The sequence below is a fragment of the Lissotriton helveticus genome, chromosome 2_1, assembly GCF_964261635.1.
Source record: "Lissotriton helveticus chromosome 2_1, aLisHel1.1, whole genome shotgun sequence".
Lineage (NCBI taxonomy): Eukaryota > Metazoa > Chordata > Amphibia > Caudata > Salamandridae > Lissotriton > Lissotriton helveticus.
This window is the reverse complement of record NC_136059.1, coordinates 257,587,419-257,659,507: the sequence shown is the minus strand read 5'-3', so window position 1 is coordinate 257,659,507 and position 72,089 is coordinate 257,587,419.

The window sequence follows — 72,089 nt, the reverse complement described above, 5'->3', positions numbered from 1 at the left end:
GAATAGTTCTTAAACAGATTGTTTTAAATACAGTTTTCCTTAAAGATGTTTTAATGGGGGTGATGTATGAGATTCTATCACAGACATTTTGCAGAGAAATGATTCCATGTTTCATGCAATCCATAACAAAAGTTTCTTTTATATTAAAATAGGAACTCACATATCAATAATGGGAGAGGGTCACTGAGATTATTTGCAGTAATGTTAGTGAGCTGGTGCTGTGTTACAATACTGAAAACACACAACACTATCCCTGAGTGTTAGACGTAAACACATTTAGAATTTGGACAAGTGTGCTTGTGCCCTGTCAGTACCTGGCCAAAGAGGGTATGAAAGAGCTGAAACTGGATCATCATACATTCAAAGCTGTCCTGAACAGGGGGCCTCAAGTTTGGCCCAGGGCCTCCAAAATCCTTAAGCTGTCCCTGTGTTGCGGTGGACACAGTGCCACTGCCACCTCTGCTGCTTGGGGGTCCCTACGCCTAAGTCTAAATGAGACCAGTACTGGAGATCTCATGCCCATTAAATCCTCGGCTATGCAGCAAATACAAAATGATGCCATGCCAGCATGGTACCAATCGTCAGATGCATATTATGTGAAATAGAAGAAAGACTGGCATACAGTGTGGAAGTAAGAGACCAGCTATTCTGAGACATTGAGCTGACCTGTGACTTACTCTTCAGCAGTGACAGTGGTTTGTCAACAAAAAATTGAAAGAATGAAAAAGTATGGTATCTCCATCTTCTGAAAGAAAATCGAACTTAGAGCATGCTCAACCACGAATGCAAGTTACTAGAGAAACAGAAGGAAACAGTAAAGTGTAAAAGTTCTCTGGGCCATTGAAAAATGTTAAACCTGATCAAGATGTAAACTGGCTAAAAGAGATATCGTTTGGCCCTCATATAGCAATATCCAGAACTTGAGATCTTCAGAGTCATGGCTAACCACTAAAGATTTGGATAAATACCACGAATACTGATGTAAGCAAACACTATGTGGATGAGGGGTTAGCAACCACATTTGTTGAGAGCTGCCCTCATACCATGTACTTGGCATATATATGAGGGCCCCTGGAATTATGCCGGGTAGCTTATCTGGTCCCGGTGTCTTCCCCGTGTCCAGGGACATAATTGCAATGCGGATCTCTTCTAGTGAGATCCGCTCATTAAGTGTTTCCCTGTGCGCTGTTGTCACTGCAGACAGTTGTATAAGGTCTGAAAACCGCTCTAAGCTCTGTCTGCAGCATTGCCCCTTAGACTGATACAGCTGAGTGAAGTGCTGTGTCATGGAAATGAATGAAATGAAATGAAATGAAAATGGTTCTTATAGAGCGCACATAGCTGCCCGGAGGCGTCCAAGCGCTAAGACTAAGGATGCTGTCTAGCGAGATATTGGGGCCAGGGGAGGCTCTACTTATTAAACAGGAACGTTTTCAATTGTTTCCGAAAGGAGGTCAATTCCGGGTTGGACCTTAGATGAAGGGGGAGAGTATTCCATAACTTGGCCGCGTTGAAGGAGAAAGAACGACCTCCTGCTCTTGTTCTTCTGACCTTGGGCACTGCAGCCAAAAAAGCATTGGCTGAACGCAGTTGTCTGCTAGGATAATACGGAGTAATTAAAGGAAGGTTGATTGCCGGACCAGTTTCCCAAAAAGCCTGATGAGCAATACTTAACGACTTGAAGCTAATTCTGTCCTTAACAGGAAGCCAGTGCAGGCATTTCAGGCCGGGCTTAGCAGACAACCTGCGAGGGATTTGCAATAGAGTGCGGGCGGCACAATTTTGAATTACCTGCAGTTTCCGCAGAGTAAAATCAGGGGCTCCCAGATACAGAGCATTGCCAAAGTCCAACCATGATTGGATCAGGCCCTGTATCACCGTTTGTTTGGCTTCGAAGGGTAGCAGGGGGAGAATCTTCCTAAGAACTCTGAGGAGGCCGAAACAGGTGGCGGCTAGCCTAGTTACCTGACAGTCAAACGTCAGAGACTCTTGATGGCGTTCTTAGGTGCTGGTGGCGGGCCTAGACAGGAGGGCCAGATTGAACTGATTGAGGCTGGAGCCGATAAGCCCATCAGCATGAGCTCTGTCTTGTCTCCATTAAGCTTGAGACAAGACAGGGTCATCCAGCTTTTTACTTTCTCCAGACAACCTGCCAAGTCCACCTTAGCTGAAGAGCCATCTTTCTGTGCCAGAGAGACCACCAGCTGAGTATCGTCCACATAGGTGACGATCTTAATACCATGTGGTCGGACGATCTCAGCCAGCGTTCTCATGTAGACGTTAAATAACGCCGGGCTCAGGGAGGAGCACTGTGGGACTCCACAGCCCAAGGGTTTACTGGCGGAAGAAGTGTTTCCTTCGTATACCTGGAAGGTTCTGTCACTTAGAAAGGACTTGAGCCACTCCAGCACTCTACCCGATATTCCAATGTCACAGAGACGCTGCAATTAGATTTTATGATTTACCGTATCAAAAGCAGCGCTTAGATCGAGGAGAATGACTGCCACCGATCCTCCTCGATCCTAGATTTCTCTAGTTTCCTCCATAACTGCCAACATGTTTGGGGCGGAAGCCCGTCTGTGAGGGGTCAAGCAGCTGATTACTCTCAAGAAAACTTGTTAAAAGACCGTTTATATATTTCTCTAGGATTTTGCTAACCCAGGGAAGCAGGGAGATGGGGCGGTAATTGTTGAAATTATTAATGTCCATGTTAGACGGGGATCCTGAGGGTCGGCCGACTACTGAGGGAGAGGTCCCCGATGAGGACCGCCTCCGGCGATTGTACAGATATGTCACCTCCCTCCCCACAAACAGCCACCACACCAGGTTGAGTTCAATACTTTTATATAAGGTTTGTAGGGCACGGATATTGGCGATACAGGATATATCGGACCCGAGGGTCCTCTCACTTCTAGTCTCTGTAGGGAAAAAGGGGGTAGCGGGACAGTCTTGGTACCGGGTCGGTACAGGAGGTGGCAAGAGGTGAGCTCACAATCCTCGAGCTGGCGAGTCTGCAAGTCGGGCCGCGGCAGCGCCAGCAGGCCAAGACGATGGTTTCACGAGGCAGAGGGCCGCGGCAGCGCCAGCAGGCCAAGACGATGGTTTCACGAGGCAGAGGGCCGCGGCAGCGCCAGCAGGCCAAGACGATGGTTTCACGAGGCAGAGGGCCGCGGCAGCGCCAGCAGGCCAAGACGAGGGTTTCACGAGGCAGAGGGCCGCGGCAGCGCCAGCAGGCCAAGACGAGGGTTTCACGAGGCAGAGGGCCGCGGCAGCGCCAGCAGGCCAAGACGAGGGTTTCACGAGGCAGAGGGCCGCGGCAGCGCCAGCCGGCCAGTCACGGATGAGTTCTTCTCGGGTCTCTCGACTCCAGGATACCACCCCTTCCTGGTCTGGCCCTGCCCCAGTTATAGGTCTGGTCCCCTTTGATGTCCGGACCCTCGCGCCTGGGGGCCGGGAGGTCCGGGATGAGGGAGTCCAGACACCCAGCAGGGGGGTGGAGCCAGCGCCCAGGGCGGCCTGGGGTGATCGACACCTGGCGGAGGAGAGCCGTTGACGATTCCTTCTCCCATTGACTCGCCAAGTGGTCACTCTGCCTCCTGGGAGGAGGGTGGTGCCTCGATGTCGGGGCCGGCCGGGCCCAGGGTTAGGGTCGAGTTGAGGCCACGCGGCCTCGTGCTGTAGTACCCCAAAATGGCGGCTGGGCCGAGGCCGGGGTGCGGATGGTGACCCGGGCCAGCTGGGTCCGGAGCTAGTGTCTTGTGGTGGAGAAATTGCAGGTTACTTCGGGTGGTCGCCGGGGACTCTGGTTGGGGATTCAGGGAGAGCCAGGGTCCGGGCCCCGTTGCGGGGAGGGGGGACAGCCCGACCATGCGGCCTGTCCAACATGCGTCCCCCCCAGCTGAAGGCGGGGAGAGTCAGCCATCTTCCTGGGGACTCTCCTCGCTGAGGCGGAAAAAGCGTGACAGGCCGTCTGCGTTGGCGTGGTCCTGGCCTGGACGATGTTCCACCGTGAAGTCCATCCCCTGTAGGGAGATGGACCAGCGCAACAGCTTCGGGTTCTCCCCCCGCATTTGCATCAGCCATTGCAGGGGTCGGTGGTCTGTTTGCACCCGGAAGTGGGTGCCGAAGAGGTAGGGCCGGAGCTTCTTGAGTGCCCAGACTACGGCGAAGGCCTCCCTCTCAATGGTGCTCCAGCGCTGTTCTCGGGGCAGTAGGCGTCTGCTGATGAAGGCCACTGGTTGGTCGACCCCTTCGGTGTTGAGTTGGGAGAGGACGGCCCCCACACCATGATCGGAGGCGTCCGTCTGCACAATGAATTCCCGGCTGTAGTCGGGAGCCTGGAGCACGGGGGCCGTGCACATGGCGGTCTTCAATTTCTCGAAGGCCGATTGGCAGTCCCGGGTCCAGTTGACTGTTTTGGGGCTCTTCTTGGAGGTGAGCTCTGTGAGGGGCCCCACGATGCTGCCATAGTCCTTCACGAACCGCCGGTAGTATCCGGTGAGCCCCAGGAAGGCCCGGACCTCCGTTTGGGTCGTAGGGGGTTGCCAGGCCTGGATGGCAGCAATCTTGAGCTGGAGGGGGGCCACCAGCCCGCTTCCCACTTGGTGTCCCAGGTAGGTCCCGGACCCTTGGCCAACCTGGCACTTGCTGGCCTTGATGGTGAGCCCGGCTTGCTGGAGGGCGTGTAGAACCTCCCGCAGGTGGCGGAGGTGGTCGGTCCAATGATGGCTGTACACAGCAATGTCGTCCAGGTAGGCGGCGCTGAAGTCTTCAAGGCCCGCCAGTACCTGGTTCACCAGCCGTTGGAACGTTGCCGGAGCGTTTTTCATGCCGAAGGGCATTACTTTAAAGTGGTAGTGCCCGTCCGGGGTTGAGAAGGCGGAACGTTCTTGGGCCCTAGGGGTGAGGGCGATCTGCCAGTAGCCCGCCGTTAGGTCGAAGATGCTCAGGTAGCGGGCGGCCCCCATCCGGTCAATTAGCTCATCTGCCCGGGGGATGGGGTGAGCGTCGGTCCTGGTAACTGCATTCAGCCCCCGATAGTCCACGCAGAACCGGAGCTCAGGGGCAACGCCCGGGGCGGCCGCCTTGGGAACCAGGACGACTGGGCTTGCCCAGGGGCTGTCGGAGGGTTCGATCACTCCTAGGGCCAGCATTTTGGACACCTCGGTCTGGATGCAGGCGCGCACCCGGTCTGGTACGCGGTACGCCCGGTGTCGAATAGGAGGGCTGTCCCCGGTGTCCACATCATGAAGGCACCAGGGGGTGACTCCGGGTGTGAGGGAGAACAGGGAGGCGAACCGCCTCAGGAGGGCTTGACAGTCTTGGCGTTGCTCCGGGGACAGGGCCTCGGATAGCTGGACCCCTTCCACTGAGCCATCCCGCTCGAGGGTCCTCAGTAAGTCCGGAAGGGGCTCGGAGTCTTCTTCCGTCCCGTTATCGGTAGCCATCAGGAGGCTGAGTTCGGATCGCACAAAATGGGGTTTGAGCCTGTTGGCATGGAGGACCCGTAGAGGGTTCCGGGCAGTCTCCATGTCGATCAAATAGGTGACGGGCCCCTTGCGTTCGATCACCTTGAAGGGTCCGGACCATTTGTCTTGGAGGGCACAGGGTTCAACCGGGGACATCACCCAGACCCGTTGTCCCGGTTCGAACTCAATGGAGGATGCATGCTGATCGTACCATCTCTTCATGTCCTCCTGACTGGCCTCGAGATTGGCTTTGGCGGTTTCTCGGAACCGCCGGGTCTGGTTGCGAAGAGCCAGGAGATACCTGTAGATGTCTGGGGGAGTTTTCTGGGGAGGCTGCTCCCAACCTTCCTTGACTAGGCTGAGGGGGCCCCGGACGGGGTGCCCGTACAGGAGTTCAAATGGGCTGAAGCCGAGGGATTTCTGCGGGACCTCCCGATAGGCAAACAGGAGGCATGGAAGTAGCACGTCCCACTGGCGTCGAAGGGGTTCCTCTAGGCCCATAATCATTCCCTTGAGGGTGCGGTTGAACCTCTCGACCAGTCCGTTTCCTTGCGGGTGATAGGGGGTCGTGAATTTGTAGGTGACCCCGCATTGTTGCCAGAGAGACTTCATATATCTGGAGATAAAGTTCGTGCCCCTGTCGCTGACGACCTCCCGGGGGAACCCCACCCGGGAGAAGATCCCCATCAGGGCTCGGCCCACCACGGGGGCCGTCACAGTCCGAAGAGGGATGGCCTCGGGATAGCGGGTGGCGTGGTCTACTAGGACCAGGATGAACCGGTGTCCTTGGGCTGTTCGGGGGTCGAGGGGCCCCACAATGTCTATTCCCACTCGTTCGAACGGGGTGGTGACGACAGGAAAGGGTTGTAAAGGTGCTTTGATTTTTCGGCCACTTTTTCCGCTGGCCTGGCAGGTGGGGCAGGCCCTGCAGTGGTTGGTGACATCCTTTCGCATTTGGGGCCAGTAAAAATGGGTCACCAGGCGGTCGTAGGTTTTATCCTGTCCCAGGTGTCCGGCAAGGGGGACATCGTGGGCTAAGTTCAGGAGAAAGTCTCGGAAGCGAAGGGGCACCACCAGTACCCGACTGGCTCCTAGTTCTGCAATTTTCTGCTCGCTGTAGAGCAGGTCTTGGTCCCAGTAGATCCAGTGGGCCCCCGAGGTATCCCCTGTGCTCTGGGCCAGGGCTTGCTGCCGGAGTCCTTCGAGAGAGGGACATGTTTTCTGTTCGGCCCGGAATTGTCCCTGAGTGGGGCCTCCCTCCTGACGCCATTTTGCCAGGTCAGGGACGTCCCAAAGCTGGTCGGATCTTTCTTCTGTTTGGGTCGAGGGACTGGCTTCTGGGGCGGCCTCCTCTGGGATGAGCGCGGGAGGAGGTTCCGGCCACTCGGGCTCTTCTAGACTGGGGACCGCGCGGGCGGTCATGGACCGGGTCGTGACGCAGACCCATTCGGGGAGGCCGAGCATCCCCAGGTGTTCTCTCCGTTCGACGGCTGCCCAGGGAGAGCTTTCGAGGTCGTTTCCTAGGAGGCAATCCACGGGGGCATCATCGCGGACAGTTACCTTTAACATCCCTGTTACTCCTCCCCACTCGAAGGGGACGCAGGCCATGCGACACAGACTTTCGGAGTTGTCTGCTGATCGGACAGGGCAAAGAATGTTCGGCAGGATTTGGTCTGGAGTGACAAGGTGGCATCGGACCGCAGTTACACTGGCCCCGGTGTCGCGGAGGGCTTCCGCCCGGTGGCCATTAATGTTGACCCACTGGCTGTACTTCTGCGTGTTGGCGGGAAGGGGGGCCCGCGGAATCATCTCTCTCTCCCCCAAGCAGACCAGCGCCATGGCGGCTGGTGCCCACTCAGAGGGGTCGGTCTCGTACTCTTCTTGGTCTTCCGGGATTAGTTCTTCCCCTAGGGCGGCCGCTGCGACCTGGTGGGGGGTAGTGTTCGGATTCTTTGGGCAGTTGGGATCACTGGCGTAGTGGCCGGGTCGCTGGCATCTGTGGCACATAACGTTGGCCCGGAAACCGGCCCGAATGGCCGGGCTCCCTCGGCCGACCGGGGTCGAGGGGCTGCTTGTGGGCGACAAGGGGCCGGGGTCTCTCCCCCGACCCTGGCCCCCTCCTCCTCCTCCCCGGGGGGGATGGGGCCCTGGGTACGGTCTGGATGATTCGCTGGGTCCGTTCCGGCCAACTCGGGTGCTTTCCCACCGGTCGGCTTCGGCGGCGAGTTGTCGAGGTTCGGTTAGTTTACTGTCCAAGAGGTGTTGCCGGAGTTCCACGAAGCAGTTGTTAGACAGGTGCTCCCATACGATAAGGTCGAAAAGTTGTTCGTAGGTGGTCACTTTGTTGCCCTTGATCCACCCTTCGAAGGCTCGACTAAAGAAGTTCACGTACTCCACCCAAGTCGTACCCGGAATCCGTTTGCAGTCGCGGAACCGCTGGCGGTACATCTCGGGTGTGAGCCCGTATCGAGTGAGGAGGGCGGCCTTCATGTGGTCGTAGGATGTCATCAGATGGTCCGGGAGTTGCAGCAGGGCGTCCCGCCCTTCGTTGACGAACCTCCCCCATAATCCGGCTCCCCAGTCGCTCCGTGGAATCCGGTGGGAGGTCATGGCCACCTCATAGGCTTTAAACCACTGCTGTATATCATCGTTCTTGTGGTATTCCCGGATGACATCTTTGGGGATGTGAACCTTGGGCTCGGTAGAGGCAGGCAGGGTCGGTCGTTCGGGGAACCCGAGTTCTTTATTCTGTTTCTGGATTTCCAGTTCCTTGAGATTGCGCTCATGTTCGTACGCTAGTTTCTTTTCCTCTAGCTCTCTCTGTTTTTGCTTCTCTTCTCGCTCCTCTCGGAGCCGTAAGTGTTCCAGAGTTATTTTTTGTTCCGCCAGTTTGAGTTCTCCATCCAAGCAAAGTCGGGCCAGTTCTAATTCGTGGAGTCTGCTTTTTTCTCTTTCTTGGATCTCTTCCAGGGAGAGACCCGCTCTTCTTTCTTCCATTGGTGCGGGGCCCGTCTCGGTTGTTCGTGTTCGGGGTACGGCCGTACCCGTTTCTGCCCAAGCTTCTAGGGCTCGTTTGAAGTCTTCCTTTGTGCTCAGACCTGTGGTTGGAAGGCCAAGTTCTATGCAATATTGCTTCAGTTCCCGGTGGTTGTAGTCTTCCAATTTTTCCATCTGGAATTTTTCCGTTGTTCCGCTCTCTGTTGTCATGGTGGTTGTGTGTCGTGGGGAGAGTGACTCTCTGTACTATTACGCGTAGGTTCGGATCGCGCCGCTGGCCACCAATGTTAGACGGGGACCCTGAGGGTCGGCCGACTACTGAGGGAGAGGTCCCCGATGAGGACCGCCTCCGGCGATTGTACAGATATGTCACCTCCCTCCCCACAAACAGCCACCACACCAGGTTGAGTTCAATACTTTTATATAAGGTTTGTAGGGCACGGATATTGGCGATACAGGATATATCGGACCCGAGGGTCCTCTCACTTCTAGTCTCTGTAGGGAAAAAGGGGGTAGCGGGACAGTCTTGGTACCGGGTCGGTACAGGAGGTGGCAAGAGGTGAGCTCACAATCCTCGAGCTGGCGAGTCTGCAAGTCGGGCCGCGGCAGCGCCAGCAGGCCAAGACGATGGTTTCACGAGGCAGAGGGCCGCGGCAGCGCCAGCAGGCCAAGACGATGGTTTCACGAGGCAGAGGGCCGCGGCAGCGCCAGCAGGCCAAGACGATGGTTTCACGAGGCAGAGGGCCGCGGCAGCGCCAGCAGGCCAAGACGAGGGTTTCACGAGGCAGAGGGCCGCGGCAGCGCCAGCAGGCCAAGACGAGGGTTTCACGAGGCAGAGGGCCGCGGCAGCGCCAGCAGGCCAAGACGAGGGTTTCACGAGGCAGAGGGCCGCGGCAGCGCCAGCCGGCCAGTCACGGATGAGTTCTTCTCGGGTCTCTCGACTCCAGGATACCACCCCTTCCTGGTCTGGCCCTGCCCCAGTTATAGGTCTGGTCCCCTTTGATGTCCGGACCGTCACGCCTGGGGGCCGGGAGGTCCGGGATGAGGGAGTCCAGACACCCAGCAGGGGGGTGGAGCCAGCGCCCAGGGCGGCCTGGGGTGATCGACACCTGGCGGAGGAGAGCCGTTGACGATTCCTTCTCCCATTGACTCGCCAAGTGGTCACTCTGCCTCCTGGGAGGAGGGTGGTGCCTCGATGTCGGGGCCGGCCGGGCCCAGGGTTAGGGTCGAGTTGAGGCCACGCGGCCTCGTGCTGTAGTACCCCAAAATGGCGGCTGGGCCGAGGCCGGGGTGCGGATGGTGACCCGGGCCAGCTGGGTCCGGAGCTAGTGTCTTGTGGTGGAGGGATTGCAGGTTACTTCGGGTGGTCGCCGGGGACTCTGGTTGGGGATTCAGGGAGAGCCAGGGTCCGGGCCCCGTTGCGGGGAGGGGGGACAGCCCGACCATGCGGCCTGTCCAACAGTCCATATTGGGTTTCTTCACAAGTGCCCGCACCATAGCCTGTTTCCATGCGGGTGGAACCGTGCTAGTAGAGATTGAGGCATTAAGTACCTCCAGCATAGTAGGAAGAATGGTGCGGGTAATAGCAACCAATGTGCGTGGGGGAGCAGGGTCGCTGGGGGAGCCTGATTTCGCTTGCGTCATTAGAATAGCAAGTAGTTCTGGGTTTAACAGGGGAAACTCATCTAACGAGGGTGATAGATTACGCAAGGCATCTCGCACATAAGTCGACGGGGCATCCACTGGGGCATTCAGATCACTGTCCAGGAAGGATGAATAAATGAGATCGATTTTATGGAAAAAGAAATCCGCTAGATCGTCACAGCGAGCTTGCAAATTATCGTTAATTAGAGGGGGTTGAGGGAGTGTGGTAAGGCTTTTCACAATCTGATAGATCTCTTTAGGGTTGGAGCTAGCTTCAGAGATTTTTTGTGTATAATACATTGCTTTTACACTCTTTATCTCTTTTTTTATAGTTTCTAATAGCTTCTCTATAGATGTTTTTGTCCAGCTCGGCGTACCCCAGGTGCCATTTTCCTTCCAGTCTTCTACCCTGGCATTTTTTCTCCCGGAGCTCAGCCGAGTACCAGGGAGCAGTGATTCTGGATCTTTTTAGGGTGATTTTTTTAGTAGGAAGTATGGTATTGAGCGATTTTATTATCCAGTTGTTAAACTTGCCATTAGCTGCCAGGGGATCTTGATTAGTTGATGATTTTGTAGTCTCAAACTCATGGACCCACTGGTCCAGCGGAAGTCTAGACCAATTCCGTGCTTCCCGTAGCCCTGGTGTTAGTACAGGGGTTTTGTGAGTGTTCCAGACAAGGGGGACTAACCAATGGTCCGTCCAAGAGAGAGCAATCGGAGATTCTGCCTTCAAATTAGGGCAGTTACTGAACACTGGATCTAACAGATGGCCTTTAATATGCGTGGGTGATAGAACAAGCTGGACCATCTGCAATGCGGAGAGATCTGCGATCAGCTCTTGGGCCGTGTGATCAGTTGTATCATCGAAGTGAATGTTCAGGTCGCCTAGCAGCATGAAGTTGGAGGGGGAGGAGGCCAGATCCGCAACAGCCGAAGGCAGAAATGCATGAAACTGTTTTACAGGCCCTGGGAGCGGTAAATGAGTGCCCCGGAGAAACTAATGTTCGGGGAGAACTCTAGACAAAAGGACATACTTTCGCAATCTGAAAAAGGATTAGGAGAGCATCGGCAGGCATAGTGATCTCTAAATATAATTGCCAGGCCGCCGCCCTTCCCATGAGGGTGATCTAACCTTGCTATTTGATAGCCCTGCAACAGGGCTTGTACTACATCAGGTTCCGAATACGGGGTTAGCCAGGTTTCGGTGAGAAAAACTACATCCGGTTTAAGGTCATCAAGCAGTAGGGATATTTCTATATGATGTTTGGGTAAGGACCTACAGTTAAGAAGGTACATTTTATATGTTTGCTTGCTCTTGGAGAGGGATGAAGATTTGAGTTGGGCATTACATTTCTGGCACTGAGTAGCCATGTCTAAAGGATGGTAGAAATGAAGACATGGCTCCTTAGCTTGTGTTCTTATTCTATACAAATCGCTTGAGCTGTAGGCATTATGAAGCCCTATAAGGGGAGCAGGGGTTGTGGCCCCTAGCCCTGACCGGTCGCGGACGGGCGCAGACTGGCTTGCCTTTGGCGCGCCCGCTGCGCCCGCCCGCTGCGTCGTCGGGGAGTAATAATCATTTTATAGCTGAGAAAAGGAGAGGGAAGGGTAGGAGGCAGCCAGCAGCTAGAGCACTACCCCTCCGTACCCCCAAGATGGCGTCCACCCCTCTCTCGCACCAGCACCAAATCGGCTGTGCAGGGAGTAGGGGTCAGGAGTGGCGTGGATGAGGTAGGGGTTATCTAAAGTGCAATTTTACGTAATCTAAAATGCACCAACAGTTTATACACACAAAATGTAAAAAAAGTTTCAGTTAAAAGAAGCGTGAGGCGCCGCAGTTTTAAAATGGCACAATTGAAAATAAAATAATCTTAAAGCTTTGCAGCCCCCGGCTTCCGCCTCAGGGGTAGAACAACACATTCGTCTGTGCGCTCGCGTTTCAGCGTGTCTTAAGTAGCCAGCAGGGGCGGGAGGCAGCCAACAGCTAGAGCGCTACCCCTCTGTACCCCCAAGATGGCGTCCACCCCTCTCTCGCACCAGCCCCAAATCGGCTGTGCAGGGAGTAGGGGTCAGGAGTGGCATGGATGAGGTAGGGGTTATCTAAAGCGCAATTTTACGTAATCTAAAATACACCAACAGTTTATACACACAACATTTTTTTTAAAGTTTCAATTAAAAGAAGCGTAAGGCACCGCAGTTTTAAAATGGCACAATTGAAAATAAAATAATCTTAAAGCTTTGCAGGCCCCGGCTTCCGCCTCAGGGGTAGAACAACACACTAGTCTCATGGCTGCTTGAATTTCACATTGTGTATATAGTATGCACACCAGGACTGCAAGTAACGTGCCTATCGGCTTACGGGTGTGTTCTTCCCTTATCAGCCAGGCAAGCATCCGACCTGCCCGGTCTGCGGTGGCATGCGTTGGAGTCGTGTGCGCAACATAGTTATGGCATCGGAGGCGTTCCAGCTGCTCTGCATGCTCTGCACGCAATGCCTCCAGATGTCACGCATCCCTACCTACCCTCTCCCTGTGTGTTTTGTGCCGCAACAGTTGCACTTCTATCCTTTTAAGAGAGCCAGACAGCTGCTTGCGTACATTCCAGGTGGCTCCCAGGCAATGCCCCCTCATTGTTACTTTAAAGGCTTCCCATTCCACTAATGCATCACCTGCCGTGGCCTCATTAACTTTGAAGTATTCGAGGATCACTGACCCTAGGGATGAGCGGAATGCTGGGTCTTCCAGCGCTACAAAAGGGGGTGGTGATGGACGGAGCATCTGAACCAATCAAACACTCACACCCAGTCAAAAGATCTGGGTCTAATCCATCACCGTTCTTTAGCCCACTCTGCCACCCCAGTTCAGACATGGCTATATGAAAATCAGTCTGAGCTGTGCCTCATGGGAACAGTCCAGCCCGAACTGCCAAGCCATGCCTTCCCTGGACCGGAAACAAGCTTCCGAGGACCGGTTTCTGGCATTACAGCCTTCTTCAGCCTTCCAGCGCAGCAGGCTGGAGTCGCCATGTGGGGACCGGGTTCCGGTCCACCTCCCCAGGCGAGCTGCAGCAGCTGGGGTTTGGATCGGAGTTCGTCCGACCTAGATATTCAATCTTCCGAACAAGGGGAGCAGAGCATGCAAACCTTCCATATGCTCAAGCCGCACATGAAGTCCATGTACCACGGAATGGTAGTACGCGCATCGAGATTGAGGGTGCGCCATATATCTAATAGTGCCCAGTGAGTGAGCCAGTCTGCCAGGGCCTGCGCTTTAGGAGCAGCTGCAGTTCTGATGAGGGGTAGGAATGATCTGTCTAGGTCTACGTTAAGCACTGAGTTGAACTCCCCCCCAGCAACCATGGGACTCCACTCTACCTGGCGAGCATCCCAGTTAGGTTATCCAGAAAAGAGGACTGATCCACATTTGGGGCATAAAGGGAGCCTATCAGCAACATTTGACCATTCAACAGCCCTCTCACAATTGCATACCTGCCCTTGCTGTCTGTCACTTCCTCCTCATTTATAAATGGGACTGCAGCCCTTATCCAAATGAGGGCACAACGCGCATGTGCCGAGTAGGTAGTACCGTAGATTTGGCCCCTCTATCTCCTACGCGAGCGTTCCAATTCAGCACGCGTCATGTGCGTTTCTTGCAGTTTAGTGATGCCAGTAGAACTGCACTGCAGATAAGAGTGTATATTAAATATCTACGCGTCGGCATATGCATACCACCCATGTTCGATGTGACAACGTTTGCTTGTGTCATGTCTGGGCATTGCTTTGTTCAGGACGGCCGAGGGCGAACAAGGCACGGCAATTTATGTGGTTCATGAGTGTGCTCTGGGGTAACAATGCTAAAAACAAAGCATGGGCTTGAACAGTAACATGCTTATCTATTGGAGGCGAACTCAATAGTGATATTCGTCCAAACTGGAATGCCCAACTTCGGCAACAACTATGTCAGTACGGTGTCTGGTATGGGTGTGCAGCTATCTAGGGTTTGGGAATCCCTCTGGATTGGAACATTACTATTAGCATTCCCGACCAGCTCATAATTACAGGTGTATGCGAGGCTCGCATGTCGCTGGTCATGGTGTTATGTGTATGCTTCTCGTGTTAATGTCCAGGGTGTCTTCATTTTACATCATACATTTAAACAATCAAGTGTCTTAGCATTGTGTGCCAGGTTAGCTGCTCCTTGCGTGTTCATTTCCCATCGCAGTTCAGAGGACCTGTTCACAGTCATATGATGTCATCACCATCTGCAGCGTGACATCCGATTGTTGCGGACCATCAAGTTTGTCAAGCCTGGAAGATGTTGAACCACTGGCGGTTGTCGATCCAGAAGGACTCAGGTCGCGGTCTCCACGGCGCACAGGGGCCCGATCGTTGCAGCCACTGGTATCACATCTTGTCTCTCCATTCTCCTCCTTTCAGGGTCAGGAGCTGCATAATACCACATCTCTGTCTCTGTAGTTGAGCAGTTTTAATAGAAATGGGCATGGGCAGGCACCTGGGGGAGGCTTATGGGCTATTACCCGATGTGACCTCTCGACCACAAATTGCAGCGACAGTACTCCAGCCGGCAGGAGATCTCTGAGCCAACGCTTGACATATGGATTGCGCCCCTCTTCTCCTTCCGAGAGGCCCACCACCCAGACATTGTTGCAACGGAAGCACCCCTCCGCAGCCTCGACTCTGTCTTCCAGTGCATGCACACGGTCCAGCAGGTCTTGTAGGGCCGTAGTGTGACTTTGTGTAGTGGGCTTCAGCTCCGTTAGAGATTGATCTTGTGAGTGTACCTTTTCTGCCAGTTTATGGTGGTCAACGCGTAACAGGGTAAAGTCAGAGGTGACTTTATCGATGTTAGACTCCAGTGAGGACCTCATCTGATCCAGTGCGGTCCCAATCTTTTCCACTGCTGCTAGCACTGAGTCCAGCTTAGTGAGGAGTTCTGTGTGCGGCGCCTCTCTGGCATTGTACCCCCCATATGTACTGACTCTGCCCTGCCAGTGCGTGCATTAGCCTGTTGTGTGTTCGTGCGTAACCGGCCCATTACAAACTGCTGTGCTGAAGGCATTCACTGGAGGTCTCCGGTAGGCTTACAAGCCACATGTTGTGTGCCAATACGTCTGCGAAGTCTGGCAGGGCTGTGACGGTTGTCTGGCAATGATCCTGTACGGTTCGACTGAATGCGGGTGTTGTGTTGCAGCCCCACGAATCAATGAGGGTATCTTTGGGAAGGGTTGACCACTGTCCCCAGCATGATATTCCCCCTTAATGCTAGGTTTTGCCGAGCACCAGTTTGTGTGGGGCTCGGCCAGGATCCACCACAGTCCGGGCTGACCAAAGGGGTATGATGCCAGTGGAGCTTACCAAACTTGACCCAGCACCTCTCTCAAGGGTCGATCTTACTGCGTACTGATCTCTTCTTGGGGGTGTAGCCCGCCGTGTTAGAGCCCCTCTGGGAAGGATCTTCGGCCCTTAGCTTGTGCTTGCGGTATCTCCAGATGCCACCCTTACCCACCGACGCCGTGACCTGGGCTCGACCCGACCCCCGGACTCACTGGCCCGCGTTTCAGGTGAGGGTTCAAGTTGCGGCGGCTGCTTCGCTTTTCCAGCACACCACTATGTACACGTAACTCAGGCTCTCCACTGACCTGCATCCTTAGCCTCCAGCAGCACCGGTACAGCACAGCCCTCTGCAAGGCTCACTCTGATCGCCTCCTCCGCTGCCACAGCACTGACATCGTCTTGATTGTGACCCTGTCACACTGTGCTCCTGTGACCTAATTCAGGAACCTCTGCCATCAGGTGGGCGTCACTCCTTCTTCACACGCTCCTCGCCGGGCTACCGCATCGTATGTTCCGCATGACCCCTGCAGGCAAGGCCTGCGATGCAGGGGAAGTTCCCCCCTATGATGTATGGGAGGCACTTCCTCCTCTTCAGCTCTCATCTCTACAGGATCTGTAATTGCTCTGCCCCCGTCTTCAGTGGGGGGGCAGGCTCGCTCCCGCTCAGCTCCTCACCTAATGATGGCATCACGTCTCTTTCTGGAGCTCACCGTCCTGTCTGGAGCCTGGGGCATGGAGCTCCCATGTGTCTGCTCCCAGAGGGCGTGCAGGCAGCGACCGCCTGATGGGTCTCCTCAGCAGACAGCATGCCAGCACACAGGGGTTTCGTGGGCAGCGTGACTCACTTGCGCCAGTCCACAGCCCGCACTGCACTCCTCCCGTCCGTCCGGGAGTTTCCACAGCTATGGCCCCAGTCGCTTCTCCCAACTGTCCGTCTCCGGCACTCACTCCTGCCACAAAGGCCCCAGACACCTATTCTACCGGCAATCCACGCTCTCATATGTTCTTTGAGCCACGATTGGCAACAGCTTTTATTCGCCAACCTGCCGTATCGACATGCGTATTGTGATGGTGTGGGATTACAGAGACTTACAGGGTAATCGAGAGATTAGAGGCTTGCTAGCCACGCCCCATCGCATATTATGGGCCCTTTGTGTAGATTGAGGAAATGTGGGTGTTGGTGTAGTGTAGTGTCCTTGAAGCTACCTGGTCCAGGTCCATACAGTAATTTGTAGGTCAAATAGAAGGCCTTAAACTTACACCGTTTTCTGACTGGTAGCCAGTGAAGTTTCCTGCTGGCTTCTTTTGGTATTTTGAAAAGGAGACGTGCAGCTGCGTTCTGCTGAGTCTGGAGCCTCTTCATGAGACCTACTGCGAGATTGAGATAGAGACTATTGCAGTAGTCAATCCTCGAGAGTACCAAGATGATGATCACAGTTTTTAGGAGATCAGGAAGTAGGAATTTTTCAATCTTTCTTACCATTCTCAGAAAGCAGAATGAAGAGGAAGTGATACTGTTCACCTTCTCTTTAAGCTTTATCTCATTATCTAAGGGGAAAACGAGATTCTTCACTTTATTGGTGGGTTCGGGAAGAGGGCCCAACGCAGGTGCCCACCAGGCCATCGTCCAAAATGAGGGATTGTTGGCGAAAATGATGAACTTTGAGACAGTTTTTGTCCATTCAATTGCTTTAAAAAAAATGATTAAGCCAATAAATAACACACTTATACAAAATGCAATATGTGAGATTAAAATAAATCATATTTTCTCACAGCTTAAATAGCCCGTCACTCGTAACCTGGACTGCTAAGCCGCATCGTGGTGGACCATCTAACATCTAACATCTTACATCTAGCTTCTTACCTCTTACATCTCACCTCTAACCTCTATTCTCTCTTTCTATTTTCTCCTTCTTCCTCCTATCTACTCCATTCCTTTCCTTTCCAACTCCAACTCTAATTCCTTTGTTTTACAGCCCCTCAGGAACCCAGCCTAGGAAGGCTGCATGGTGGTTTGCCACATGATTTTCAAGATCGTCCCTAATGACCACCACCATGGGACTATGATGTATGATGTGTATTTACAAGTAGTGATTGTATGTACATTGCAGTTTCTGATTTGTATGATATATTACCCTGAAACTTCCAATAAAAACTTTTGAAATTAAAATTAAAAAATAAATCCCTAATACAAGAAGAAAACATCAGGATTGTGTGCTATCACTACTACCTAAAAGTCATGTATCATATAATTCATACAATCAACCTAAGTATAAAAAAATGTCTACAAATTCAATAGTAGCAATGGAGAATTTCATGCCTCAGTATGTGCTATATGATCTAACATGCCTCCCTAGATCTTCATAACAAGTCTACATTTTTGGGACCCTTTGAGGGTATACAGGATATACTCTAAATTACATCTGGCGTAAAGCATTCCTCTGCACATTTCAAATAATGGAGGTTCTTTCTGCTGCCAGAATGAGGTTATGCATAACCTGGCCACTGCTACTGCCATAAAAATTTAAATACCTAGATTAATACATCTCACGGCTAATCATAGAATCATCCAGCACTCCCAAGAGCATAACCAATGGTGTGAAAGAAATCTGTACCCCCAATTATTCCCATCAGAAACGTCTTGATCCCCCCCAATCAACTGTCTCAATTTAGGACATATGCAAAATATATGGGGGCTATCCTCCTGATCAGCCTTACATCGTGCACATTTACTATCATTTTAACCCGCCCCATTGAGAGATTTTAGCTGGAGTGTTATATAAATTAAAGATGGTCTTATAACGGTGTGCTTTAAGATTGGAGGATATCAAAATCTTCTCGCCTAATGCGATGGAGTCCAGTAGAATATCACCTCCTTGAGATAATCGAGTATTCCATTTGAGATTTTGTACCTCAAAATCATCCTGCTATGTTTCAATAAGAGCTTGATAAAGAATGCCAATCCTCCTGTAACCTCTAACTGCCTCAATCAAATAACTTTTTTCGGCTAATGTTACTTGATTTCATTTCCTCTATAGATGGTCCCGAATAAGCAGATACTTTTTGTCCATCCAATTGCTGACGTTGCTCATGCACGCCTTAAAGGCAGAGCTTGTCTTATCTTCAGCTTTTGTTAATGATACCACGATCTGAGTATCATCGGCGTATGATGCCAGGGAGAAGCCAGAATTTTTCATAAGAGTTGCTAATGGTCTAACATAAGATTGAATAGTGTTGGGTTCAGGGCCGAGCAGGGCAGGGAGAACAGCCTTGATGTAAAATTGCCCAGCGACACATTTTGTAGTCTATTTGCCAGAAACGACTAGAGAAGCTCTAATGCCGTAGCACCTATCCCCAAGCTCAGCATAATGTCAACCAGAATCTCATGGTTGACCTTATCGAATGCCGCGGAGAGATCCAACAGGATCAGAGCCGCTGTTCCTCCAGTACCCAGCATAAGAGATCTTCGTGGCTTCTATCAGAGCAGATTCTGTACTTTGATGTTTTCTAAACCAATACTGTGTGTCATCCAAAAGGGAATTTTCCTCCATTTAATCTGAGAGTTGTTTGTTCATCACTTTCTCCGCCAATTTGGCGGCGAATGGGATTGATGATATGGGGCGATAATTATTTCGATCCAATGCATTCAGTTCAAGTTCGGTAAGTTGCTTCATGGTGGGCCCCCTAATGGGTACAATGCGTGGAACCTTTTGACTTATCTCCACATGATAATTTCTGATTGTTTCAGCATCTCCATTGGGCTGGGACGGAAACATTTCAAGATGAGAGGCGGAAGCGACATGACTCCTATGGAGTTGAGTTTTGCCCAACAATAAACAAGTAGAGGTATATCCAGAGATCCTATGAAGCCAGGCTGCAGATAACAAACATAGGTCTTTGACTAAAAGGGAGGCAGAACTACATGAAAAGTTACTATGTGGTATGCGGAGACTGACATGAAGGAGGGGACTAAGTCCTCAATTTGTTTTCAGCATAAAGAAAACACTTACAAAATCTTGTTGCTCTGCTATTTGACACCACCCTGACTAGGGGCAATGTTCAGAACCTCTAGGCAATGGGGGAAGGGATGTCAGGATGCAGAGATGATGATACGTATGTGGCAGCAATGCAGCCATAGTCAAAGGAAATCTATACTGAGCATCATCAAATAAATAACTAGTATTGTTTTAACACCCGACCTATTGATTATGCGGAGATGATATTCTTACCCCATCAAAACTCCCATAGGGAAACTACTCACACAAATGTTCTTAGTTGTGAGACTTCCAGCGTTGCAAATTTTGGAGGTCACACACAAGAGCCCGACGTGCATTTGGGGGACCCCACCGTGGAATATTTACACCATGGGGGAACTAACAGCTACTGTTCAAGACAGTCTTTACAAATGTACTAGGTTTTGGGTCCAGTTTCTTACATATGTGACGATGGACCCCACGCCTGAACTGCAGCCATGATCGTCCCCAAAATGATAAGGTGATCAACATTGTCCCCCACTCACGAACCTGGGCTCCCTTAATGAGGTGCAATTTCCACAAAAAGTTGTGACATGATGAATGCTGCTCTGTACTGGGAAAAAAAAACACTAGATAAAGTTGCTTAAACATGTGCAACAATTTTGAGGGAACATGCTAAGGTGGCCCGCACATAACGTGAATATAAGATAAATGCACTATGCACCATTTAAAAAAAAAGTTAAAAGCGATTCTGTGATGACTTTCATTTCTAAATGAGGCCACATGTCCTTGCGAGCCCCCCTAGGTGCTTTCCTGTTTCCCTCACCACACACGAGCAGTAAATATAGATGGTCCATTGTAATTGTCATGATCCGGACTCAGGCAGGGGCATAGTGACAGATCAGGAATAGATTCCGCAACTTAGGAGAGGCTACTGTGGAGTTATTTTCTCCCTGGCACCGCTTTTCCAACTGCTAAATCGGCGCTGTTGAGAAATCCTCGTTGGGTTAGCATGCCGCGCACTAAGCATGCCTTTTAATAAATGCACACAGCTGCCACGATGCCGCCATTTTCTTACGACGGGGTCTCCAATAAATACACCTACACACTTTAATCTTATCGCATGCCCATGCTGATTGGATGAAACGCCCAATGAATTTTTGAGCAGTTGATACCACTAATGTACATTGCTGTGCACTTTATCTTTTTTAATGGAAAGTAAAGTTATACATTACTTAGAAGTTTCTAAACTAATAAATTTCCAAGTCTAGACGAGCATTTCAGAATTGATTTTGGACTGAAACACGGTTATAAAATGCTTTCTGTAGCTTGCTAAGAGCAAAGAGGGTTAAGGTCTGATGTCTACGGTTCCTCGATCAGCCTTTTTATCTTAAGGATCATCGTTAGCTCCAATTAAAATGCAAGGATTCCATTTCAAAACCACACTTTGTGTAATAGACAATTTGCTCTTCTTTGGCCTAGACTCTCGCAGACATACACACACACACACATCAGTGACTTTTCCACTGTGAAGTCCTCTCGCATGGTCTTTAATTTTCTTGGTACCCTTTTCCACTCTCAGCTCAACCGTTTTGTTCTTCTCCACCACCCTCCACTTACCGTACAAGCTGTCTCTTGGCATCAAGCGTTTGCAATGCAATAGGGCTCGTATTTGCAAGAGTTTAAACTATTGGTATTGTAAATGACAATGCCTTTTATTTATTTTTGATAATTACCACATAATTAAAAGGCATTTACAATGCCAATAGCTCAAACTCTTGTAAATGCGAGACCTATTGCATTTCAAAGAAGTGTCCGTCATTGTCCCGGGTTGCTTGGAAAGTGAAAGCGCGCATGGCGCACTGAATGTTGCAGGAAAGCATGCCGTGCCTGCAGTAGGAGAAACTAATTAAAGAAAATAGTGCTTACAGACTAAATAAGGTGTACCGGGTAACAACAGAAGCAAAAGGAGCAGTCCTTATGGGAGGTTACAAATGAAGACAAGGCGGTACTAAGGAGGGACTAACAAGCCTATTAATGAAGTCAGTATTTACAAATGACAATGACACAAGCCAATGACAAATATGGGCGGAGAGTGGGTGGAGATTCAAGTCCATACTCCAATACAGCATGCCCCGCACAGCAGCGCATGCGATGCCCAGGCTCGACTTAAAAAAAGCTATTATCAATTACATCGGGCTGGGAACCCACTCAATGCTAGCCATTGGTCGGTTTTATTGTCATTCTCGTTTGCTTGCTTTTCATCCATTAGCTTTTGTGGACTTTTCTTCATCATCTTGTGTTTGTCCCTTCTCTGGAGCATTGCTTTATAACTTGTGTCCTTTCACTTCTTATTTTTCAAGCACTACTTTTTCTTTTTCAGTTAAGCACTGCATGAGACTGCATATTTTTTCCAACTGTCTCACTCATGTACATGTCTTACCCTCTGAGCAGTGCTCCTTGTTGCTCTATCTCGCCTGTGTGCTTCTCTCCCAGCCCCCTCCGTGTTGCATTCACCCTTGTGTGCTTCTTCCCTTGTTGCTGTCTCACCTGTGTGCTTCTATCCCTTTCTCCTCCTGTGGTCTGCGTTGCTCTCTCAACTAAGTTGTGTAATTTTCCCTACACTCCATGTTGCTTCCGTCCTTCGTCCTTCGTCCTTCGTTTTACTTTCCCCACTTATGCCCTCCATGTTGCTTCCCGCACTCGCACTTTCCATGTTGCTTCCTGCCACCCACACCCTCTCTGTTGCTTGTCCCCACCCGCATTGAGAAACAAGCATTTACAATGCAATGGTTTCGCCTTTGGAAAAGTTAGAGCTATTGGCATTGTAAATGACAACATTTGTATTTATATGTTGGTTTTGAAAACAGATAAATAAATGGCATTGTCATTTACATTGCCATTAGCTTAATCTCTGCAGTCACTCTGCAGTCCCTAGCACTCCATAGCACTCCCTAGTCACTCTGCACTCCCTAGCACTTCTTAGCACTCCCTAGTCACTCTGCACTCCCTAGCACTCCCTAGCCCTCCCTAGTCACTCTGCACTCCCTAGCACTCTGCACTCCCTAGCACTCTGCACTCTGCACTCCCTAGCACTCCCTAGTCACTCTGCACTCCCTAGCACTCGCTAGTCACTCTGCACTCCCTAGTCACTCTGCACTCCCTCGCACTCCCTAGCACTCCCTTGCACTCTGCACTCCCTTGCACTCTGCACTCCCTAGCACTCCCTAGCAGTCCCTAGTCACTCTGCACTCCCTAGTCACTCTGCACTCCCTAGCACTCCCTAGTCACTCTGCACTCCCTAGCACTCCCTAGCATTCTGCAGTCACTCTGCACTCCCTAGCAGTCACCCTGCAGTCACTCTGCAGTCCCTAGCACTCTGCAGTCACTCTGCACTCCCTAGCACTCCCTAGCACTCTGCAGTCCCTCCACTCCCTAGTCACCCTGCACTCCCTAGCACTCCCTAGTCACTCTGCACTCCCTAGCACTCCCTAGCACTCCCTAGCACTCTCTAGCACTCTCTAGCACTCCCTAGCACTCCCGAGCACTCTGCACTCCCTAGCACTCCCTAGTCACTCTGCACTCCCTAGCACTCCCTAGTCACTCTGCACTCCCTAGCACTCTGCAGTCACTCTGCACTCTCTAGCACTCCCTAGTCACTCTGCACTCCCTAACACTCCCTAGCACTCTGCAGTCACTCTGTACTCCCTAGCACTCCCTAGCACTCTGCAGTCACTCTGCACTCCCTAGCACTCCCTATAACTCTGTAGTCACTCTGCACTCCCTAGCACTCCCTAGCACACCCTAGCACTCTGCAGTCACTCTGCAGTCCCTAGCACTCCCTAGTCACTCTGCACTCCCTAGCACTCCCTAGCACTCTGCACTCCCTAGCACTCCCTAGCACTCCCTAGTCACTCTGCACTCCCTAGCACTCTGCACTCCCTAGCACTCCCTAGTCACTCTGCACACCCCAGTCACTCTGCACTCCCTAGCACTCCCTAGCACTCCCTAGTCACGCTGAACCACAACACATATCAAAGTCTCCAAAGCACAACTATACACTAGTCCTTACATACACCCACACAAACTGGACCGCTAAAACTCACACACCAGCCACACACGCCGAACCACATGCATCAAGACAAACTCACAGCGTCCATAAACTCCAAACCACATGAATCTACACAAAAGGCGCACAGGGGTAAGCACACTAATGCTCACACAGGCGCGCATGCCGATAAACACACATACCCAGACCCAGACAAGGTGTACAGATGAAGGCCCCCGCACCACATTTGCATTCACCCATCATGGTCTGTCTACAGTTGACAGGTTGTGTGATCTTGGCCATATGACCGCATTCCAGTGTGTGACCCCCCCTTGTTGATAGCTTGGTTGTGTATGTTTTAGAATTAAATACATATAGGCCTGTCTGCAGAAGTTTACCGGAACTGTGGTACACTGATAGAAAACCTCCTTTTTGCCCACAGAGAGGCGGCGTCAATGGCCCTTTGTCACCGGAAGTTCTCACTAAACCCGAGTCAGAAGATGCCCGCGAGGTAGCGCTTATTGTAACAACTGTATTACATAATGCACTGTGAGCCCATTGTATTGGTTACATCATTTTGCCTCCCCTCCCCATGAAAAAGCTATCCTGCTGTAATAAATTTCAAGGAGTAGGAACCGATTTTCATTGACTCTAGAGCTGGGTGGGTGAAGGGGAATTAGGTGGTATGGTCGAATAGATGTTCATCCTCCAAAGGTCCATAACATTTGAAATTTGTGCTTTTTGCAGTTTTATATACAATTACGGGATGTTTAGCGTCCCCACCGAGACTTGAACCTGGTTCCCCAACTTTGAGGTTGGTGGTCCTCTGCGGTGTGATAGTGCCCCAGGAGGAGGGTGGAGAAGGTGACTACGGCCACCCAAAAGAGGCTGCAGCGGTTCAACCGTGGAGCTCGGGTGCAAAAGACTTTGATTCCTGGAGGCTACGTTTGGGGAGCCTGCCCCTCCCCTTAACAGTTACTTCACGATCTGCAGGAACGCGTGTGTGGGTTAGTTCTAGGTCCCCCTAAGAGAGCGCGGTGAGGCAATGGAGTTCTACGTGTACTCAGCGGATCACCTGTTCCAATCTCGGTAGGTTAATGCGCCGACTGCAGAGCTCTGTGCGAGCCGGCGAGGTTAAAGGTTCCAATTCTAGTAAAATTGTAGAGTGGGTTAATGCGTCAACCTTGGAGCTCGGTGTATGCCCGGGAAGGTGCAATATCGAAGCCCAACAGGGTGGCAGTAGGTGTATAGCTAAATGTACCCTCACAAGTTGGAGGCAAGGCCGGGTCACCTGTAATTCCAAAAGAGCACTTCAAGCCACCCACATAGCTCCGCGGGGACCCGCTGCAGCGCCCAGCGAGCTGCCCCCGTGCCCCATTGTGAGCTGCGCATTTCAGTTTCATTTCAATCGTTGTTACTATCAGTGGGTGATAGAGGTACGCCCACCATCTTTTCAGATATACATTTTTTTCTGTGCTGACAGAAGGAGAAACTAGCAACTCTACCTGCATGGCACACTGCTAGGCTACGTGATGGTAGTGTGGGGGAGGGGCGAGAGGCGAGAAGCTCGGGGGTAACATGGCGCAGCGAGGTTTCATTGAACGGGCAGAGTGCAGGGAACACTCACCAAAGACCAGCAGAATAAACTAGGCACCGCATGGACAATATTCGTGAACGAAAGATTAAACAAGTAAGTATTGTAGATGCATTGTTTCTAAACCGAGGCATAACTATTTACTTTAAAAAATTTGGCGAGGTCACTATCAGCCTCAGTGGGATTAAACAATGAGCTATCGGCATTCAAACTTATTATCTTCAGGTCATGTTGCACATCAGTCTTGTTGAGGCGTGGGAAATGTTCTTGGTGACAGTTACCCTCGAGCTATATAAACTTTTGAAATGGGTATCCTTGTGGGCAGTAGCATACCATTGATTGACTTCATACACAAATATATCGGCTTAAAGCACTATGTTTTGCGGTTATGACTGACATTCGGTGTTCTTTAAAATGCATCACTGAACGCCAAGATATTTTTAAAGCTCCCTCCTATCCGAAATGAATCCATAAAAGAAAATGAGTGACTGTCACGTTTTAGACATACGAATGGTTGCCATACAAAAACTAAAACAAACTACAGTTTTTCATAGAGACTGTGTGGAGTAAACCTCTTGGATTTTTATTTATTTTATTTTATGCGTTTTTATATAGCGCAGACTTTACCCAAAGGTGTCAGAGCGCTTCACAAAAGGAACAGAACTGATGCATGAGAAGAACATTACAAGTGAACAAATTACAAAAGCAAACGTTAAGTTAGATGAGGCAAAAATGACAATTGAAGGCAAACAAAATACAAGAGGTAGCAAATGGTGCGGTCCACTGGGTGTGCCTGGTGGGGTTAAGGGACAGACACTCTGAGGCCAAGGGGGGCTATAGGTTCTGGTTTCATTTACAATCTGAGAGGCCAGTAATGGCTGAATTCACCCACATGGTATGGGGCCATTTGTGACACAAAACGTTTATCTCCCCGTCTTCCTCCATGTTCATTGTAAACTGTGTAGTCAGGCTCGCGGCGGGCGAGAGTGAGCGTGTGCCGAGGTTGATGCCCTTATTGCAAGGCAACTTGAATGACCCCGCCCCGGGTGGTTGTATTCGGGAGTGTGATTTTCATGTCAGCTACTGCAGTACTGAGTGGGCTCAATTACGACATAGCAGTAATTGTAATTTTGGACATAATGTTGGTAATTATGGAATGTTTCCGAGATCCTGCAGCATGACTAAACATATGTTATGTTATGTTATGTTATGTTAAAATGCGTTTATATAGCGCACGGCTACTCTAAAAGAGTGTCCCGGCGCTTTCCACAACAACTACAGTGTAGAACATAACAAGAAAACAGATCCCAGAAGCAGGAAAAAGAAAATCCACCTAAACAGAAAGATTAAAAAGCCAAGTTTTCAAGTTCCTTCTAAATTGAAGCAGGTTGGGAGTGCTGCGAAGTCCCAGTGGGAGCGAGTTCCACAGCTGTGAGGCCTTGAGGCTAAAAGAACGCCCCCCCGTACGAGCCTTCCTCACCCGTGGGACCACAACAGTAAAAAGGGATTCAGAGCGTAAAGAGCGGGCAGGACGATAAAAAGCCAATCTCTTCTGCAGATATCCCGCACCTGTGCCAAACAGAGCTTTGTGCACCAGCGTCAGGGCTTTAAACATAATCCGTTGGCGGATCGGCAGCCAATGCAACGTCTGCAGCAGCCCAGAAGCCCGTGTTCGTCTATGCAGACCAAAGATCGCACGGGCTGCAGAGTTCTGTGCCACCTGCAGACGCTGGACCAAATAGTCCGGTAAGCCCAGAAAGAGAGCATTGGCATAATCGAGCCTAGATCCGATTAGTGCCTGCACTGTAATCCGTCTGTGCTCCGCAGATAGTAAAGGGAGAAACTTGCGGAGCATTTTCAGAATACCGAAGCAGGTGCCGGACAGGCCGAGAACATGCGCTCTCAGAGAGAGCTTGTTATCAAGCCTAACACCGAGGTTCTTGGCAACCGTAGAGGACTGCGCCGGAGGACACATAGCAACCGGCCACCACTGCCGCCATTCGGGATCGATAGCACAGCCGAAGAATAAAACCTCCGACTTGCTGGAGTTGGCCTTCAGGCTATTACGCTGGAACCAGCCGAAGACCATATCCAGACAATCCCGAATTCTCTCCCCATCAAATGGCTGATCTTTGCCACATGTGAAGAGGAGTTGCGTGTCGTCGGCGTAGGACACGATCTGGGCTCCGTAAGCCTCCACCGCCGCCGCCAGAGGGGACATAAAGATGTTGAACAATGTCGGGCTCAACACAGACCCCTGTGGAACCCCGACTCCCAATGGAGGCATCTCGGCGGAGCTCTGGGACACCCAGACCGTCTGGTGGCGGCCCTCCAGAAAAGATGTAAACCATCTGAACACCGTCCCCCTTAGGCCGATGTCATGGAGCCTGGCGAGAAGCGCCTCATGGGGGACGGTATCGAAGGCCGCCGACAGGTCCAACATGACTAGCATGGCCTTGCCACCCACATCCAAGGTCTCCCTGATGATCTCCGAGACCTCCACCAACGCTGTTTCCGTACTAAAGTTCGGACGGAAACCGGATTGGGATGGATGGAGCAGATTGTTAGCTTCAAGAAAGCTCGACAAGACGCCATGGACATGTTTCTCCGTGATCTCAGCCAACGCCGGAAGGAGTGAAATTGGCCTGTAATTGGCCAACACCTCGGCATCAAGACCAGGCTTTTTCAGGAGGGGGATCACCATCGCCCTTTTCCAGGTGCGTGGAACAATCCCCTCCCGCAAGGAGGCATTGAGGATCGGGTTGACCAAAGGATCCACCACTGCCGCCATGCCCGCCAAAAATTTGGCAGGGCAGGGGTCCAGTGGTGAGCCAGATTTAAGGTTGGCCAACAGTGTCCGAGACATGTCACTGGAGACAGGTGGAAAGTCAGCCAGTACTGCCATGGACACGGGCGATGTTCCAGGTCCTGCCCCAGGTCCACAGCCATCCTCCATTGAGCTCTCCGAGAAGGAGGCCTGAATTGCCTTAATCTTGTTGGTGAAGAAAGTGGCAACATAGTCGGTCCTATTCCGAGCGTTGACTCACCCAGGGCTTTCGGTCTAGTTGTTCGTATTCCTAACGTAAGTCTTAGAGATAAACAAGGGATTTGTAAGAGCGCGCCTCGTTGGTGTGTGGGTACGGCACACTGCCTTTCGCTAGTAGCGGGCAGAACGGAACCACTTTCTGTTATGAAAACAGCTCTTTAATCAGTGGATAAAAATATAGAACCTGATGATAACATCTGTAGAGTACAAGGCTAGGACTGCGGAAATGTCTGGAGTGTTCTGTGGAACTTTCATATGGCTCGTGAGACAAGAGGAAAAGAAACCTGATTAGCGAGAGGGATGAGAGGACGAGACAGGAAAAGCATTGGCCGCGTGGCCGGGCCGTGCAATGAAATAATAAAAAAACAAGACTGGGATTGCAGGCTGAGATACGGCTAGAGGTGCCCCGTGTGACAGCGGGGACGGGCACACGGACAGCAGGAGTCACGAGGGGGCGGGGGGGCGAACAAAGACACGGACAGCGGGAGGTGGGACGGACAGCGGGATACAACCATGCGGGACCAGGACGATCGAACAAATGAAGAAAAACAGCCATGTTAAAAAAAAAAAAAAGTACACCCCCACAGTGGACACGTCTTCATGACATTGCGAAAAGCCTAAAAATCGCCAGAACGCCCACGTATCTGCTCCGGCATTGACGGACAGATCTCTGTTCCAATGGCTAGCCTCCATTTATGGAGCTAGCCAATGGAACAGAGGGGCAGGACATGAGCACGCATACTCTAGACATAAGATTTCGCCTGCGCCAAAGGCTGCTTGCGCAGCTTTCGACAGGCGAAACCTAAAAAGGAACACTTTTTCACTTCTTTTTTGTTTGCTTACCAGTCCAACTAAAATTGGTAAATATAAATGGAAATAAGAGCCCTCATGAGTTTGTAGGCACCCGCATGCTGGGAGAGCGCGCCTATAAAATGACACGGCTGCAGCAACATAGCGACTTTTCTTCTGGCGTTCTGCTTTAGCCATGATGCAAATTATCTGGGAGAGTTAAAACCCAACTCCAATGGCAACAGGTCCCAAAAGCAAGACCTATTGGCTTTGCCAATGATTATTTTGTCTGCTGCACTTCTCCCGTTCCCTCTAGTGGTTTTGGAGAATACCCGAGCTGAGGAAAAACGTCAAAGCAATGCCAGGGCTGGTTCTATGGCCACCTTCAAGGTGTGATTCTTTTTCTCTTGTCTGTCTTTTATTGGGCTTCATTTTTTTTTAGATAGCATTACTCACCATGTGCCTGCATCAGTTCCCGATTTTCTGTTTTTTTAAGTGGGTGCCTCCTGCCACATTTTCGTCTTTAAGTTGATAAGAAGTGGTGGAGTGATAGTGCCAGCAATGTATGTTTCTGCATTGGAGAGGGGTCGCCAAATTAGTCGTACACCCTCTTCTTCAACATGCATTTAGTTGGCACTCTGTACATTGAAAGGAAGTATTGAAAAATAAAAGTTCTCATCACCTATTGTTGGGACATTCATTCAGGAGTTATTCTATATGCATCTTCTATGGTCTCTGAAAATACTTACCATGGTTGAGTGATTGGATTGCCAAATCAGTGCATGCATTGCTTGACTGGAGTGAATACTGGAAATAGACCAATTGCTGTGGTGTGCAGTACATATTCCTGACTTCTTGCAAGATCTGTGAAACGTATCCCATTATTGTGAAAGGTGCACATGTGCAGAGGTTGAATGCATCACTATTGATGAGAATATATAATTGCCTATGCGCATTTCCCTAATATCAATGCATTGTTACACATGTGCCTTAACATGCATTGAAATTACACAGTCAATTTCAGTGTCTTTCTTGTATTCTTCTGAAGTGCTCATTTGTTTTAATGTGGTTGTTAGGGTTCATGATTTTCCTAGACATCAAAAGCCATTTTATATGTAGTGTTGCACCCTTTATACATATCATGGTAAAGTGTAGCCTTGCTGCCAATGCTGGCAATAAAAATTCGATTTTTTAGAAAGTAAAGTGCTCAGCAGTGTACAGTAGGTTTATGTATCAGTGTCTGAATTTCAAGGGCTTCTCACATTCGCCTCATAAGAAGATCCTGCCTCTTCCTCACTAATTAATTTCGTTGATGTGACAATTTTGATCACATTTTCAAGTTTCCTTTGGCTTGTATTAAGAGATAAGTCTATACAAATGAGTCAGAAATGCATCGACTTTAGTATTTTATGCGTCAACTGGATTTTGAGCAAATGTACCAGTCCACTGAAATGACAATAGTCACTATTTTGCTAGCTTATTGACTATGCACATTAGACTTTAGGCCTCAACGTGGTGTGTCTTACTTTACATTGGAGGACCTAGTGAAATAGTTCTGCACATTAATACATAAGATGAATGTGCCACAAGTAACAGTGCTATGCTGAGTGATAAACTCCAAACTAATGCCAACTATAATCAATGGTTCCTTTACTTTTAATGATCACTTAAAGGTTTGGCTAGATTGTGCCTAGAAAACATGTTATCGTGCCGCTTTATCGCTGTCCATCTGTACACTTGCTGCATGCCTGCGTCTTGAATTCAATCCGCCAAGACAGAGCATAATATTAAAATCTTGCTTTATTGCCTACTATGCAAAGGCAAGGAGAGTCGAGACTGACACACTGAGACACTTGGTCTGGCAGTCAATTTCAAGTAAGGTTTTGAAGTGACACCACTATCTTGCATCTGCAGTCAATGCCTTAGCAGAAGAAGAAATCTGGGGCAGTAATATACCTCCAAAACTTATATTCAGGGAGGAGGAGATTTGCACGCGTCCAAGATGGCCGCGTGAGCACAGGGCTCCCGAGACCTCGTAGCCCCTCGAATATATCCTGTCATCGATCCTGACTTCGGTTGAGTGCTTCCCGATCGGACCCCGGATGCCGGAGTTGTGAGGTTTGAGAGTTTGCGGCCTCTTTCTCACGGATGCCCGGCGCTTGGGTTGGCAGAGTGCCCGGGGTGTAATTCAAAAACAGCGGCATCGTCTCCTGGAAGTGGCGGTCCTGCTTTACTTTCGCTTTCGCTTTCACTTTCGGCTGAGTGCGCCGTTCTCGGACTCCGGTGCCATGGTGCAGCACTTCCATCGCGGTCTGTGAGCTGGCTGCTCTGCACGGCCCTCGACGTGACGACCCCTTGCCTTGGGTGCCTAGGGACGGATCGGCCATCATCGGTGACCTGATCGCGACACTATCTTGTACTTTGTCCCAGAACGGTGTGGTACACCCTCATATCGCTACTGGGGCGTCCCACGGGACCTGGGTCCTGGAAGATCGACCTTGGCGACCATTGGTATGAACCCCCCCCCCTGCCGTGAACGACGATTTGAAGTCGTTCTGCAATGGCAACTAAGCCGGAGGGTGAGAAACAGAAATTGAAGACCACTAGACGGGGGGTGTATACCCAGTCAAATGTTATGGACCGTTACGCCCAGGTGAAGGGATCACCTGGTGGGCCGAGTAAGTCGCACGATGAGGTGAGAGATCCCCTGGTCTCAACGGCTGAGCCGACATTGCAGGACGTGATGGCCGTCATCGATGGGATTAAGTCTGCGCTCGGACAACAAATGGAGACTCTGGCCCATAAATTGGATACGGTATCCATTGAGGTGAATCTGATTCGGACGGACCTCACGAAAACGAGTGAGAAGGTCAAATCATTGGATATTAAAACGTCGAGCCTCACCGACGACGTCACAAAATTACAGACTGAGGTCTTCAACTTGAGGGCCTCAAATGACCTGGTGGTCCGTCGCCTGGAGGACTTTGAAGGAAGGGCCCGGAGGAACAATGTACGCATTATTGGAGTGCCGGAAAAAGCGGAAGATCAAGCTCCTGATCTCTTTGTCGAGGACTTGGTTGTCAATCACCTCAAACCCAAAGGACTGAGTACATTTTCACTGTTGAGAGGGCGCCTAGAATCCCTGGTGGAAAGCCGCGTGTGGCGCCCCGCCTAGACCCATAATAGCCCAAATATTTAATTTCAGGGATAGAGACGCCATTCTCCAGGCTTCTACAGCGGGTGAACCCTTGAAGTATGAGAATGCGTACATCAATATCTTCCCAGATTTTACTCAGGTGGTCCAAAAACAGAGACAGAGCTTTCTGGGGGTGAAAAGAAGACTCCGGGACATGGGACTCAAGTACGCTATGTTGTATCGGGCGAAGTTGAGGGTCGAACATGAGGAGCGGGCTTACTTTTTTTGAGAGGCCAGAACACACGCCTGAGAGACAGAGTAGTGGTGCAGAGGGGGGCTCGCAGGAGCAGGAATGATGGCTGTGGCTCGGGTATCCGGGGTCACCGGGGATATGATTATTGCACTGGTTCTTTTAACGGTTTATTGAAGCAAGCACTATGTTGGGGCCAACAAGCTCTTAGTGGGTCTCTCTCCTCCTCATATCTACTTTTTGTAGTGCTAGTTTAGATGTGGGGGCTACAGGCACACTGTGAGTTGGGGTGGCTCTTTAGTCGTATGCAGGCGTACGGGGGTGTTGTAACGGGATGTTTGGGGGGTGGTGGGGGGGGTTGTTTTTTTTGTGTTGTTTGGTTTCTGTTTTGGCAAGGCACCGTATCACGAGAATGTTCCAACGTTTTGCTGGACTTGGTGGGGGGTTGGGTCTTCTTTCTCTTTCGCGATGGGGGGTGGGAAATTGAGGGTGATGAGCTGGAATGTGAATGGGTTGGGGATAAGATCAAGCGTAGTGTGGTGTTATAACTTATCAAACGACATTCGCCAGATGTGGTGCTACTTCAAGAAACCCACTTGGTAGGGAATACTTGCAAAGCGATGAATAGGAAGGGTTATCGATTGGTGGCTCATGCAGGGTTTACATTTGGGTCCCGTGGGGTTGGGGTCCTTCTTAGGAACTCTCTCCTGTTCGAGGTGGAATCTATGGTGTTGGACGAAAGGGGGCGCTATGTGGCGGTATCGGGGCGCTGGGAGGGCCGTATTTTGTCTTTTGTGTCGATTTATGTTCCTCCGGGCCTCCAGTCCACGACTTTTGCTGACCTGGGAAGGTTGGTACTGGATCTTCCTGGGGGTTTCTTGGTTCTGGGTGGTGATTTTAATGCTATGGTGTCCGGTGTGCTGGATAGATACCCGCCCAGGGATATTAGAAAGGCTCACGGCTGGCTGCCGGACTTTATTCAAACATTGGGCCTGTTGGATTGTTGGAGGTTACTACACTCTGACCAGCGACAATACACCTTCCACTCTGGTGCTCATGGTAGTCTTTCGAGAATAGACTATGTTTTAGTCCCGGTGGCTCAGGCTCCGTATGTAGCTGAGGTCACGCAATTGGCTAGGGGCATTTCTGATCACTACCCACTCTGGCTCAGATTCGAACTAGCTCCTGGCTCGTGTGGTAGAATAGCGCCCATTAATCCTTGGTATTTACGTAACCCTAAGATTCGTAGCGACTTGCTGAAGATGTTGGAATATTATTTCCAGGACAATGTGGGTTCGGTTTCGTCGTCGGTCTCGCTGTGGGAGGCTTTTAAGACGGTACTCCGGTATCAGGCCTTGTCCCTTATTGCCAGTGTCAAAAAACAAAAAGAAGAAGATGTTGCGAGAGTTGAGGCCGAGATAGTTGCATTAGAGCAGGACCTAGAAATCGAGGTGACCCGCGCCAGACTTCACGTGTTGCAGCTAAAGCAGCTTGAGTACAAAACGTTGGTCACAGACGAGGCAAAGGTCCTGAGTAGAGAACAGCAAGGGCGCCTTCATGATGTCGGCGACAAGGCAGGTAAATTAATAGCCTGGTTGGATAAGAAGGATAGAGCTAGCCGAGTGGTCCCTGAGATTGAGACGGAGGGGGGTGCTTGCATAACTGAACCGCAAGGGATAGTGGACTGTTTTGCCGACCACTTCCGTATTGTGTATTCTTCTGTGTCGGATAGGCCGGAAAGCGACTCTTGTTTGTTGTTGCGGGACATAGCACTCCCGTGCCTACCTGTGGAGGATCGTGACCTTATGGACAGTGGGATTACTGCGGATGAGGTAGCCCTAGCGGTGCGTTCACTGAATGCTGGTAAAGCAACGGGGCCCAACGGTCTCCCAATTGAGCTTTACAAGCTTAGGCCAGATAAGATTGCCCCTTATGTGCGAGACATGTTCCTGGAATCCCGAGAGTGCAGTCTTCTCCTGCGAGATCAGAGGATTGCTTCGATAGTGTTGATTCCTAAGGAAGGGAAGCCTAGGAATAGGTGTACCTCCTATCGGCCGATCTTGTTGTTGAATTCAGAACCCAAGATTTTGGCAAAAGTGTCAAAAAAAATCAATAGATTGATTAAGGTCATCAGTGAGCTTGTTCATCCGGATCAATCGTGCTTCATACCGCACAGGAATACGGCACTGAATCTTAGGCATCTGCACGGGGTTATCGCGAGAACCTCTACATTGCGTGAGCCAGCCGTATTGGCGTCGCTGGATGCCGTATTTGTGGGCGGTTCTGGCTAAATTTGGTTTTGGTCCGGTCTTTATCGATTGGGTGCGTCTTCTCTATATGGAGCCCCTCGCTCAGGTTGTTGTTAATGGTCGTCATTCAGCGCCATTTTGTCTTTGGCGGGGCACTCGACAGGGTTGCCCGCTTTCCCCGCTCCTGTTCTCACTGGCCCTCGAACCTCTCGCTGTGTGACGTTTTAGCCTCTTATGGTAGGAACTCAGGACTAGTCATAAATTAGGCGAAATCCTTTCTATATATTCTAAGCGGTGATGCGCCTGTCCTGCCTCGTAATTGTCCGATTCAGATAGCTACGGAGGGCTTTACATATCTTGGGATATATATCTCCGGAGATCCCGTGGTCAGAAACGAAAAAAACCTTCTCCCTCCCTTGGCTCGATTGAAGCATGACGTAGTGGGCTGGCGAAAGCTTCCTCTCTCTCTACTGGGACGGGCGGCTCTTATCAAAATGATGTCGCTCCCTCGTTTTCTTTACGCCCTCCAGAATACTCTTGATGTTGTCCCGGCTAGCTATTTTCGTGAGTTAGAAGGTTTACAACGGAAGTTTTTGTGGGATGGTAGGCCGCGTATATCGTTAGCTAAACTAACGCTCCCTTGGTATGATGGGGGAATTGCTCTCCCGGACCTAAAAAGATATTATTGGGCTTCACAACTGGGGGCTATCAACCATGGTACGTACGGGACCGACTCGGATCCCGGCTTTACCATGGATATATGGATACTTCCCAGCGGTAATTATAATAGAGCACTATACACGAGGTCAGTGGAGAGGAGTTTGACCGGGCCGACCAGGGCGGCGGTACGTATATGGCATGATGCCACTGATTCGCTTGGATGCAAAGATTGTTTAACTTTAGCGACACCCCTTTTCGGTTCTGAGAGGCTTGACAGACTATGGAACACCACGGGTTTTGACAAATGGGACCTTATTGGCATTTCTAAAGTTGGGGACCTCTGGGGGAAGGGACAGATTAAGACGTTTGCAGCCCTGCAGGATGAGTACGAGCTGAGTGGAACGGAATTTTTTCGTTATGCACAGGTCTGTCAAGCATTGAGGTCTGCATTCCCTGAGGGGGGAAAGATACCGGAGGCGACCCCTTTGGAGGACCGCTTATTGGATGGTCACTTGCCAGATAGAACCATTTCCCTTGTTTATAAAAAGCTGATCAATTGTAGGGCTGACCTTTGGATATTGTTACGTGAAAAGTGGACCCGAGATGGCTTTGAACTTGACGACGAGAACTGGCAGTCGGCGATCTCCTCTCCGAAGGAGGTTGCGATTCCGGCACGTCTCAGATTGGTACAACTCAAAATCTTGCACAGGGTATATGTCACAGGTCCCCGGTTGATTCAAATGGGTTTTACACAAGAGGGGCTCTGTCAGAGGGGTTGTGGTCAATTGGGAACTTTCTTACATATCATATGGGAATGCCGGTTTATGGTCGAATATTGGGGCAAGGTCCATGAAGTGATGCAAAATGTGACAGGGGTGGCTCTTTTACCAGAAGCTAGGAGATGTTTGTTAAATGTTTGGGAGCCAACTGATCTTAACGCAGCACAGATTCAGTGGGTGACTTTGGGTGCTATGATTGCTAAACAGAACATAGCGCAGCTGTGGGGGTCCCAAAGGCCGCCCACAATCGAGGTATGGAAGGAAAACATGGATTGGTGCATGTTCCGGGAAAAGACTGTCTAATTGGCTCGGGGCCGCCCACGTAAATGGAATAATATCTGGAGCCCTTGGAATCATTATAGGGGAAAGATCTGTGTGCCGCCTGTGTCCGCAACTGATTCTGTCCCATCTTCCCCGTGATCTCCCATGGTGGGCCCTCCCCTCCCTCCCCCCCCATCGATTGCCATCTATTTTGTTATAATGTGATAATGTGGACGACCCTCATCTGTCTATGCATTCATGTATTCTGTGGTTGCCTTGTGTTTGTTTTCAATAAAAAGAAATATAAAAAAAAACTTATGTTCAGAGTTCTATCTAAGCAAGCCAGATTCATTTCTAGATCATTGGACAATGAGTCCCTCTCTGCTATGAAGAGACCACACATTCTACTCTCCCAGGGGTATATTTACAAGAACGTGTGTTAAACATCACCAAAAAATGCTAGTGCACCTTTACACATTGCAGCCCATCGCGGGAAAATAACCCAGTGTCAACGTGGAATTCACAACAAGGTGGTAGCAGCGGATAGTCTGCCGAAACAGCGGCCAATGTCCGCGATACAACCACCGCGACAGAGATAAAAACACAAACCACAACGCGTAAAAAGGCGCGATGTGCCCAAATGCGATAAGAAAACAGTGACAACCAGCGAGAGGCCAGCAATAAGCACAAGAACAGCAGACGGAAAATGCCGCTAAAAACAACATCAACTGCGGAGTATCACGGATGCACCCTGACTCACTGCAGAGGACAACATGAACCCCACAATCTTCACGAAGGAACACCCAGGAATACAGGGCCAGAGGAAGGCCAATTAGAAGAGGAAGACGGGGTACAGTCACCAGGAAAACCAGATTATCGCCACGGATGAGCCAGAACACCACCACCAACAAACTGTATGTCACCTCCAACGTGTCATTGGCAACAAAGAGGCAAAGATGGCACACCACCTCTGACCATGTGAATGCCGTCGCACGGCAGAGGAAGACAATGGAAGAGCACAAGAGGCCCTGCACTGATGTGAACGGCAAAACCAAGCAGAAACCCGCTGCCAACTTGGAAGCAGCTACGCACCCCGGAGGAGGGGGGCCAGCAGAACACCAGGCGCTGAATGACATGGAGAAATGGTGGCCACAGTCACCAGGCGGGAGACGGTGACAGGAGTCAGGGATCCGGACACTGTCCAACATGACCCAACACCACATCAACAGTGTGTGCACCGACCAGGGAGTGGGTGGACGGGGGGAGACGTGTCCAATGGCACACATGCACAATTAAGCAGAGCACACTGCACACCCACAATGACTCAGGATCATGTCCCTGATCCCACGGGAACACCTCAGCACACACACAAACACCAAGTAGTCCCACGAGCACCATGTGCCCAAAGGGACACTTACACAACACATCAACAAGCACACAACCAATACATGCACATGTGGAAACACAGCAAATATGCATATACTTCAGCCACACTGACAATGCAAGAGACACCACATGACAAGTAGCATGGCTGCTGTCCAATCACCATGACAATGTACACAGCACGACACGGAGGTCGCTGAGTACGGACCACAACCGAAAAGGAGCAGGTCACACTCTGACACAACCACCTGCACAAACAACCCCTGACGTCAATGACACATCTGTGGACAAACCATGCCCAAGAGTCACAACTCGACAAAGGGCACAAGTTACCCAAGTCTGCCACATCTCAGCACCATAGAAGCACAGAACTGACAGGCACACCGCATAAAAGGGACCAGTGGCAGACAAATCAAAGCCGCAGGAGCGAATCAACCACCGTGCACAATAAGCACATAAGTAGAAGTGCACCTCGACATTGACAACATCCCGGTACAAACAGCAACACCTCCACAACAGAACACAGAACACTACTGGTGCCGCAAATCTGCACAACATGGCAAATCACAACTGGCACAGCAGGAAACTATGACATCACAATGTACAAGTACAACCTGTAACCTGCAAATACGTTTTAGTCACACCTGCTGTTTTTTTGGACATTTTGTACTGTCCCATGATTTCCAGGGACGGCCACAGTGTCACGTGTTCATGAGAAGTAATTGTCAATGATGGTGTTCCTACGGGCCATTCCTGCTGCAGCCGCATTGTGATGTGGGCCACCTGCCCCATCATCCCCATCATCGTCCGGTACTTCTGGAACTGGGATCCATGGTGCATTGTTGCGTACACAGATGTTGTGCAACACACAACATGCAACAGTCATCTTGCACACGATCTCCGAGCAGGACTGGAGCGTTCCACCTGTGCCGCCCAGGCACCTGAAACGTGACTTCAACACGCCAAATGCGCATTCAACGATGCCCCAGGTGCGTATGTGGGCCGCATTGTACTGCCTCTGGGTGGGTGTGTTCGGGTCTCGGAGGGGTGTCATCATCCAAGAGCAGAGTGCATTTCCTTGATCACCTGCGACAGTGCAAGGAGAAAAGAGTCAATACTTGGTTCGGCAGGATGTGATGGCAGGCCCACTAATCCAGTGACGCCTGTGCTGGCTGTGTGTGGGCTGAGTGTAAGCCAGCCCTCAGTGAGAAGCTGGTGCTGGCAACAACTCCAACAGTCATCAGGCACTCAGAAATACAATGTCAGAACAATAAGGGGGGATGACTTGAGTCGCACAGGGTTAGTGGCCCAGGATGCACAGCGGCTGACATGGGCCCACCGCCATGGGATGCTGACCTGCGGGAGACTGGGGCAGAGTCACAAGTGCGGAGCAGGTTTCCGTAGATGTAAAAGGAGCGTACCGCAGAGTGTCTCGCAGGACAGTGAAAGGTGTACCCCCAGGGCATGATGCAGAGAGCACATTCAGATGTGTCCGGCAACATGAAGTATATGGATGCCACATACTCATGCCAGACACCAAGTCCGTACCTGCTCGTTGCTGATGACAATCCCCAGGCCACAGATTCAACAAAAAAATGATGCATAGGAACAGAATGGCGTGGAGCATATAAACGCGTAGTCATGTGTGCCGGAAAACGAGGTGAAACAGTGGTCCCCGTTTATGCGATTTAATCGACTTCCTTGTCTAACTGGAGAACGTCATTCTTGATTTATCAGCCGTGCCTCACCTAATTTGAATTTGGCGACATATATATCGTTAGTCAGAAACTCGGCTTGCTGTCGCCTGTTTAAGAGACCAACTGCTAGATTCATCAAAGACCCGTTTTGCGAGTCTTTGATAGCGATTCATAAGGAATCGCTATTAAGGACTTGCAAAACGGGATTCATGTAGGAATTGCAATAAATATTGCGATTCCTACATCTTCCTTATTTGCAATTAGCAAATTGCTAATCGCAAATAAGGAATAACTCCCCATTCATTCCTATGGGCCTACAGGCCTACAGGCCCATAGGAATGAATGGGGAGTTATTCCTTATTTGCGATTAGCAATTTGCTAATCGCAAATAAGGATGCGATTTCAAGGGTGCCAGGGGTGTCCAAAGGACACCCTGTAGCACCCCATAAATGCAACATTACACAGGTGTTGCGCACACACATGTCCAAAGGACATGTGTGTGTGTGTAACATGCAACAGAGAATAATGCACTAAAGTGCTTTTTTCTAATTTTTCGCTATTTACCACGAAGTCTGACTTCGTGGTAAATAGCGGCCAAATATTGCGAATTCGCAATTTAAAATTGGTTAATGAATTGCATTTAAGGAATCTCAAATAGAGATTCCTTAAATGCAATTCCTCGCTAAAATGCGAATTCTGTAATAGCGAATTTTGCATTTGGGATGATGAATCCCAAATGCAAAAATTGCGCTCGCAAAGGGCCAGATTCTGAGAATCTGGCCCTTTGCGAGCAGATTTTTGTTTCATGAATCGAACAAGGTTAGTGACACCACGTGTCGATGGCCTGCCATATGGAATTATGCCTCACTGATCTAAGTGTGTCTGGCGCTATGGCCGCTGCCATCCACTTGGGGTCACTGCCATTCAGGACTCAGGACACAGTTCTACATGTGGGAGCTACTGTGACGAAGGGGACGCACGTGGGGAATATCCATTAGAAAGAAGTAATGGGACCCAGCGTCGTGGGGGCCAGCTATGGTCTTCGGAGGCTGAAGAGCTTGCGGGACGAGGGGTTGGAGCTTGCCCCGGCACGTGGTGAGCCCTCTTTGACACACAACGGTTTTGGCAGGTGTGCAGTGTGACCTTGGGGCGATGGGGTGGGCAGGCCTGGTCTGGGTATCAGCGTCCTGGGGTGCAGCAGGCACACAGGGTCGCAGACCAGCTGCTCACGGCGTCGGCCTTGTGGCAGACTGCGAGGTGCCACCCTGCCAGGAATGTTGGCCTTTCTGGGAGAGAATCACGCTCTGCGCCATGGGGTTTTTGTCCACACCCCTGCGCAGCCCTGGCGTACTCAGGGCCCACCCACTATGCTCACGCACACAGGGGGGAGGCAGCAACCGACATTTCTGCTATCTAAGCCACGGCCAGGTGTGACATGATTGCGTCCACTGGTCACTACTCTCCAGTCACCAGCAGTTGTGGGCTGCATGGACATATCTGTGGTTTGCCTACCCGCGTCTGTCATGCACATCCACACCTCACTTGTCGTTGTGTACATTCCCATTCACGGGTCACTTGCATCCTTTGCACATGGCTGCATACCGCATCTACACATGTTCAGCTGTTATGTGGCTGTGGTGCCATGATTTGGCTGTATTGTCTGCAGGGGTAGCCCAGGATCACCATGGAGTGGTGTTGTCATGTCTGGTAGGTGGGCATGTTGATTGCCATGTTGTATGTGGTTTGGTCACTTGTACATTCCCACAGTTGTGCGTTGTGTGATGGTGGCTTTGAGGTGTGTGGTGTGTTGATTTGGCACTTACAAACGAGCAGTCCAGTTCCATATGTGCCATCCTGGAAGCGCTGGTTGATGATGGACTGTCGAAAGATTTGGGAATCGTGCACACTGCCGGGGTAGTTTGCAACGACATTGGTGAAGAGTCCCCGGTGGTCCACTATTGCCTGCACGTTGATGGAATGCGTGTGCTTTCTGTTGCGGTAGTGGTGTGCAGTATCCGCAGGGGACACAAGTGGGACATGTGTGCAGTCTATTGCTCCCAACACAGCCGGGAATCCAGCTATGGCATAGAAGCCTTGCTTGGTCTCCTGCTGTTTCTGCGAAGTGTGGGGGAAGTGAAGGTACTGGGGTATGAAGCTGATGATGGCATCCAGGACAAGTGTGATGAACTTTTATAGGGCTGGCTGTGAGACCCCTCTGACTCTGGCAGTTGTTGGTTGGAAGGTACCAGAGGCCAACAGGTGAAGCACAGCCAGCAGCTTTGTCTGCGGAGGGATGTTGGTTCTTCGCTGTGTTGGGAACGTCAACCTGTGGGGGATGTGGGTCATGATGCGGATGATGGTTGTCCTTTTGAGCCTGTAGTGGGCAATGACTTCCTCGGGCGTTAGGTCTGTGAGACTGGTGCATTTTCGGTAGGTCTACTGTCTTACTATGCGTTGCCTCTGTGGTGGGCCATGTGGGTTAGGGGGGGTCCGGGACCTGGGGGTGGTGGCGGTCAAGGGAGTGGTGGCGGTGGGTGTTGTGGCCCTGTTGGGGCTCCGATCTGCATGATGAGTAGCTCCATGGCATAGTTTGTTCTTCGGGTGTGGCTGTGTGCGGGGCTCCATTGCCTACTGCAGGTAGTCGTCCAGCTTTACACCTGCAGGAGGCAGGTGTTAAATACCAGCTGCTACCACTGCTTATTGCGTGGTTTTGGTTCGCATCGCAGATCTGGCATTTCGTTGTGAAAGTGGTGTTGTGGCTTTTTCGTGTGTTTTTGCATGGGAACGCTTACTCTGCATCTCATTAGGGTTAGTTGGTGGTTTCCACAGTGGAGATAAATTTTGGGATCAGTTATCGCGGGAATACAGGCGATGTCTGCAGTTTGCACCAGCTTGAGAATGGGGTGTTAAAAAGTATCTCCACTTTTGATGCGTTAAGGTGGGGATAAATCGGAGTTGAGTCCTTGTGAATATCCCCCAATACAGTGAATTGGGAGTCTCAGATGTTCTAGACTTGCCCTGGAAAATGCCAATCAAGCTAAGTTTATTAGGTGTGGGCTGATTCCATTGAAAGAATATCGCTTTGGGCTAATGAAAAGTACCATGGAGCGGTCTTTTCGACTCTGTGGAGCGCAGTCAGAGTCTCTAATGCACATCATTTGTATTTGTGTCCCCCTAATGCCACTTCGAAGATATTGGCTGCGGCCAGTCATCTTGCAACTAACTTTGAGAACCTACAAAGACGCAGTTGCTGCCTGCCAGTCCGGGAAATACCCCCAACTGTGGTAAGCAGAAGCCCACAGGTTAGGACTCTAAATGAGTGGGGATTTGAAAGCACCAATGAAACGGTCAATGATGAAGTTACTAACTTGTTAATGATTGTATACTTTGCCCTGGAATGACTGGCGTTTTTAAAAATTAACTATATGTATTGCGGCTTAGGCACAGCATTGGAAACTTTAACTATAACCAGTTGTTTCCATTGACCTAATAAGACTTCTGGCTAATGCTTTGAAACGAGGGACAGCACTTTACTATCGGGCCAAGCATAAAAGAACAGTTTTGAGTTCATTACTGGATGGAAATGTATAATTTGTATATGGACTTCGTCACCTTGAGACACTGGTATCTGAAACTTCAGCCTCAAGCCACTGACTGTGTTGGCTGAGTTAGCCACCGCCACAATATCTGACTATTTGATCTTACACGAGGAAATGTGATATGTTTGTATTACTGATTTCTGTTTTAATACTCTTCTTATCTTTTTGTAATGGTTTTAATTAACTGAAACAAATAAAGATTTACTTACTTACTTACAGTTGTCCAACTGGGCAGTTGCCATCACAGTCCTTCTACAAAAAGGTTTCCTCTATGTTCAGGGCCGGACTACGAACACAAACCAGCCCTGGCAATTCAGTTGAACCGGCCATGGAAGGAGGGGGGGGGAAAGAGGGGGTGCTAGTGAGAAGCACTGATGTTGCTTTTGTTAGAGGGGCCAATATTGCAGCACTGCTGCAAAATTGGCCCCCACCAACAAAAACAGCCCCCTGCTCCAAAACCGACCCACATTCTTCCAGCCCACCGGAAAAACGCCCGATGTGCGCTATGGCCAGTCCGGCACTATCTGTGTTACTAATCCTTCGAGTGTATTTCAACCCATCAGGGACCCTATTCATTTGCTAAAAATCATTGGCGCTTCTTTTCCATCTCTGCTTTATGCAGATAGCGTGATTTTATTGTATAGGACAGAAATGACCCTTCATAATTTGTTGTCTAATATTTGAACTCTATTGTAAGCTGTGAAAACTGGAGACCAACGTGCCTGTATGTAAAATGTTGACTGTGGGGAGTAACTTTCTCAAGAGAAAACTTTAAAGCCTTTTAGTTCAGTAATTCAGTTGATAAATGAGCCTGATTATTTTGGCTTAGGGTGTAGCCAAAAAGGAACATGGCTCAGGTCCAAAAAGGGTCCTCAGATTTTATCTAATACCACCCATGTGGTTAGCACTGTTGGGTTTAACCTGGGGATGGGCCACTCTGTCCAGGACATTTTTACAGCTAAATGTGGAGTAGATGCCCTGTGTGGTGCAGAGCTATGGCAAAGCTCCAACCTGAAAGCCTTGATTCTGCCCCAAAATGCTTTTTTGGGCCGTACTTCCTCAATTGCCACCCATACATCAGCAACTAGTTTGAATTATTTAAAATAGAGTTTCAGAGATAAACCTTAAATGAGAATCAACAATATTTATTGCCCTTTGGGCTTAAAGCTCAGTGAACAAAGGAAAGGATGCTCGCCACTTTAAAACACATTTCCTCATGTTGTGTATATTTTATTTAAGTTAGTGAAACACCTTTAGGAAAACACAATTCATTGAAAATGTGAACTATATAATTTGGATATATGCTTATTTGTGTTGCAGTTTATAGGATATCCTTCAGCATATAGTTGAATCAGAAGTGTGTACTCACACAACATGAAGTAGTTACCTTATCATGAAAGGAAGAGATATTTATGCGAAAGGTATGCATGTAATTTACTAATATACTAATATTCGATTTTTGTTTCTATTCCAGCAATACTAGAGTTCTAATGATATTCAAAGAGTCATAGAGATATTCTGAATGGTGTATAATTTGCTACAGTCAGGGCAGGTGACGTTATGCAGAGTGATGTGTTAAAGATATTAGTCTTGTCTTTTGATATCCACCATGATCCAGCAGATGTCAGGACCTCAGAGTGGATGTCAGTGCCAGCAATGTGATGAGTCAGAGTGGCAATATCCAATGTCTCTCTCTTACTCTTTCTAATATCATTCCACATTTCCCAGGTCATTTGCTGACCAACATGTCACCATTGTATATGGATGGTTGTGGTACAGTGCATCGCTGCTGGTGGATCTGGAATTCAAGTTAGTGCATTCTGACAGGTCTATCACGCATTGTCAGTGTGAAAAACTTGGCAGGATATAAAGACTGAGGGCCTGATTACGAGTGACTCCCGAACTCATGGTGGAGGTGCGGTGGAGGTCGGGGACCACTGCACCAGTGGTCCGACTGGCGTATTACAAGTACTGCAGTCAGTCCGTTTTGGGACGTCAGAGCCTGTTGTAGAGAGCAATGGGAGACTTCGAAGAAGATGCCTCTTGAGAAAACTGTGAAGGAGTCCACTGGAATCCAAGGGAGAATTCTGGAAGTGAAGAACCTGCAAGCAAGGGGACAGTCTATGGCGCTTGGAGGTTACCAGAAGGCACAGAAGCACAATGCCCACCAATGTCAAGAGGTTCTGAAGAGTCGACTGAGACCTTGTCCCTGCAGCTATGAGGATCAGGCAACGTTGAGGAAGACCAGGCACCGTGCATGAGCTGTCCCACATCGGATGTCGATATCTGGGTTGTCGGTGTCCTGCGGGAGCACCAACAAGCTTTGGTAGATGCAACTGGCGTGGAAGATGAAAAGGAGCAAACATTGGGACCAGCATGGTCCAAGGCACTTCCAACAGCAGGAGAGTCAGAGCAGGCCCAGAACAAGCAGGGGAGCCCACTGAAGCAAAGGTAGCCCCTCGAGAGGACCGACAGGCAGAAGGCACAGGAGTCGCAAGAGGACCTCAGGCAGCTCGCCAAAGATGGAGGCCCATGGTGCAGAGGATGCAGTGAGGACTCAAGGGAAGAGGTGCTGGAGGATGGAGGTTCTTGTAGCCCGAAGATCTCTGGAGTTCAGAGCCAACAAGCCTTGTCACCAGAAAGCCGATGCAGTGCATAGGGGATTCGTTCCAACGGCTCGACGATGGCTACTGTCATCAAATTTACTGAGAAGACAGGTCAGGCCTCTAGGAAGCTGCAAAACTACCACCTATGTTGCTGAGCCTCTGGAAGTCCGTAGGACAACAGGAGCAGCAGACCAGTCAGCTTTGTTGCGCAGCCTGCAGATGTAGGGGAGTGGCTCCTTCAATCCAAGGGAGATTTCTTCGGGTGTCCTTGATGCCCACAGGTCTGTTGAAAACCTGAATGAAGAACAGATACAGACGATAAAGAAGACTTGAAGAAAAGGGAGACCAGGAGCAGCAGGTGTCTTCCTTGGCCCAGTCCGGGTTCCAGTCGTAGTCCAATGATATCCAAGCCTCCAGATGACTGAAGAGCGACATATTTTCAGGTTTGAATCTTGCCCCACGACGAATCTGAGGATCCACCCACAGAGGAATGCATGAGTACACAAAGGAAAGGGTTGCATTGACTCGGGGCCCTTCCTAGCAGAGGGGCTGGACAGTGGAGAGGATACTCCCATATACTTTGTCTAGTTTCATGCTGGAGCAGGAACCAAGGGTTCTAGCACTGGTTCAAACTGCAAGGATGGCACCAAATGTGCTCTTCAGAGCAGTCTTGTGGTGTGGGCAAGTGCCCTTTACACTAACAGCTAGATTCATGAAGCCAAATTGCGCTCGCAATAGCTGTGAATTCGCAATTGCGCTCGCAATTTGACTGGAAGGAATACAAGAAACTCAAACAACCATAATAGCGAATTCGCAATTAAAAAATAGCGAATTCGCTATTAAATTCGCAGAATCCAGGAGGATGGTCATTTGCGAATCGGAAATAGCGAGAAGCCATGGATTCTGCGTTTTTAATAGCGAAGTCGCTAAAAACTCGCAATTGCCATTCATGAAAAATCGCTAACAGCGAAAAACGAGGAAATCGCTATTTGCGACGCGCAAATTAAGAAGAACTCAAATCAGGTGGTAACCAGTTCTGAAATTTTTTTTTTTCAAAAAACAGTTAGGTCACGCCCAACAGGTGCAGGGCAGACCAAACACATTTAAGGAGGTGTAGCTGGAGCCTGGGGATTCCCCCAATGCCTGGACTTTACATGCTGGTGAGGCGGCGTAGGCTGCAGCGAGCTGCATGCAACAGACGGAGGATACAGGAGCGGATATTCCGGCAGCGGGTCACCCTTCTGGGCCAAACCAGGGAGCAAATCTATGCCAAGTACCGCCTGAGTGGGGCTATGATAATCAAGCTCATCCGGGACCTAGACCCCCTTATGCAGCACCCTACAAGGAGGACCAATGCCGTGCCCACACTTGTGCAGGTATTGGAAGCTTCCAGGGGATGGTCGCAGTTGCAGGGGGGGATATCCCAGCCCACCATGTCCCGCTGCCTAAGGAGTTTCCTGGAGGCAATGCTGACCCGGCTACACCACTATATATCATTCCCCACTAGCCAACAGGACCTCAATGATACAAAGCTGCAGTTTTACAATTTAGCACAATTCCCACACGTCATTGGATGCATTGACTGTACGCACGTCCATATTTGCCCACCTGCTGAGACGAAGTACATGTACCGCAACCGGAAGAGCTACCACTCCCTCAACATCCAGATGGTGTGCAATGCCAAAACAATAATCATGGACATTGTGGCACAGTACCCGGGGAGCACACATGACTCCTTCATCTTCAGGCACAGCGGCATCCACACACGACTGGCCAGGGGAGACTTTGGGGAAGGACACCTACTAGGTAAGTACACATGCCCCAAATGTGTACATTGTGATCATGTAGCTGCGCAGAACAGGCACTCACCCTCTGCTCCTTGCATACAGGTGACAGCGGCTATGCTCTCCGTGAGTACCTCCTCACCCCATACCTCAACCCTGCAACACCACAGCAACGGCGATTTAATGCATCACACATTCGCACAAGGGACTGTATTGAGAGGACATTTGGCCTGTTGAAAAGCAGGTTCCGCATACTGCACAAGACAGGTGGGGCCATGAAATACGATCCTGAGGTCTGCTGCCACATCGTGGCCGTGTGTGCGATCCTTCACAACATTGCTACCAAGCGCAGGATCCCTGTTGACATATCTGGCAGTGAGTCGGAAGGGGACAACCAGCCACCTGCTCATATGCGTCACGCACGCGGGGAAAATCCCGCAGAGGGGCACAGGCGCCGTAACAAAATCTGCATGAACCATTTCTAATGCACCCACTCCCCACACCCATTACTTGACTCATGCATGAGGACATTAAGAATGACATGAGTCAGATTAAGGTAGTCAAACCAATTGTATTTGTTAAAGTACAATAAACTTGGAATTCAGCTAACTTGTACATCACTGACATATTGCGTCATATGCCTGTCCTTCAGGAGGGCATGCTTGTACCAGCAGCATGGCCCCTCAAGTCAATGTCAATGTTCAATGCCGCCTCCGGGCAGATGCTCCCAGCCTCCTTTCCCCATCGTCCTCCTGATTAGGACGTGAGGCAGCAGAGGGCCTGCTGCTGCGGCGGGGTGCTACCACCGGAGGGATGGACTGGCTGCTATGGCTGGATGTAGCCTCACTTGTGTCGTCCCCCCACCCTCCCGGCCATGGTTGGTAGCCTGCATGGCCTGGACTGCAGTAGTCACATGCTCTAGTGCTGTCGCGACGTCCTGGCAGCACTGGACCATTTGGACCTGCATTGCCAAGGAGCGTCGCGAGAGCTGCGAGGTAGCGTTGCCGATTATGTAATTCGAGCACGTGTACGCCGACAGGCGGGTCAGCAGTTGGCGGTGCCTGCGGCAATTTAGTTCCCGCTGCCTGTTAATGGCCTGTGTGTTGGCCTCCATGGCAGCTGTCATCCACTCGGACATCAATGCAACATTCCGGGCAGTCTTGTCCAGTTGCAGGTGGATGGCCCCAAGATGACGTGCCTGTGTCTGATGCACATGCAGTATCTTGCGCTCGATGGATAGCCCACCTGCTTGCAGATTTAGCCCCCTACCAGCACGGGAAATGTTGGAGCGCTGACCCCTCACCAGTCCGCTGGACTGGCTCCTCACAGCCGCAGGGTGGCGGGTTGGTTGGCGAACTGGAGCTGGTGTAGCTTGTCCCACTGGGGACTGTGCGACAGGCAGAGCTACTGCAGCGCGTGCTGGCACAGGGGTGGCACTGGCCACAGGGGCAGGTGGTGTGATGTGCGCTGGTGCGGGAGCTTGCACAGATGGTCCGGGCTGTGGGGAGAGATTCACATCTCCCTCTGTGTCCTCCGTGATGTCCATGACCAGGCCATCGCTGTCATATGCTTGGGACTTCTGCGCCACCTGTGATGTAAAGTGGACGTTGATTAGTGACATGTTTCTTACCCATTTAGACTTCCTACATGCATGCAGACTACCATTCCCTGACTGGCTGCAGGATTGACTCTCACTAAACATGTGTGGCTTGATGGGGCAAGATGGTAAATGTGGTCAGACTACATGTCCCACAATGCATTAGGGCTTTAGTGGTGTGCTTTGGCTGCATGTCTGGGCTTTCATATGGGAGGCTCTGGAGTATTGGACATTGTTAGGGGACAGGGGATCGCAGACGCATGGCACTTACCTGGTGTGTCCTGTGTGGGTCGGGAGGAGTCAAGCTGTGTCACACCCACGCATGCCTGTGGATTAATTGTGTCCTCCACACGGTCCTCCAGTGGTGTATTCGGTGGGACAGTGGGCTCCCCTCCACCTGTCGCAACACGCTCCCCCAGCCTCTCCGCTATCCTCTCCTTTGACCTCCCTCTGAGGTCATACCACCGTTTTTTGAGTTCGTCCACGGAGCGCTGGGTCGCCCCCACAGAGTTAACTTTTGCGCGGATGCGCAACCATAGCCGCCTTTTGTCCGCCTCGGCCACCCTCCTCGAATCTTTGCCAAAAAGGCGATTGTAGTCCTTGCAGACTCCTTCTATCAGGAACTCTAGCTCCTGCTCCGAAAATGTAATCTTTCTTTTGCGCCCACTAGCAGATCCAGCTGCAGCTTCCTCAGTCATGCTTGCCACTGGGGTGTATCCTGCACAACTCCTGTAGGCACACTGGAGAGGTCCTCTGAATGTGATGCTCCCTGTACAGGCTCTCACTGCTGAATGAGGATGGAACCTGCCTACTTCCTGGTTGTGATGTTATCACTGGGCTCAAGATGCGACTTCCCGTTTTTGCTATCTCGCACTTAGCGAGATCGCAATTTGCGATCTCGCTATTAGCGAAGTCGCAATTTCAGCACGGTTTTCGGCCGGTTATGCGAATTAATAGCGATTTTCGGCAAATCACAATCGGCGATTGCGGCCGATTGCGATTCGCTTTATTTACGCTATTTTTCATGAATGCCTATCTGCGATTTCTTAATTGCGATTCGCTTTTTCTCCCAATTAAGGAATCGCAGATCCAGACATTGATGAATCTAGCTGTAAGTCCTGCCTGGGGGATGGTCCCACCTCCCTGTGATAGGAAACTTATTGTTCTACCTTCCCCTGTGCGAGCTTGGTTCAGCAGCAGGAGGGCAGAATCATAGCTGTGGTCAGCAGAAGCACTAGCTTGCTTACAGACCCCGAAAGGCTGTTACCGGGAGTACATGGGGGTAACCTAAGCAGCCCCGCAGTACATTGAATCATACTTCCAACACTGGAATCAGTGTTTAGGTATGATTCCAACATGTTTGATACCAAACATGACAGGGCTCTCTGCGGCCACTATATAGACATCTCATAATAACTGAAGTCCACAATGTGTCTAAAATGGCTGACCACACTTAAAGAGCCAGGGAAATCGATTCTAGGGTATGTAGAAGTGTCCTGTTTCATGCAGGTGCACCCTCAAACTTATAACCAAGCACCCTGCACTCAGGACTGATGAGCCTGTCATAGGGGTGACGTATAGGTTTTAAGTGCAGTGACCTCAGATATAAGAACATTTATATCTGTTGTGAGCGGTATTCGCACCAACTCACACAGCCTGCAATTGCAGGCCTGTAGTCACAGTTTAAGTGGACTGCCAGGGGTGGAAGAATACATGCTGCAGCCCAAGGGAGACCCTTGGTGTACCTATGCCCTGGGTACCTTAGTACTATATACTATGGGCTTTTTAAGAGTACACCAGTAGCCAACTGTGGAGGTAGAAAAGCACATACCAGAACCAATTTAGATGAAAGAGCACAGTTGCTGGGGTCCTGATTATCAGGATCCCAGCAGACTAGGTCAAAAACACACTGACACCAGGCAAAAAGTTGGGGTAACCATGCTAGAAGGATCCTACTTTCCTATAGCTGGATTAGAGAAAGTGCAGGCCTCCAGTGCTCTTAGCAAAAACAACAAGTGATGGACTGAATGTGGATCAATGTCACACACTCCCCCAGTCAAAAGATCTGGGCCCAAATCCATCGTTTTTTTGCACTCCACACCACCCTGGGTTAGACAATGGCGATATGCAAATCAGCTCTGACCCTGTTGCCCCATGGGAACAGTCCAGTCCGAACTACAAAAGCCATGTCCTTCCCAGAACGGAATCAAGCATCCGAGGACCGGACCGGTTTCGAGGTAACACCTCTCTTCAGCCCGGCTAGCTTGACTCCAAGTGGTGTGGAGTGCCTGGGACCCACGTCTGGGCATCCCCAGCGCACTTAGGGCGGCAATTGCAAAAACAACAAGTGATGGACTGAATGTGGATCAATGTCACACACTCCCCCAGTCAAAAGATCTGGGCCCAAATCCATCGTTTTTTTGCACTCCACACCACCCTGGGTTAGACAATGGCGATATGCAAATCAGCTCTGACCCTGTTGCCCCATGGGAACAGTCCAGTCCGAACTACAAAAGCCATGTCCTTCCCAGAACGGAATCAAGCATCCGAGGACCGGACCGGTTTCGAGGTAACACCTCTCTTCAGCCCGGCTAGCTTGACTCCAAGTGGTGTGGAGTGCCTGGGACCCACGTCTGGGCATCCCCAGCGCACTTAGGGCGGCAATTGCAAAAACAACAAGTGATGGACTGAATGTGGATCAATGTCACACACTCCCCCAGTCAAAAGATCTGGGCCCAAATCCATCGTTTTTTTGCACTCCACACCACCCTGGGTTAGACAATGGCGATATGCAAATCAGCTCTGACCCTGTTGCCCCATGGGAACAGTCCAGTCCGAACTACAAAAGCCATGTCCTTCCCAGAACGGAATCAAGCATCCGAGGACCGGACCGGTTTCGAGGTAACACCTCTCTTCAGCCCGGCTAGCTTGACTCCAAGTGGTGTGGAGTGCCTGGGACCCACGTCTGGGCATCCCCAGCGCACTTAGGGCGGCAATTGCAAAAACAACAAGTGATGGACTGAATGTGGATCAATGTCACACACTCCCCCAGTCAAAAGATCTGGGCCCAAATCCATCGTTTTTTTGCACTCCACACCACCCTGGGTTAGACAATGGCGATATGCAAATCAGCTCTGACCCTGTTGCCCCATGGGAACAGTCCAGTCCGAACTACAAAAGCCATGTCCTTCCCAGAACGGAATCAAGCATCCGAGGACCGGACCGGTTTCGAGGTAACACCTCTCTTCAGCCCGGCTAGCTTGACTCCAAGTGGTGTGGAGTGCCTGGGACCCACGTCTGGGCATCCCCAGCGCACTTAGGGCGGCAATTGCAAAAACAACAAGTGATGGACTGAATGTGGATCAATGTCACACACTCCCCCAGTCAAAAGATCTGGGCCCAAATCCATCGTTTTTTTTGCACTCCACACCACCCTGGGTTAGACAATGGCGATATGCAAATCAGCTCTGACCCTGTTGCCCCATGGGAACAGTCCAGTCCGAACTACAAAAGCCATGTCCTTCCCAGAACGGAATCAAGCATCCGAGGACCGGACCGGTTTCGAGGTAACACCTCTCTTCAGCCCGGCTAGCTTGACTCCAAGTGGTGTGGAGTGCCTGGGACCCACGTCTGGGCATCCCCAGCGCACTTAGGGCGGCAATTGCAAAAACAACAAGTGATGGACTGAATGTGGATCAATGTCACACACTCCCCCAGTCAAAAGATCTGGGCCCAAATCCATCGTTTTTTTGCACTCCACACCACCCTGGGTTAGACAATGGCGATATGCAAATCAGCTCTGACCCTGTTGCCCCATGGAACAGTCCAGTCCGAACTACAAAAGCCATGTCCAGTGCTCTTAGCAGCACTGAGAGAGCCTGCTCTAGCCAATCCTGGTGATGCTCTCATGCTCTGAGAGCATCGCCAGGATTAGTTAGTGCAGTTTCGTGGTCCCACAGGAAGAGAGAGGACCAGTGAAGGAGGACAACGCGTCGCACCTTTAAGTAAGTTTTTCATTTCGTTTTTTTGCATCCCCTTGCCCCACCACCTTCGGTACATAGCAGACACCACTGGTTGCAAGACATGCAAAGCAGTAACCAAAAGTTCCCATCTCCAAACCTGGCAAAGCAATATGACGCCTCTGACGGAGAAAACATCTGAAGAAGCCAGAACATCAGGCAACTGGCAAACAAGAACTACAAAAAACACGGAAACAAGACTTCTCCATTTATGTTTGCCAATATGAGACAACATCCCGGGCACATCCGATTTCCCCATCATCCATGTTGTTAAGGAAAGATTTTAAAACACTTCGCTTCCAAGAAGATTTAATCATCCATTCGATGACTTCGTCTCCTGGGCAACCAAGGACTCGTCTTCTTCTCCCTGCCTACATACACAACCTTGAATGTCGATGCCTACACATACATGCGTCTATTCATACAGAAATGCAATTATTAGGAGTTACTGGGAGATGATCACATGTTTATATGGCATGCCGTTCACTTTTAAAACTTTCTTTTCTATTCCCCAAGACAGAACAAACCTAGACGAAGGTTATGACAATCCCCAGAAGGTAATCACATCTGTCCAGGTTTTCTTTTTCTTTTTCAAAAAGTGCGGTGCTTTTGGAATATGATATAGAGCACTCGAAATAGCCTTATTTTACGAACAAACGTGGATAAAATACAAATCTCTGACGGAGAGGTAGATGTGCCCCATTTATTTTCCTTTCTTCCTGTAAGCTTTTAGAGTGTCAATGCTATCTTTTCGTGGACTTTTAAAGTCCTCCAGGCCTGAGAATTATAGAATGAGAATGGGGCTTCGGCCTCCAGGCAATCTACAAGCTGTCTCTTTATAAAAATAGAACGTGAGTGAACTGAAGCTGTCACTTGTCGAACATATCCACATGCCTGCTCAGAAACAGCGTGGTTTTAAGAGTCCCCCATCAGTGAGATGCCTTTCCTGGTAAGGATCAGAGGTTCTGTGAACACCATTTCCAAAACTGCCCTCAGCACTTTAAAGGCATTGTGTAGAGGTCGGTGCAAAGATATTAATGGGCAACTTGGGAATGAATAGATTTAGAGAGGCTTATTCAAATGATGCAACCGGCTGTGATCTGGTATTATCACAGAGTGCAAAAAGTGGGAAAATGTGGTGATAACCTGTACAGAGCAGGCGCTGAACCAATTTGCGTATATTACCATGCATTATGCCCCAGTTTTCCAATGAAAGCATCTATTTGGTACATAAATCTATCTATCACATGGTGCAAATGGTATTTCACTTATTATCCACACCACACTTCAAATAAGTGCCTGAAAGGCAAAACACATCAGAATCCTAAGCAGATACGCATTTGAAAAGTTAGACAGTAGCTATAAAAAAAGCAATAAGAGAACTACGTTTAACTCCGGCACAAAAAGAAACAGCTAAAACAATAAGGGGCATACGAGAGAGAAGAGCAACTATAGGTGGAAATTTGGGGCTACAGGGATTTCCATTACTGGACCGAATCCCCACACGACTCCTACTATTCCTACTGGAATGGGTTATACGTCTGCAGTAGCGGCTCCTTTGCTAAGGTGGAGGAGTGTTGCTTCACTACGTTTTTTGCAGTGACACAAAGGGAAAATAAAATGATAATAACTTTTATTATCATCATTTTATATTTTCTTACTTCCGCCTGCTTTGCGTTAGGGGGTGGGGGCAGGGAAGGAGTGGTAGCACCCTCCTAAAATGTGCAGTGACTGCTTGGCTGGCGCTCTCGGGCTTCCCAAAACAGTCTTGCGCACTTCACATGTTCTCTATGCAAGCTGCATAATAGCCTATGTGGAGAACATGCCCAGGCCCCCAGTCGGCGTTTGAGTACCGAAACACAGCGCTCAGACCAATCAAAATGCTGCTTAGGCAGCGTTGTGTTTGGCTGAGTGGTCACCTGGGTGTGCTTCTGGTAAGGCCGAGCGATGGAGGACTACGGAGGCGAGGAAGTGGAGAGCAGGTACGTTTTTTTTATTCCCGCTTCCCACCCACGTCTTAACCCCATCCCGCCCCTCCCACCTACCTCCCGCATCCTCGCCCCGCCATCCCCTACCTCCGATCAGTGCCAGCCGCCGTTGTATGTGTGTGGACTCTAACTTACCATGCAGAATTCCACACTGAATTTTCAATCCCATGAGTTTAATGCGGATTTTCACCACCGGGTGAAAAACTTCTGTGAGGCATTAGTGAGTGGTGGGAGAGAGGGACCAGGAGAGAGAAGGGAAGAGAAGCAGAAAATGTAGCCTGGCGGGGTCAGGAGGAGTCAGGGACCGGGGATGGGCTACACTGCAGTCCTTCCCCAAGGTGATTTTTTACTTGCTATTTATGGCCGGTAAATCAATTCTGGTATTCTTATATCCAGAAAAGCCAAATAATGGACCCCTGAACGCTTACGATTGTGCACAGCAGAACTCCACACTGGAGTTCTCCTTTTGCACAACTCATAATATTGGCCTTTGAGAGCCTTAATTGGCCTTTCCTTGGTTTTACCCTCTTCCTTGCACACAGGCAATTTCATTTGAAACTGACAGAGCATGATGCCAAACTCTAACTTAGTCAAAAGCACGAATCGCAACCATCTATACAAGAAATTGGGTGAGATATCATGAAAACTACCACACAACACTTAGACTCAAAAATTCTCTTGTAGAAGCTGACAACACGTGTCACAGCTTGACAGGCAGTCTTGTATTCGGTCATTTAGCAAAGATATTTTTTGAAGATGGAGGGTTGCGGCTAGACACAGCCAGTCTCCGTGCTGTCTCAGGATGTATCTTTAGGCATCAGCCCATTAGACACCCACCTCCTGCTTACCTGCCCCATTCGAGGGGGGACTGAAGCCCCACTGATCTCTTTTTCGCTGCTTCTGTACGGCCTACCAATTCAGTTGTAGTTGGTTCGTGGAGCTTCGAGCAGCGAGCATGGAGTTGTGTCTGCATCGCCCCATGGTCCTCTGCACTGCAGAGAGGGTGGGGCTTCTGTCTCTCGGCAGCTCAGCTGGGAGGTGCTGAGTGGGTCATTAATACAGTGGTGGCAGGATGAGGGAAACTTTTGGACTGCATTAGCTACATTGTTTTCTTCACAGCCACCAGGGGGACTGCCATGCAGATTGCCAAATTGCTGCAATATTGTATAGAGCATCAACTTCAGCAGAGCTACACATCAGGAACTTATATAAGATCACTGATCTGTGGGCATTTCTATCTGCTTTAACTCACCATACATTGGCTGGGATGCCGGTCTAGGGGGCAGCAAAAGTGGCTGATAAGCGGCCAGGAGTAGCTAGTCATCTTACCCCACAAAGACTCGAAAGGAAGTGGCTTCAGATGAGCAAGTTGGTAGCCAATAATGCTGACGGCCCTTGAAGACCTAGAAGTTCTGTGCATTGTGCCACTGCTGCCCCTGCAGTTTGGGCCCTGACAGGACAGATCAGAGTCTGACTGGACCAGCCTGTAAGACTGGGCAGCCTGTAATGAGCTGAATTTGGTCTGCTCATTAACTCTGGTAGTGCACTGCCCGCTGTGGATCCAACGGGTACAGGGCTCAGAGGGCCGTCTACACGTTCTCAGAAAACTATGGATTACTATATCTCCACTCTTCCTGCTGCAATGAGTAGTAATGGGAATAAAGCAGTGCTCACTGAGTATAAATCTAGGACTACAGCTCCCGCTTAAATCCTCATTTCGAGACTGGCAATCCGGAGCTGTGCGGTAGTGCCAGTTCTGCTATCCTAATTTCTAATGCCTCACTGGTGGCGCCTCTTGTTTCAGGAGTGGAGGAATCCTCCCATGTCTTGACTGATATTCTGGGGCTCAGAGGAAGGTGGTTGATGAAGATAATGCCGGTTTAAGGACCAACAGCTTGAGCTAGGAAATGTACGGATCCATATCATACAGACTTCTCTGCTGAGGGAAGTAGCCGCTCTGGGGGTATCAGACCCTTCGGCTATTGTTGCAACGGGAATGGAAACCCAGGAGGCTTATTTTTCTCTTTAAGAATCTGGTAGCTTGTGTGACACTGATGATCAAGAGCAAGTCACCTGGCTACAGCTCACAAGGAGATGCCCCCTTTTTTGGTGGTTTCAGGCTCTGCTTTTTCCCCAAATCTTTGGCCTAGCCCAAGTGGTAATGGGGGTTTGACGACTACTCAGCTGGAGAATTTAGTTACGTCTGCTATTGAACACTGGTTCTTGACCCTGCTTTCTCACTAGGGGAGGATGAGCTGCAATGGGGCCCTGATGGGACAAAACTAACGCCCTTCAGCTGCTAATCTGTCTGCTCCCAAGGACCCTCCTTCAGTGGGTGAATTCCTGCAGGAAAGATCATCTGTCCAGGATGCTCCTACTTTGGCTGCTCTCTACAACATTCACCTGCAACGTAGGGAAGAATATAGGAAAGATTCTCTTGCATTGAAAACAGCCCATCTAAAGAGTCAGGTAGGTCTGAGAAAGTTATCAAAGATCATGGACATTATCCAAATGTTCCTCGGTAAGGTGGACAAATCCCAAGCTGCCCTTCGTGCGGCAATCGAAAAGAATCAATCATTTATCCTCCAGCATAATTCTCAGCTCTCCAGTCCTTTGCCGAAGGTGAAAGATCTGGAAAATAGATCCCGAAGATATAACCTGAGAGTTTTGGGCATCAGGGTCGAGGCGAAAGGAGACGACCCTAAAGGGTATGTTGTCTGTCTTTTTAGAAAATCTTTTGGGATATGGATAGCATCATACAGAGGGCACATCACTTTCCTTTTAGACCTCCCAGCATGGGAGGGTCCCCCATTACCCCGTGCTATTCTCATCTATGTGGAACATTTTAAACTGCAACAAGAGATCTATCGAGCAGCCCCACTTAAGTCTGTGGGGTTGAATTTTTTTTTTATTTGAATTTTGTCGTCAAATGGTGATGCGGCGCTGGCAGTTTTGGGTGCATATCTTGGTTCTACAGAAGACTGGGGCAACAGTTTCTCTTATGGAGCCAGCAAATTTGCGGATTAAATTCGATGGTCATAATTATTTCTGCTATGATGGGCCAAAGGTTTTGCATCTGAGGTTTGGTGCGATGCATTTCTGAATATATGTTTTTTGGAAATGTCTTTGTTAGACAATGATGTTTGGTTGAGAAAGATTTGGGATCCAGTCAGGCTCTGAATGGGTGACACATTGGCAGGCCAAGACAATGGGTATTTTCTCTGATGTTTCTTTTCACGAAACTTCCTTTATTATGATTACTTTTGTTTTATTATAATCAGTATACCCCAATTCTCTGCTGATTGTTTGTTTTTCAGATGTCATGTTATTTTGTTCCTTTATACAGATCATGTTCTCCGATAAAAAAAAAAAGCAAAGAGAGCTTGAGTGGACAGAAGTGCGTTCAACTAGAATCTGTTTTTGATAAACGGTTTCCTCGTAACTCCTTTTATTGCTAATATCACAATTAGTATTTTGGTGGCAAATCTTGCAAACTCACAAGTTTCAAACCAGGCTTTTTCTTACCAGAAAAAAGACCCTGATAATACAGGTCAGTGGTGCAGTGAACACAAAAATCTAGAGGTTATGCCTAATTTTTAGCAGATAAAACTTATAATTTAATTAATTTATTGCATCCATAAAATAACGATCTCCAGAAGATCATAATTTATTGGATGAAATAAATATTGCTCCAATAACGGGACACTCCTAATGAAGCTCTTGTTCACAATACAGCTATTTTATTTCCTCAGAAAATGCAGATACATTATGGAATCTACACGTGGTTACCATGGCAACTATATATTGTTTCTATTGGAATCTATGTTTATAAATGCATCCACAATTTAAAGCATGTCCTTCTACATAACTGTGTCTAACGCCATTATCAATGAAGGGCATACTTTCTTTGATCATGTGATGGTATTTTAATTACACTACTATTTCCCTCATTACAATGCCATGACAAAATTCTGATTCCTATGGAAACAGAAGTTTGTGCAGGGAACTGAATTTAAATTTTATGCCAATCTGCAGAATTTTATTGAAGGGGGAATGCCGAAAAAATCAAAGCATGCATAATTCAGTGTGCTAAGTAATGTTTCTGTATGCAATGCCTATTAGTACAGCAGTCGGACTACAAATTACCAATACAAAACATACTGATGGAGAGCGCTTGGGCTCCCACAGAAAATAGCCATTTGGGATGGGGTGCAGACTTCTTAGGATCGGTGAAGTTCCTGTCAATCACAGCCAAAGTGTGAAATGCGGACTCCTCAGAACACACTTGAAAAAGCATTGTTGAAAGTAGAAGATGAAAGATCATAATGGATGGAACATCAGAGGGTAGAAGAGTGCCATGTCCCCCCTGTCATTTTTGGTGGCATCATTTAATGGAAACTATAAGAACAAGCATTTGCAATGCAATAGGTCTCGCATTTACAAATGTGTTTGAGCTATTGGCATTGTAAATGACACTGCCTTTTATTTATGTGTTGTTTTAAAAACAGATAAATAAAATGCATTGTCATGTACAATGCCAATAGCTTAAACTCTTGCAAATGCGAGACCTATTGCATTACAAATGCTTTTTTTTCTAAAAGCACCCAATGCATGGCAACGACCCTTTCTCTAGAGGAGCCGCCTCTAAAGAAAGGGGTGCAGCCGCCATGAAAGTGAAAGCGTATTATGGGGTGCTTTTACAAAAGAAGCATCTGTTTGGCAAGTTTATAAACAAATGCTTTTTGTGTGCGCAATCATCAGCCTTGTCCACTTCACATTGTCCCTTCTCTATTTTTATCTTCTCGGGTGCAAGATCTGCTTCCGGTTCACAGCCAAAAGAAGGCTGATTTCCTTTGGGTCCTTCCCACTGCTGCACCGCTGCCCCTCCTAGTTTCTTCGCCCCGGTGCTGCAGTGTGAATCAGAAATCAATAGAGCTACTCTAATGGTGGTTCCCCTCAGTGTGCACCCCCAGTCTGCGTTGTTGGGCATCGGAGGAGAGGGCAAGGAAGGACGACTATGGGAGGGCTGCTGTGACGTCAGTCTTGTTCTTAGAGTCCATTGGGCCCGGCCTTGGATGTTCCGCGCTCTGGAGGGCGGACATAATTCTATGGCAGGACGGAGGCTCCGATTATGCTTTCTCTATTTCTTTACTGAACACAGCAGCCAATAAGAACACAGTAAAGAAAGTAAAGACTACAATACCCATGAGGCATAACAGTATAAATAAGGTCACAGAGGTCACAACTTCCTCTTTCTTTGCAGCTTCGCAGCCAGTTAAGTGCTCTTTATTGTTACTTGTCTTTGGCTTACCGCTGTTGTGGTTGTATTCTTAATGTCGCTTTGTGCGCTTACTAACTTTGCCTTGCCGCTTTGTTCCTAGTGGTTTCGGCGTTTGCGGTCTCTGCGTCTGCTTTGCTGCGAGTCGGCTTTGGCGCGTGTGTGCAGTTTCTCTGGCTTTGGCATTTTTGTCGCTGTGCTTGGGGGCGTGTGTCACCCCCCGTGTGGAACGCGCTGTGTCTGCGTTTCTATTTTTGTATGTGGAGCGGGAGATTCGGAGCTGGGTAGACGCGCGGCTTCCTGACGAACGCCTCAGAGGGAGTTTTCCTGACTTCTGAAGCAAGTGCCCTTTCAGCCTGCCGCTTGAGCTCCAAAACGCCTTTGACTGAGTTTACAATAGCGAGGGTTGTAATAATTGTGCATAGGCTCTGCCTAGAGTGGCAAAACTGTTTTCTTACGGTGCAAGCCCTCCCTCCACAATTTACTGTACTAGATTGACAGGCTTTGTGTCTGCTTTATCGGCTTGCATTAGGGGTACCACTCCCCCAAATTCAGCTTTGGCTATTAATTTGTGGTTACTTCTGTGGGCACTTCTGGGTTGACTGTCACCATGTCTGAATACTATGATGAAGAGGGGTATGGTTATTATGATGAGGAAGAACCCTTTGCTTCCATGGATGATTTCATGGGTCAGGCGTTATTCCAGGCGATTGCGCCTTTAAAGCGGCATTTATCTGAGTATGCTGCGCAGCAGGGTTGGTTGCCTCCTGGGCATAGTAAGAAATCGGAAAAGGGGGTGGTGATGAACAGAGTGCCTGAATTAAGCAGACCACTCTTACCCAGTCCAAAGATCAGGGCTTGATCCATCACCGTTTTTTAGCTCACTGCACCATCCCAGCTCAGAACTTGGCTATATGCAAATTAGTCTGTTCCTGTCCCAGTGCATGATGGGAACAGGGCAAACCAAACTACCAAGCCAATTCTTGTACTGGGAAGGAAACAAACTTCCGGGGACCGGTTTCTGCCATTTCAGGCGTCTTCGGCCCGGCTTGCTTGAATCCTGATGGTGCAATGAGCAAGGGACTCACATCTGAGTATACCCTTCCACGCTTATGGTGGACAAAATGATTCAGAAAAGGGGGTGGTGATGAACAGAGTGCCTGAATTAAGCAGACCACTCTTACCCAGTCCAAAGATCAGGGCTTGATCCATCACCGTTTTTTAGCTCACTGCACCATCCCAGCTCAGAACTTGGCTATATGCAAATTAGTCTGTTCCTGTCCCAGTGCATGATGGGAACAGGGCAAACCAAACTACCAAGCCAATTCTTGTACTGGGAAGGAAACAAACTTCCGGGGACCGGTTTCTGCCATTTCAGGCGTCTTCGGCCCGGCTTGCTTGAATCCTGATGGTGCAATGAGCAAGGGACTCACATCTGAGTATACCCTTCCACGCTTATGGTGGACAAAATGATTCAGAAAAGGGGGTGGTGATGAACAGAGTGCCTGAATTAAGCAGACCACTCTTACCCAGTCCAAAGATCAGGGCTTGATCCATCACCGTTTTTTAGCTCACTGCACCATCCCAGCTCAGAACTTGGCTATATGCAAATTAGTCTGTTCCTGTCCCAGTGCATGATGGGAACAGGGCAAACCAAACTACCAAGCCAATTCTTGTACTGGGAAGGAAGGAAACAAACTTCCAGGGACCGGTTTCTGCCATTTCAGGCGTCTTCGGCCCGGCTTGCTTGAATCCTGATGGTGCAATGAGCAAGGGACTCACATCTGAGTATACCCTTCCACGCTTATGGTGGACAAAATGATTCAGAAAAGGGGGTGGTGATGAACAGAGTGCCTGAATTAAGCAGACCACTCTTACCCAGTCCAAAGATCAGGGCTTGATCCATCACCGTTTTTTAGCTCACTGCACCATCACAGCTCAGAACTTGGCTATATGCAAATTAGTCTGTTCCTGTCCCAGTGCATGATGGGAACAGGGCAAACCAAACTACCAAGCCAATTCTTGTACTGGGAAGGAAACAAACTTCCGGGGACCGGTTTCTGCCATTTCAGGCGTCTTCGGCCCGGCTTGCCGGGCCGAGGAGGCTGAAATGCCAGAAACCGGTCCCCGGTAGCTTGTCTCCTTTCTGGTGAAGAATTGGCTTGGTAGTTTGGTCTGCCCTGTTCCCATGATGCACTGGGCCAGGGACAGACTAATTTGCATATAGCCAGGTTCTGAGCTGGGATGGGGCAGTGAGATAAATAACGGTGATGGATCAAGCCCTGATCTTTGGACTGGGTAAGAGTGGTCTGCTTAATTCAGACACTCTGTTCATCACCACCCCCTTTTCTGAATCGTTTTTGGCCACTATAGGTGTGGCAGGGTATACTCAGACATGAGTCCCTTTCTCACTGCTCCATCAGGATTCAAGCAAGCCGGGCCGAAGAGGCTGAAATGCCAGAAACCGGTCCCCGGTAGCTTGTCTCCTTTCTGGTGAAGAATTGGCTTGGTAGTTTGGTCTGCCCTGTTCCCATGATGCACTGGGCCAGGGACAGACTAATTTGCATATAGCCAGGTTCTGAGCTGGGATGGGGCAGTGAGATAAATAACGGTGATGGATCAAGCCCTGATCTTTGGACTGGGTAAGAGTGGTCTGCTTAATTCAGACACTCTGTTCATCACCACCCCCTTTTCTGAATCGTTTTTGGCCACTATAGGTGTGGCAGGGTATACTCAGACATGAGTCCCTTTCTCACTGCTCCATCAGGATTCAAGCAAGCCGGGCCGAAGAGGCTGAAATGCCAGAAACCGGTCCCCGGTAGCTTGTCTCCTTTCTGGTGAAGAATTGGCTTGGTAGTTTGGTCTGCCCTGTTCCCATGATGCACTGGGCCAGGGACAGACTAATTTGCATATAGCCAGGTTCTGAGCTGGGATGGGGCAGTGAGATAAATAACGGTGATGGATCAAGCCCTGATCTTTGGACTGGGTAAGAGTGGTCTGCTTAATTCAGACACTCTGTTCATCACCACCCCCTTTTCTGAATCATAGTAAGAAATCGCCCAAGAACCCCCATCGCTCAGATTTTGCCAAGTTGGCAAAAAATTTGTCTTCTACTCCTGCAGCTAAGAAACGTCCTGCTCCGACTCATGCTGTTCCTTCTTCTGAGTCTGACGACGGCTCTTCTTCCTCCACTACCTCCTCAGAGCCTGCTAAGCCGCCTCCTTCAAAGAAAGCTAGAAAGGAGCATTATGTGGATGCTCCTTCCACGCCACAGGTTCTTACTTTTGATCCGTCGGACATTATACATCCGAACTCTTCCTCGTGGCTTCCCTCTCCAGAAGTCGCTGACTACGTCCAGGCCCACATTCGCGCCCCATTTGCGAAAGATGTGCGCGCGCGTTTGCGCTCTGAGTGTCCTCGCCCGGACCTCGCCAACAAACTTGCTGTCACTCCTGAGGTGGATCCTACCATGATCACCTACATGAAAAAGTATTCGAAGGATCCCACTAAAGGTTTGGATCGTTCTTGGCGTTCCTGTCAAGATCAACTCTTGGATTTGTTGGGACCTCTCACGAAAATTCTCGACATGGGTTACCGAGCCAAGGAGTCTGGAGCTCTAATTGATCCCGACGAACTGGTTGGGTGGTCCCAACGGGCAGTTTGCATCCTGGGGAATGCAAATTGCGCTTTATCTTTGGAGCGTCGTCACTCTATTCTGATGAAGTTGGACTCCAGGCTGACTGATTTGGCCTCTTCGGACTCGGGATCCCAAGCTGAAGGTTTGCTCTTTGGGGCTCCTTTTCTTAAGGAGTTGACCAAGTTTGTGTCCACCTTCAGTGGGTTGGATAAAGCCCAAGCCAACTTACGTAGAGCTTTTCGCCCACTTTTTGGCAGGGCCGGACGAAGGGGACGTTCGTCCGGCCGTGGTTCAGATCAGGCCTCGTAGCGTGGCAACCAGTCCCAGAGAGGAAATCAGAATTTCTCCTCCAACAATTCCAGCTTCTATCCCTCCAAAAAGGCAGAGGACGGTTCGGCAAAGGTGGTTACAACGGTAACCAAGGAGGACGACAGGATTCCGCCTCAGGTGAGCCTAATTCTCGCATCAAATGTGGTGTTGGGGGGCAGAGTGCAGTTTTTTCTCCACAACTGGCGTTTGATCTCAAACGATGCCTGGGTGCTGGAGACGGTGCAAGGGTACAGGATAGAGTTCTACATTCGCCCTCACCAGCATCTTCAGCCTCCGCCTCTTGTTTTTTCCCAACACGATCGGGAGGTTATCTCCGCAGAGATCGCTTCCCTTCTGCTCAAAGGGGCCATCGTGTCCACGACTCCTCATCCCCGTGGCTTCGTCAGCAATGTTTTTCTCGTCGAGAAAAAAGGGGGAGGGTCTCGTTTGGTCCTCAATTTAAGGGACTTCAACGGCGGAGTAGTTTACCGCCATTTCAAGATGGAGGGTATCCATCTTCTACGAGATCTGCTACAGGAGGGCGACTGGATGGTTCCTCTGGACCTAAAGGATGCCTATCTCTCGGTGCCAATTTATGCCCCTCATCGCCGTTACCTTCAGTTTCAATGGCTCGGGAGTTGGTACGAGTACAAGGTCCTTCCTTTCGGCCTTTCTTCGGCTCCGTGGTGCTTCACGAAGCTTCTTCGTCCTGTGATGGAGTCTCTGAGATCGCGCGGAGTTCGACTGATTGTCTATTTAGACGATATCCTCCTCTTGGCGCAGTGCCCTCTTCTTCTTCATACTCATTTACAATGGTCCATAGATCTTTTGCAGTCTTTGGGTTTCCTGGTGAACCCTCTGAAATCCGACTTTTCTCCATCTCACTCGTTGGATTTCCTGGGCTTTCGGATAGATTCTGTCTCCTGCCAACTCCTCCTGCCCAGTCAGAAGATCAGGTCCATCAAGAGGGACTTGCGTCTGCTTCTGGCCAAACAGACTGTTTCCTTACGTTCTGTGGCTCGGATTGTGGGCCTTCTGTCATCTTCGATCCAAGCGATCTTTCCGGGCCTGCTGCATTATCGGGCGCTTCAGCGCCTGAAGATCAGACCTCCAGAAGGGTCTGCGGTATTCCGATCTTGTTCCCCTTTCGGAGGATGCCCGCACGGAAATGTTGTGGTGGCTGGACCACATGGAGTCCTGGAACGGCCGGGCGCTCTTCGGGAAGACTCCCGATGTTGTGATCGAGTCCGATGCCAGCCTTTGGGGTTGGGGAGCCCGATGCGGGTCAGTGGCGACCGGGGGTCGTTGGTCTCCGGAGGAACTGTCCTTGCACATCAATTGCCTGGAACTTCTAGTGGGTTCCTTTGCAATCCGGTGTCTGTCTCCCCAGCAGACGAATTGTTGCATTCTTCTCAGGATGGACAATATCTCTGCAGTCCGGTATGTGAACAAACTGGGGGGTACAAAGTCCAAGCTCCTGTCGGAGATTGCAAAAGACTTTTGGCACCTGTGTCTCCAACGCAGGATTACTGTTATTGCAGAATACCTGCCGGGCTCATGCAATCAAATTGCGGATTGGAATTCTCGTCATCTACACGACTTCAGCGATTGGAGGCTTCATCCTCGAGTCTTTCGGAGGTTAACTCGCATTTGGGGAACTTGTCATCTCGACCTTTTTGCCTCCCGCCTCAACACCCAACTTCCCCAATTCTACAGCTGGCGCCCGGATCCGGAGGCCCTGGACACGGACGCGTTTCTCCAGCCTTGGCCTCCTCTCCTGTGCTATGCGTTCCCTCCGTTCCTAATGATTCCCCGGGTTCTGACCCGAGCACGTCAGTTCTCCTCGGACCTTGTTCTGATCACTCCTCTCAGGAGAGCTCAGGCGTGGTTTCCGTTGCTTCTGGAGATGAGCTGCTCGACGCCGCTCCTTCTTCCACACATGTGGAACCTGCTTTTGGATCCTCTTCACGAGCCTCACCCCCTGGTGCTGTCAGGTCAGCTCCTACTGGTAGCATGGAGGATTTCGGGGGATGCTGGCAAGTCCCTGGATTATCGGGAGACGCTACCCGATTTATCAGTGAAGATTGGGCCCCCAACACACGCAAGCGTTATGCGTCAAGTTGGAAACGCTGGTGTGATTGGTGCTCACTTCGGTCGGTGGATCCCGTTTCAGCGGATCTCACTTTGATTAGCAATTTTTTGGCCTCTGTGGCTTCTTCTGGATTGGCTTACAGGACGGTTAACAACTTTCATTCTGCCATTTCGGCGGGTTATCTTCCTATTGAGGGCAAACCTGCGGGAGAACATCCCTTGATTTCTAAATTGCTGAAAGGCATTCGGATGGTAAAACCTCCATGCCCCAAGTATGTTGCCCTGTGGGATGTGTCTGTTGTTCTGCGTTTCCTTTCTTCTTGGCCTTCCAATTCTTTCTTGACCCGTAAGCAACTTTCGGCCAAGCTTACTATGCTTTTGTGTTTGGTCTCATGTAAACGAGTTTCTGATGTGCGGGCTTTGGACCTCGCCGGTAGCACTTTCTCCCCTGAGGGTGTCACCTTTGTTATCTCTAAACGGACGAAATGTAATACCTCTTCCATTTCTTATCCTTCTGTTCCTCACAATCCTCAATTGTGTGTGGTCCAGTGTATCAAGGATTACGAGGTAAGCACTGCTTCTTTTCGTCATGATTTGCAAGGTCAACTCCTTATTGCTTTGCAAAAGCCTTTTAAACCTGTTACTCCAGCTACGCTAGCGCGTTGGTTACGTTGGCTCATGCAGGAAGCGGGCATTGATACTGCTTTGTTTGGTGCTCATTCCGCAAGAGGGGCTATGGCTCCCAAAGCTTTTTCTATGGGTGCTAGTCTTCATGACATCATGAGGGCCGCAGATTGGTCTTCTGAATCTGTGTTCAAGACGTTTTACTTTAAACCAATTGTTGATGTTGCATCTGTTGTGGTGGCTGGGCTTTAAACAAGCATAATCGGAGCCTCCGTCCTGCCATAGAATTAAAAATTTGCTAACATTCGTGCCAAGAATTTTCAATTCTATTAAGGACAGGAGGCGAGGATTATCCCACCCTTGTTTTCTGATTGATAATTGCATTGTTCTAACTGTCAATGTTTTTTATGCAATGTATCCCACCTACAGGTGCATCCGGTCATTCAATCAAGCACAGTATTTAAGGCCAAGCTCAGATGGCCATTACTTACCGGTATGCGAAGGAGGCACTACAGGTCCAGAGCAGGCTCTGCCCAGCAGTACTGTGAGTATGAGTAACTATCACCATCACCATAGGTAAGCGCTTTTTCCTCCCTACAGGTCTTCCTAATCACTGTGGTCCAAACTTTTTATTTTCCATAGGGCCAAGCCCCTGCCACCTCTCAACCTTGAGGTCCTAATTAGCTAAAACTAGTGTAAGAATGCTCTCTTGCGCCACCATACACATATGCACTGCATGTGTGATACTCGTGTTTTAGCCACTTCACTCCCGTATTATATGTGCGATTTTCACCTAATGGTACCACCAATACCATTACACCCTAGCCTCCTATAGCCTACACCCCAACCGCTGTAGTGACGGCAAACGGTTATGTCTAATACCATACGACATATTGACTCTTTTTCCTTGTATGTTTTGTCTTTGTCCATATATGTTACGTGTACAGGTGTTCTTGAGACGGGAATCCCCATCTCACACATAGATAAACACCTTAGGGCGTGTAGACACATAGTCTGAACTACACTCCACTAGTTTAACTGCACCCACTTTTAACTTAGGTCCTGAAGAAAGCCAGCATATACATAAGGCACTGGCTGAAACATGTTGACCCACCGGATGATGGAGGTCGTAACTCGCCTCTAACGTCCAACAGCCTTATTTTTAACCGCTGACGGTGGCCCAGGTATTAAAGTCTAATTTACCCTCGGGTACTGGGACCCCCGTCTAGCCGTTTTAAATTTCACTACCATAACACCCTTCACTGCACACTCAGCAACATACCTGCTCCGCTGTAATCAGGCGTCGAAGCACACCCGGGACACGCTAGGTGTCACTGGGTGGGCCCGATGATGAAGCATGCCACCAACTAGGTTGGTGGGTGAGGGCTTTCTGAACACACTCACCAGGTGTTCCCATCCCGTGACGAAACATACTTGAGTCTTTTTATTAAAACTTTTCATTAAATCGTGAGCTAGTCTCCTTTTGATTAACATTATGTATCCCACCCTATCATGGTTATCTCTTCCTTGAGTTCTGGGTGTAGGTATTACGACTATGTTTTGTTACTTTCAGGTTCCGACCTCAAGTGAACTCTGGATCCGGCGTCTCCGGACGCTGCTTTGGTTCGTCCCTCTGGTCCTCGGATTTGCTTTTCTACTTGACCTTTGGATGACCTGCGGGCCGACTGTTCTTCATGGATCCTTGGTTTTTTCTTCTACAATTTTGACTCTTCTTATTTAACTGTTATGGACAAAGAAAGAGGAAGTTGTGACCTCTGTGACCTTATTTGCCTCATGGGTATTGTAGTCTTTACTTTCTTTACTGTGTTCTTATTGGCTGCTGTGTTCAGTAAAGAAATAGAGAAAGCATAATCCTCGCCTCCTGTCCTTAATAGAATTGAAAATTCTTGGCACGAATGTTAGCAAATTTTTAATTCACAGTCTGATAACAACAAACACACACCAACAACCATGGCGAGAAAAAAATTCAGTGTTTTCTAGGGTCGCTGCATGGCCGAAGCAAAATAAGGACACGCGCCAGTAGCCTGCTTAACAAGAAAGTGCAGCATGGGGCGCTTGTAAACAATTTTTTTTTAAGAAATAGAAAAAAAACATGCAGCCCCGTTCTGTGCTGCATATAAATGAAAGTAGCGGCCTCCGCTGTATCAGCGCGGCGTGCCATGCTATGAGAAAAAAATAAAATAAAGCTTTACAGGAGAGTGTGTCCTGCCTGCAACAACAGGCAGGTGAAAATCATTAAAAAAAGTAATGCTCGTAGGCAATAATTAAAGCCTACTGAGTACAATACATGTAACAGGGAGTGTCCTCATGGGAGGTTACAAAATGAGACACAGCAGTACTAAGGAGGGACTACTAAGCCTATTGACCAATGAAAAGCTACAGTTTACAAATTACAATGACACAAGCCAATGAAAAATATGGGTGGAGAGTGGGCGGATCTTTAAGTTCATACATGAATACAGGATGCCACGCATAGCAGCGCATGCGCTGCCTAGGCTCCATCTAAAACGGGCAAGTGGTGAATTTGTGCACAGCAGTTTACATATGCTGTAATGTGTCAGAGAGGAGGGCTTGCTGATGGGCAGTTTTACAATCTGTGAAAATAGCTGAATGAGTTAATAATTTTCTTCTTAAATCTGATCTGATCTGTAGGTCGCAGGTTTTACTAGTAATAGGGTCGACTCAGACTTTAATACTTCAGAGGACAATAAATTGCATAACACTTTTTCTATTGGCTAATAGGTGTATATATCAAGCATTGGGAAAGCAAATATGTCTCTTGCCAGTAGTCTTTAGCTACAGTGCACAGCATCCCAGAAGTAACTTGGGTCACAAAAGAGGGGCTGTGGAAACAATACAAGAGATACATGAAAGCAAATGAGAGGGGGTGGATAGCGGAACAAAGAATGGGGAGAGAGAAAGAGGGCATGGGGGAACAACACAGATGGGGTGAGAAAGCAATGGGAAGCAGAATAAAAGAGCACACAAAAAGGAGGGGAGGCTGTTAGAAGTGCACAGACAACAAAGAACAACATGGAGTGCAGCGGAATGAAAACACATGAACTCACATGGAGTGCTTACATTAAAAGAAAAAAAGTAGTGCTTGAAAAGCAAGCAGTGCAAGCAAAGCAGAGATGCCAACCAATTAAAAGAGATGGTAAAGAAGCAAAGCTCCATGGGAGGGACATACACAAGGTTGACAAGCTGGGACAAGAATAAGAAGCAGGCAAATCAGAGTGGCAGAAAAGCCAACCAATGGTAAGCAATGGGCAGGCTCGAAGCCACTGTTTTTTTTTTTTTTTTTTTTAAACCTTTATTGATATCAAAGGAAAACAAATCGAGGCCCACAACCAAGCCGGCCGGCCGCAGTGTACAAAACAGTCAGGAGTCATCAGGCAAATAATACATAATCATTCAATACAAAGCAGAGGCCGTACAATCGCAGTAGGGGAGAAGAAATACAGAAACTAAAGGGCTAAAACACAGGAGTAAATAAGGCTTAATTTTACAATAAGGGGAGAGGACATATGAAATGGCACACCTGCAATACGGAGGCATCCGACATCCCGTAATCAACTTCAACATTAAAAAGGGGGCATGGGGCAGAATATCAGGGGGACAACACAATGCAGTCAAGAAATCAGGATATGCGAGATACAGTCAGCCCCTGAGCCTTATCCTCGTAACCCGCCCACCACCCGGGACACTACCAAGCCAAAACAGAGGGATCGGAAGACAATGCATGAAAACCCGCCCGTCACATCACCCTCTGGGACGCAGGAAGGAAAAAGGGAAGGGGGACTAGGTAGGGGGAGGGGAAGAGGAAGGGAAAAAAAATGGAGGAAAAAAAAAAAACCAAACAAAAAAAGGGGATAAGGAAATATGAAAAAAGAAAGTAAAAGACACGCCGACACGGCTCCCCATGGTGGGAGGACAGGAGACAAAAGGATTAGCGGCCCAAGTGGGGCATGGCAATCGGATGAAAGGACAGCCGAAGTGTAACAGGAGGAGTAACAATGCCATACCCCCACCCGAAACACACCATAGGAGGTCGGGACAGATGCGGCCTCACGAAAAAGAGATACAAAAGGGCCATAGAACCAGAGACAAACAAAAAATAGAACCCAACCCACCCGTCCCACCCTGCACCCCTGTAGAAGGCTACGGCCTACCCTTCAAACAGCGTGCCTGTCGCCCTAAACCAGAACCCGAAATATAGCAAGAAGAAAGAAAGAAAAACGAGACAAAAAAGCCACAAAAGCGGAGAAAGAAAACAGGAGGGAGGAGCATAATAACTATAATACAAACGGTAGGCCACAGCCCTCCGCCCAACCCGACAAGTACAATCAGAAACAAACCAGGACGACACCCCATCACGCACCACAAGATATTAGGAGAAGGGGACCTCCCACCCCTCTACGATCAGAGACAATTGTGCAACAAAATCTCATACCGGGAATCAGCAGAAGTCGTACATTTCACCCCCAGCCCTTCCGAGCGACAAACCCCACCCACCACATGGCATTGTACAACCACATACTAAATACGAAATCAGCATATAATCGAGTGGGATGGTGACTAGCATAGTTACGTGGGGGGTAGATAGATCGACAAGTGAGCAGTAGTCCAAACTGAAAGTATCGATGCATCAACAATCGAAGCACGAGCCATGAGAAACAGGAGTTCTGTTGCGCCACTGGAGCTGGCGAGGTGGTCCCAATTTTAAACACAGGCAAAGTCATCGAAGCAGGCACAGGAGGAAGTCCCTCCACAATCCCAGGCAACAATGTCGAACAGGGTCGCAGTACAGCATCCGAGTCCCCGGGGTCCGAACCTTGAAAAGCAGGGCGCCCCATAGTCACCAGCACACTACACGATCTTCGATCAGTGGTGGAGACACTCAGGTCAATCGATGGGGGTGAGGCAATGGAGGCATCGAAACAAGAGGGCGACAAGAAGAAACGGCCGCCCAAAATGGCGGCGGATCGTGGCGGACCCACCGAGACGCCCAGGGCCAGGGAAGCGTGCAGGGATCTGAGGGCTTCCAGGATATCTCTGACCGTCGGCTCACGCCCACCAGATCCGATCCCCACACAATCAGGCAACTCGGGCCCGCCGCCACAGGGTGACTCTCGTTCCAGAGGGCCGGCCGCCATTTCGTGAATCAGCCCAATCGCCGCCCACGAGGACCCCCGGAAATAACAGTTC